A 60,948-nucleotide genomic window follows, 5' to 3' on the forward strand; every position below is an offset into this window, starting at 1 on the left:
GGCTGGGAGCAAGGAGACGCCAATTATTGTAAGATATCAGACAGCCTCTACCAATTCTAAGAATGAATTTAACTAAGCTAACCCCAACTGTTTGATACCAGCTAATGATTGCCTATTTTCAAACTCGAAACCTGCAAGTAGAACAAAGAGAAACACTACATGTCTACAAGAGAACCTCCTTTACACTAACATGAGTAGAGATATCCTGGAAATGCACCTAACTTCTACTTACACCAATATTTGGGTCACACTATCAGTTTTTTTAAACGCTTGGTGCATATCAACATTTACTGCCAGAATAATGTCTCAAATAATTCACAAGTTTTTCACCATTGTTCTACTTTTGAATGACTACATGCTAACAGAACCATTCCAACTATCAAAAATCACAATTTAAGAGCCAAACAACATTAATGATAACAACAAGCAGCATAAACTTAAAGCAATGCAATTCGGTTGATTAGAGAACCAAAAGAACTGAACTCACATTTCAGGACCCTCTGCACCATTCTCAGCAATCCTTGGCACCTTATTCGTCCCTGACTTAAACGAAGCGTTCCCTCTCCCGCCTCTTCCTCCCGGCAACAACAATGCAAGCTGCCCGGGATGCAATAACTCCAGAAGCACCTCCTCCTTCCCAGCCTCTCGAACAACAGTCCCAGGAGCTACTTTAATCACGACGTCCTCTCCCTTAGCCCCATTCTGGGACTGCCCTCTTCCATGATCACCTCTACCTGCCCGAAAATGAACACTGTTTCTAAATGGCAGAAGTGAATTCATCGAACCATCTACTTCCATATACACATTACCACCTCGCCCACCGTCACCGCCTGACGGACCTCCCAAAGGCACGAACTTTTCACGCCGCATTGCAACTACGCCGTTCCCTCCATCCCCTGCCTTCGCGAAGATTTTTGCGCGGTCGAAACACCGCATTACTGCTGGTACTCCCTTCTCCTTCACTTCCCCTTCCTCCAATTTGCCCTCATTATCGGTTAAGTTCACAGTTTCGCCCTCCTTAAAACCTAGCAATTCACCGTCGTCGTTTTGATAAACACTTTCCAATTTGTCATCACTAAACCCCTCAATATCGCTATCATCATCTTCCTCGTCCAGTTCAGAATCATAAGTCCCCTCAAAGACCTCAAATTGACTATAATTCACCCCCAAATTACCATCCAATCCCTTTTCTTCTTCTTCTTCTTCTTCCTCCTCCTCTTCACTGCTTAAATTATCAATCTCCTTCTCAACTTTAAGCGCGACATTTGATTCGGAGAGCTTGACTTCGGATGAGAACTCAAACGACGACGAATCCAAAGAAGGGAGGGAGAAGTCCTCTCTGGGAGGCAAGCGAGTGTAGGTGGTGGCTTCGACTCCGATGGATGACAACTGTTTGGCGCCAGTTCGAGCCTTCAGCTTATGGCTAGGCTTAGGGTTAGGGCTCCGTACTGTCTGCTTCTTCACCGGAGGTTTGCGAGTTTGTGGGACCCTGGGGCGAGCCATAGCGTACGGACAGAAGCTTATGGATATGGTCGCCATTTTCAGGCGCGGCAAAATGAAACTCCAAGTTTTCTTGAGCTGGTAAACTGCTAACGGAGTTTGTCGTTAGAGCAACTCCACCCATTTGCCCTTAGCCATGGCAAGGGTGGAGCTAGGACAAGCACTATTCACGTGAATAGTGGTTGCCCTTGCAAATAGTAAATCGTTTCTCCACCCGTTGCCCTTAGCCATGGCAATTACTATTCACTTTTTTGTTTTTTCCTCCTATTTTTTAATGAAAATAATTAATTTGGGTAATATTTTCAGATAAGATTTTCGGATTCCTACGTGTCAAGACTATTCATAATCAGATAAAATTTTCGGATAAGATATTTGGATTCAAATTTCGGATTAATTTCAAAGTTCAAATTTCAGATAAATTTTTGGGTTCAAATTTCGAATGAATTTCAAAATTCAAATTTCAGATAAATTTGGGTTCAAATTTCAGATAAATTTGGGTTCAAATTTCGGATGAATTTCAAATTTCAGATATGATTTTCATCCAATAAAATCAAGCCACATGGCATGTCTATCTTGCCAAATTTTTCTATAAAACCAGAGTCTCAGCTCATACCTCTCACACCACATCTTTCTATTTTTTCATTTCTGAGAGTTTATAATTCATACTTCATTCATTCTGAATGGAAGAATTTAGGAGATGCTTGGAGAGACAAGAGAGAGAAAGAAGAGAGAGAAACCGTAGAGCAGATGAAGTCAATGAGTTGCAGAGACAAGTCGATGAGCAAGTTCTCATAACAGTGGCTTTGGAAGAAGAAGAGAACCAAGGTCGCCGCCATAGTTCACAAGCCGGCCGCCGCCGGAATGTGGAAAGACATAGGCATTCTAGGGGTAAGAATCTTTTGGAAGATTATTTTATCCCAACTTCTTTGTACTCTGATGTTGATTTTCGAAGGCGATTTAGAATGCAACCTCATTTGTTCAATAAAGTCATGCATGATATTTGCAATTATGATGCATACTTTGTTCAAAAGTGTGATGCTGCTGGGGTTTTGGGGCTTCTTCCGGAGCAAAAGCTTACAGCTGTTATACGAATGTTGGCGTATGGAGCATCTGCTGATCAGGTGGATGAGATTGCCCGGATGGGGAAGTCCACTACGTTGGAGGCTTTGGTAAGATTTTGTCAAGCTGTTGAAACTCTGTACACTAGGGACTACCTGCGTAGACCTACTCCCAGGGACCTCCAAAGGCTTCTGCAAAAAGCCGAAGCTCGAGGATTCCCTGGAATGATTGGTAGCATCGACTGCATGCATTGGCAATGGAAGAATTGCCCAACTGCCTGGCAAGGTGATTATGGAAATCGAAAAGGCCAAAAAAGTATCATCCTTGAAGCGGTTGCTGGTTTCGACACATGGGTTTGGCATGCCTTCTTCGGAGTTGCAGGATCACAAAATGACCTCAACGTGCTGGGTCAATCCCCCGTCTTCAACGATGTATTGAGAGGTCAGGGCCCCAATGTCACCTATGAAGTCAACAATACAGTATACCAGACAGGATACTACCTAGCTGATGGAATCTACCCGAGGTGGACGACTTTTGTCAAAACCATTCCAAATCCCCGATCCCAGAAGCAAAAATTATTTGCTACATATCAAGAGGGATACAGGAAAGATGTCGAAAGGTGTTTTGGCATCCTTCAAGCCAGGTGGTTGATTATTCGAGGTGCGGCCCGCATGTTTGATGAGGAGATCCTCAGAAGCATTATGATGACTTGCATCATCCTCCATAATATGATTGTGGAGGATGAGTACGATTATGATGCTTTAGAGGTCTACGAACCGGATCCAATGAACACGGCTTTGACACGGATTTATGAAAGGCCCATGGGGCCAAATGGAGAACCGTTTGAGCCGGAACCGTTGGTGAGGGATGGTCATTTGATGACCCGAATGATAGATCGATATACGGAGATGCAATCTTCGTATATTCATGAAATGCGTCAATTTCACTTGATGGAGCATCTATGGGCGGTGAAAGGCAATGAAGATTAATAATGGAGAATAGATGCTTTGCTTATGTTTTATTTAGTATGGTTTGGTTGTGTTTTTATTTTTATTGTGCCTTGTTTGTACTTTTATTTTTATTATTGTGCCTTGTTTGTACTTTTAATTTTAATTTTATTATGTTTTGTTTGAAGTATGGAATATGTTGAATAAAAAGGTAATTTATTGAATGCTTTGTTTATTAAATAATGAAATGTAATACAAGTCATTATGAATTACTAATAAAATAAAATACATGAATTATAACAACTTTAATAGAAAACAACTAAAATACAAATACATAAAAGATATGCTAACTAATTTAATGGTTTCCATCATTTAACCAATCCGTGTTGCTAGGCCCATCATCCCGGAAAAGTCTTCTTCTCATAACATCCCTTCGTTCTAGCTTCCAAAATTGTTTTGTTTCAGGGGACATATGACTTGTATTCATCGCCATGGTTTCCCGATCTGTCTTGTCCATATCTTTTTTGCGCAAATACTCCCTTTCACGTGCAAACTCAGCATCAAGGGCCAACTCGTGCTCTTGGCGTTTTTGCTCCATTTCTATTCTTATGCCGTTTTGCCTTGCAATTTCCTCCAAAAATTGTGAATTTTGATTGCTTGAATTACCCTTCTTCTTTGCCTTCGCGGCCTTTCGGCCAATGGGCCTCGGCTCCTTTTCGATGGGTGAGTCTTGACTCATAGGAGAATCAAGAGGTGAATCCGATGTCATTGAATCACGGAGTGGCGTCTCGTTTAACACAACCTCCGGACCCGTTGGAATAATTACGAAGCGTTTGCAAAATTTCACCACCTCCCAACATTCATGATGGGTGAAACTTTTTTTGCCACCCCCGGTTGCACCGAACCACATTTGTGCTTGAATCATCTATTGAACAAAAAAATGGAAATGCAATAAATATTTAAAATATATTGGATATGCAAGAAATATTAACAACATATTAAAAATACAAGCAATATTAACAAAATATTGAAAATGCAAGAAATATTAACAACATATTGAAAATGCAAGCAATATTAACAAAATATTGAAAATGCAAGCAATATTAACAAAATATATACAACATATTGAAAATGCAAGAAATATTAACAAAATATTGAAAATGCAAGCAATATTAACAAAATATATACAACATATTGAAAATGCAAGCAATATTAACAAAATATTGAAAATGCAAGCAATATTAACAAAATATATACAACATATTGAAAATGTAAGCAATATTAACAAAATATATATATTAGGAGATTAAACTTAATAACACAAAAATTATAAAATACTTACCTCGTTAGTACGATTTTGCCCACTTCTATAGTTGTCCATCGCTTTTGCTAGGGCATTTCTCCATTTTCCCAACTCTTTATTGAGAATTTTCCACCTACTGGATAATGCCATCTCCGTACGAGTAGACCCCGGAATTTTTTCACAAAATTCGGCATGAATTTTTTTCCACATATGAAAAAATTTCATTTCATTGCCGGACACGGGACAATGACAAATTTGGAGCCAAGCCTCACACAAAGAAACATCTTCCATTGTGCTCCAAGCCCCTCCGGTTTCGATAGAAGAAGCCATAAAAATATGAAATCAAAATGCTAGATGAAAAAGAGGAAAATGTTGTGTAAAAAGAGTGAATATTAGTAGAAGTATAATGAAATGTAAGAGTATTGGTGTTGAAAGTGAAGGGTATTGATAGGTATTTATAGAAAAAAATACCAGAATTTTTTAGAATTTTTTAGAATTTTTTTTCATATTTTTTTCACCCAAAAAAGCCTCAGCTGTTGGATTAGAAAGGAGAAGCAGATCGGAAGGCACTGAGCGCGACACGTGGCAGCCTACCGTTGGCGCTGGCGTCAGCGCTGACGTCAGCGCGCGCTGATTCAAAATTTTTTACCGTTGGCGCGTGCATTGCACGCGCCAACGGTAAAAAATTTTTGACAGCCCTAGCTGACGTCAGCGTGACGCCAGCGCTGACGTCAGCACCCGCGTTTTGGACCTGGGGCTGGTTTGGCCTTCGGGCTGGCCCGAGTTGGTGGGTCCCACACCAAACCCGGGCCTGGGCTGCACGCTGGAGTGAAATTTTTTTTTTTTTCTGCCCTTGCCTCGGGCTGGGCTCCTTCGCTGGAGCCACTCTTATGCCGCTTATCCCCACCTGGATTACGCTCCAAAACGCAGCGTTTCCGCCATGGGTTTGTTTATCCTAAATTCCACACGCAGGCCCGATCGAAATTAGCCCATATCAGAAACAGGAGTTTTGGGCTTTGTTTCAGAAGACAAAAATCAGCCTAGGCAGTTTTGGAAGCACAGATCCTTGTAGACCAATTAGCAAGGATTAAATGCACCGACTGAAAATCAATTACCAATAAATGGTGATTTAATCCAAACAAGCCAGTTGCTAAAAATGATTTTTTGGATTAGGCCCAGTATCAAATATCCCCAAAAGCCCAGCCAAATTGATCACCACAATTGGTCTCAATTCAAATCAACAGATATTTTGGAAGATCTTCTTCCCAAGAAAAAGACCCATATGACTTTGAAAAGTCAAATTTTTTAACTAAAGACAGAGAAAGTGATGGGGAGTTAATGAAACACAGGCTAACCAAGAGAACACTATCTCCATAAACCATTCAAAAAATGCCGGAAAAAAAGGGCGGCCAAGTTTCCTTTCTAGACTCATAGTAGGTTACGTTTTTAAGAAATAAGTAGGAAACAAGAGGGTTGTTCACCAAAAGCAAAACAGACCACCAAGGCAGGCTATTCAGGTTATCGTTTTTCAAGAAACAAGCAGAGAGCAAAAGAGTTGGTTTTTGTCAGAAAAAGCAAATGGACCATCATAGAGACTAATTATTGATAGGTTTCTTTTTTGCCAGATTAAATAAATTCCCTCTGCATTAGAAAATCTTTTTGAAAAAATATAAGTCCTCAAACATTGAAAACAAAGCCTCATTCATATTCTCTATAAATATAAGAGGAGATGAACATGGTTGGGGACAACCAAAAAATTCAATCAAAACAAAAACTCTCAAAGTCACACTGACAAATTCAAAACAAGAGCTATTTGATCCCAAAAAGCCTTCAGACCTTGGGGCAACCAAACTCTTCCATTCATAGAAAAACAGATCAGCCAGAACTCATGTTTTTGACTTCAGCTCAACTCAGAGAAACAGTTCACAAAGGAAACGAGTTCTCTCTCTCGTCACAAATTTAGTTTAGTACAAGCCACATCAAGCAGGATTCGGGTTTTTCATAATATGAAAACCTCAACAAATTTACAAAAATATCTTGAGCTCTCAAAATTGCCAGAATAGCTCTTGAATGACTCATAGTCAAGCAGAACAGATGTCGTAGTGTAGTTCCAGGCCAGTAATCATCAATCCAGTCCTATCCAGACTAAAGAAATCGTATTCCTGCCCATCCAGCATGCTTCCTTATGGCCAGAACATATTAAAGCTCTGCCAATCTCAAGCATTGGTATCGATTTCCAGCTAAGCTTCATCGGTTGAAGGTGCTGATGTTTAGATCCAGTATAAGTACACTCAATCCAGCTTGAGTCATAGGCAGTCATCCATGCAAAAATCGAAGTCCAATGTTCTATTCTCCCTGCAGACGTGGCATTTTCCTTTTGTCTTGAAAGTCCTGTAATAGGCAGTTTTTTCTCAGAAAAGTTTGATCTATTCCCAATATTCATTATAGCCAAAACTACCAGTTTACTGTAATAAATTGTGAAGTCCTTACCAGCCTGATGCAAGAAAAGAACTTACTTGGGAGATATTCCTCACCCAAATTCACAATCACTTGTTAAAGTCAGTAACTTGGGGTGTAAGTTATCTATTTTTCACAAGTCTATTAGGGTTTTTAATTATTAACAGTGACACGCTTGCACACCAAAGAAAGTTGACTTGTTGACCACCAATAGTTTTCAAGCTAATGGGGAACTTTACCCTACCATCACAGGATTGAACTAAAAATGGGTGAACAGTAGTCCAACTTAGTGAAAAATGCCTCATGTTAGACTAGCTCTATAGATCCGCTAGTGATTATAAGCCTTGTTGAAATTAATCCATTATCTAGTTGATTTTAATTTTGATTTATTTATTTACTTTTTAAAGCTCTTTCGGTTTTATTTGGTTTGCTAATGCCTCAAGATCAGCTAATGATCTCATCGTTCCCTCATGATCAAGTTTTTATATAAACAAAAGTAAAAAATTCAACTAAATAGACTCAAATTTCCTTAAATTAAAACGTACATAAACCTAAAAATCAAAATGCTGTTAGATCTTCTTTATTTTATTTTTATTTTTATTTTATTTATAACTATGTTAAAATAAAAATTTAAGAGTCTTTAAACGCAAGTTTGAAGAAGTATTGGAGCCCTAGTCAAACTACCTGTGATGGCAAAGATGTTTTAGCTCCAAGGTATTCTTTTATTTTTGGCCTAATTTTAATATAGCTCTTATTTAAAAATAATAATAATTGACATATTAGCAGAAAATATGGGGATAAATGGACATCCGAAACTAACTTCATAAGAAAATAAACAACGATAATGGTGACCTTTAGCCCTCCTATCTACCCAAAAAAAAAAAAAAGGATAATAAATTTACCTTTTCCACTATCTGAATGATGATCCATTACACTTAATTAATCATGTTTTTCTTTTTAGTTTTGGTCAAAATCTGGTTGCATAAGGCCCTGGTAAGTGCAAATGAAGTTTTGTTAATAACAAAGTCAAATAAGCATGGGTCAAGTTTTATAATATGGTTTCTGCACTTATCATACCCCATACTGATATGATTTTTATGGAATTATATGTATTATATAAAATCTTGATGTAATTATAAGTAAGTTTATTATCACAAAACGTCTCTGACGTTTGCGAAAACTATCAAATTGCATTCTTAAAATTTTTTTGTATCACTCATGGTCTCTAATGTTAATATAGGTGCACTTAAATAGTCCATTTGTTTAAAAAAAATGTTAAATCCAGGAGTATAATCGTCAAATCAATCCTTTTGACCTCTTCAATGACTCAGACTCGTTTGCCACCAATTTGGAACCATTTCCCTCCATTTCTTGTTGGAATTGCTAAAGGTAAGGGGTTAAAATGGAAGGGAATAACATAAACAAATTGAACTGTAAACATCACACGTTGAACAAATTGAATAAACTAACACATTCAACTACATTCAATTATATAATCAACCACGTTCAGTTCCATCACATTAACCCCTACATGACTTCCATCAAAAATCACTTCCAGACACTTTTGTTAAGAAGCTTTACCGCGACAGCCATCGCTCCAATCCCAAATCAACGGTTGCGATCTGCCCGATGGAGGCCGACGACGAATCTTCTGCGATCTGCCGGCATGTCGTCGTCGTGGCTAGAAGCATACTACGATCACACTTGCCGATGACTTGTCGTTTCAGTCTGAGCTCTGAAGCTTCTCTGCTACTTTGATTTGTACTCTGCAACACCAAAAAAGAACAAAAAAGGAACAAAAATTAACTAAGAATTAATGCATTAGACGTTGGCAGTAAAACCCAATTCTCAGAACTACTAGTGCCACAAAAATTCCTGTATTTTTTTATAACACTCGACGAATAAAGCCCAAAAGCAAAAAACAGAGAAAAAAGAAGAATCTGAGGACTCTGAAGCTTTTCAGGTGCTCTGGCGATTGGGACAAGCTTCTCCAGGTGATAGTAGAGCAAGTCACCTCCATGGTTGAGATCCATCTAGAAAAGCTTAAGGTCAGTGAAGTAGGCCTCGCTGCCATCTCCGATTGCTTGGATCTGGAGATTCTACACCTGGTCAAGACCCCTGAGTGCACAAATGCAGGTTTGGTCTCGGTCTCCCAACGCTAATTTGCCTCACCCATCTTCTCTCAGACACTTTTGCAGAAGCTTTATCGCCCAATTTTCCACGACTGAAAAACCCTATTTCTCAGAAAAAGCATAGAAATTGGTCTGATGATGTTGACGATGACCACGAAGAAATATATTTGAAGCGTGAGAGGTAAAAGGGAGTTGACGATTATATCCCTCATAAAATTGGGGATTTAACGATTTTTTTAACGGAATGACTATTTAAGAGCACTTATATTAACGTTAAGGACCATGAGTGATACAAAAAAACTTTAAGGATGCAATCTGATAATTTCACAAACATCAAGGACGTTTTGTGATAATAAGACATATAAGTATATACATACACACCTCATCATAATGCCAAGAAACATATTTATATTTGAGTTGCTGTTGTAAAGTATAAAGTAGTGGAGCCCACTTACTATTTGTTTGTAGACTTTAGTGCATGAGTTTATTCACGGGTGAATAGTGAATAGTGAAGATGATTGGATAGAAACATCACGGGTGCCATTTATCATGCCTATAAATAGGCAATCCTCCTGCCTGCAAAGAGAAGAAAGAAAAACGGAAAGAAACAAAGAAGAGGAAAGAGAGAAGAGAGGAAACAAAGAAGAGGAAAAAGAGAAAAGAGGAAAGAGAGAAAAGGAAAGAGACAAGAGGAAGAGAAGGAAGAAAGAGGAAAGAGAGAGCAGAGAGAAATTCTCCTAGAGAGAAAATTCAGTGAGCCACACATGTTGTAAACACTAAAGTTGTAGCCATATTATTTTATATAGTGAAAAGTTACTGCTACTGCTCTCCGAGGACGTAGGCATAGCCGAACCTCGTTAAATGCTGTGTCTCATCTACTTTACGTGCAGCTCAATATTCGTACATATTTCAGGTTATTTTTATAACACGTTATCAGCACGAGACGCTCTCTATGTGGGATATGCCTTGATGACCATGAGATAAGCACTCTGTTTTCTCTATCTCAATTATTTAATATTAATCTAATATCTAACAATTATGACCAGCCGAGGCGGGTGTAGGTGTGATTAGATCTGTGCCGTGTGTTTGTGGTTGAGATGGACAAGCAAAGGCCAACCTGATATATAGAGCTTTCCACTAATATATTAGTATAATAATATTATATTATATACATAATATATATTGCTAGAGGTTTCTGCAACTTTTAGCTTTATTGCCACTTTTAGCTTTCCACCAACATGATAAGAACCCACCGAAACAAATATATTCATATATACATATACATACATATGTAATATTAATATTGAAATGTGGTAATATAATATGCTATATCTATTCACTTTTCTATTACTAACCACTAACAAAAATGGACCCTTGGTAATACTAAACATATTATCAGTGGGAGACCGTTACTAATACTAACATTTTTCTTATTTTATTCGGTGGTGGTTTTAACCCCATATTTATTTTATTTACTGTATGGTGTAGGTTTATTACCCATACAACAGTATTTATTTAAAAGGGTGGTGCGGGTTTATCGTCTACGCCTTTACTTTTATTTAAATGTATGGAGCAGAATTAGTGCCCATACAAGCACCTTTACTTTATCGCAAATTTACTTTTACTTAAAGTATGATGTGGAATTGACCCTCATACTTTATGAAATTTACTTTATGAAATTAATTTACTGTACATTATTTACTGTATGGTGTAGGTTTATTACCCATACGACAGTATTTATTTAAAAGGGTGGTGCGGGTTTATCGTCCACGCCTTTGCTTTTATGTATGGAGCAGAATTAGTGCCCATACAAGCATGTTTACTTTATCGCAAATTATTACTTTACTGTACATTATTTACTATATGGTGTAGGTTTATTACCCATACAACAGTATCTATTTAAAAAGGGTGGTGCGGGTTTATCGTCTACGCCTTTACTTTTACTTAAATGTATGGAGCAGAATTAGTGCCCATACAAGCACGTTTACTTTACCGCACATTTAATTTTATTTAATGTATGGTGCGGGATTAACGTCCATACAGCAAGCTATTTAATTTTATTTAAAGTATGGTGTGGGTTTATCGTCCATACCAGTAATTTATTTATCAGCAATTTGTTTTATGGATTAATTGTGCTGTATGATGAGTTTTTACAGTATGCAGATCAAGACCAGAAGTTCCTTGATCCTCATCATACAATTACATCAGGACTTGAAGATCCTTGATGATGATATTAATATGAGAGCTGGCAGTCTCTCCGGTACTGTATTTGTAAACATGTGATTGGACTTAAGGGTCCTTGATCCCTGACATGTAAATAAGGACCTAGAGTTCCTTAATGATGTAACAGTACCGTATTGGTTCATAGTGCCGTACACATGGATGATAACTGTACTGGCAGATGTACTGTACACATGAATAGATACGTATTCATGACTTGATGAATAGTACTATTCACATGAATAGTGACGTATGCATAAATATTAACCATTTTGGGTAAACCGTCACTATATACAAAAGGGAACCTGCAGTTCCTTAAACTCATGGATGAGCAATTAAATGAGATGCCAGAAGTTCCTCAAGATATGGACAATTATGTAAGAGCTTGAAGTCCAGAAATATGTACAGAAAATTGTAAAAATGTCCGTACCATAAGAATATGTGATTTTGGCTTGAGGTTCAAAATCTAACAGTGTTGAGAACCTGAAGTTCCAACAATTAAATGGACAACCCTTGAGGTATTATTGCAAATTGTGGTATGCCACATATTTCTTTGGCATAAGAAGATGATGAATTTAATAAAGTTCGATTTTGTTATAATCGACACCTCAAGGAAGAAATATATTTTATGAATTCCGGTTGTTAAGAATACACCGCGAAATGGATAATATTAATATAAACCTCAAATAATGAATTGAGGCTCCCCACATATTTTGTTATATCTGGGCCGGAAGCCCATGGATCCAAATATATGAGAGATCCTGAACTTGAAGTTGTGGGTATATAGTAGTTAATGCTCTTCACTACTATATTGCGATATTATCGTGGCTTTTACTCAATTCATATTTCATGTCCATTTGAAAAGGGCAAATAAATTCTGAGTTTGTGTTTAGCCCAGGCCAAAAATTCCATACGTTAAAATATGAAATTTGGGAGAGTCGATGTGGTTATTTGAACCTATAAGGCACAAGGTTCCAAACCGTCATTTTGAAAAGACGTAAAAACCACAGGTGTAAGTTTAAGAATGTGCGCAATTATTATAATAGGAAAGGAGCATATAACAGATAGATTTTTTCCACCTGCAATGAAGGTGCAGGCCCTGTAAAATCTATAAAATTACATTATGTTCTGGAAGCCGCTGAAGGAAGAGGACGGCGCCTCTTAAGCTTAGCCATGAGCTTCTCCTAGTCTCCCAAAATTCTTTCATTGGAGACCTGCAGCATGTCTAGCCTTCTCAGTGTATCAACAGAGTACGAACTCACCAGTTTCAACAAGGAATTATTCTCTCCTTTAAGTTTCTCAACCTCCTGTTGAGACTCATGAAGCATTCTTTGAAGAGACGAATTTTCAGTTGTTAGCCTCTCAACCTCGTTTGCTCTGGCACGCAAACGATCAGCCATGTTAGAAACAGAAGCAGCACTCTGAATGCTAAAAGCCATTGAATCATCAATAGCCTCTTCCTCAGACCTCCCTGTTAACAGCATTTCATCTATTGGAGTAATGAAATTCCTAGCTACTATGACAGCAGTAGCATCATTCATCATCACAGAATCATTAACTGTGAGATGACGATTTTGGGATACAAAGGATGGACGCCAAACTTTGGCGTCACTGGTTGTTGTGGGAGCATCATTTAAATTGAAATAATTTGGGCAGGAAGAAGAGGAAGCCATTTTTAAGAAGGTTTCGAAGAAAGCCTTAGGAAAACTAAAGTTTCAGAAAATGAAGGAAGTTAAGTTGAAACGCAATTGCTCCAATCAAGTTTTGCAAAGGCAATATCTATAGACGAAAATGTGGCAATATCTTCAGGATTCCAATATCTTCTCGAATCCCCATATTATCTTTTTCTTTCCCAGAGTCCAAAACTTCACGTGCCCTCTAATAATGCCTGTCGGCACTTTCGGCGTTTTCAAGTATTATTTTCGTCAAAGCCGATCTTGCTTTACGGATTTCACGGAGCTACTTTTTCAAAAGTATCCCGAGAATCTGGCAATTTTCCTATGGTTAATTTGAAATTCACCGGTTCTACCTATTCATTGTATTTGTGTATAAATGTGTTACTAACGAAATTTTCTTTGCAGAAGACATCCAGTTTACTCCATACCTAGTGATGCGATATCTACTTATTTTTCTTATCAGTGAGCACTCAATATGCCCGAGAAGCAAGACTATCTCTGATCATCCATTCAGGAAGCAAGACTATCCCTGATCACGTTTCCGCTACATCAGAAAACTGTGAAGGCGATCTTATACTCTAATCTCCGGAAGTCCTTCTAGACTAGGAGATATGAGAGCTTATTGTCTGCTCCCACCAGCTTTCTTCCTTGATTGCTTACCTTCTCTTGCAATCAATATCACATTATTTTTGCATTTTTTCTCTTTTTATAACTCTCTGTTCATAAGAGATTTTATTTCTTTAGAATGAACATCTGAAGAATGAATCCATGAAGTAATCCTAACTATGAGGGTTATTTGTTTTGACAGAGGCAAAAGAGTTGTGATTTTTGCTCTTGCAGGATATAACTAGATCATCAAGCGCTACATTATATTTACTGGGCCGATATGAGCTTTAATGATACTTGAGAAAAGTTTCTCCCACCTAAGGATGTAAGCAATACTTGTGTTATTTTATGCTTATATACCTATTTGATATTTTATCTTGAAAGGTAACCAAATGGGGAGATAAGTCCGTTCCAAAAGAATGGCTTGTATGTATCCATGAATTATTAACGCAAATTTTACAGATTGCAAGTTGGATACATTGATAATACACTGCACAGATTAAAGTCCCATAAGAACAGAATATGGGTATAGCAGTGATCAATATGATGCACGCCTGTTGCGTAGCAAATGATGTGGATTGAAGTCCCGAAAGGACAATCCTTTGACATGTCAATATTGATATTGTGCACGCCTAATGCGTAGCAAATTGTATGGGTTAAAGTCCCATAAATTAATTGACATGTATGTATTAATCTGTGGCATGCCTGCAGCATGACAGATATATGGGTTCTAAATGTTCCAACTCCCTAAATGGAGATTATCCACGCCCTACTATAAAATAACGCTCCATTGGAGGTTATAATCCACATTCTCACATAATAAAAGCCCTCTGCAGTGGCTTGGGTACCCAAAAGTAAAGAAATGCTTATAATTGATGTATGCGCATGCAAATGAGAATGGTGGGATCATAAATTGATGAATGACAAATTTTGATTTTGGAGTAGCTACTCAAATCATCAATGGGCTGTGTTGATTGGAACCACGTTCAATTATTAAATGTCGACAATATCATTGGCCAAAATGGAATGAGGCAATTCCATTATAGATGAGAATGAACGTGAAAGAACAAACCCACAGTACGAACCCCAAAAGATGTTAATATTAAAAGTTATACTTGGGTGTTCGGAATAAAAGGGAATATACCTACTTTGTATGACACAATGTTTCTGGCAGAAACAAGGAATGTTGGGTTTTCTCCATATTTATAGATTCAATTGTGCCCCTTTATTGCACATTTACGGAGACCAACATGTTATCTTTAAGGGTTATTAAATGCACAGAGCATATCACCTGAAGTGATTCCCTAAAGATGTATAAATAGCTAGGTTAAAGCTATATAATGTGTCATAAAGTTTAATCCCTTTAATCAAAATCCTTGAAAGGATTGAAATTGCACAAAGCAAGTCCCTGAATGACATGTGCCTGAAGCACAAAATCTGTACTCAATGTTAATGTACATAAATTGCCTAAGTGAGTATATTGATTATAATGTGTTTGCAACACATTAAAGCTTCTCAAGAGTTCCAGAAATATTTGTCTCGACTGAAAGATCGAGCATTATGCCAACGAGATTATTGCTTATACTAAGAAAGTATTGAAGCATTTTTATGAGGATTATCCGTTGGACACTTTAAGGATTTTCCGGAAGTATATTGGACCGGACATCGTATTTGAGCTCAACTCCATCAACATCATTTTGGGATGATGTGAGGTATATTTGATGCTATCTCCGCATAACACCATGTATGGGCATATTCTTTCATATGATCTTACAAATAGCCCAGGTTTTGTTGGAAACGCGGACTCTGAAAATTTCTATGATTTACATAGAGATAGCTCACTGGAAATATATTTACTATATGAATTGTTGGTAGCTACATCATTCACTCACTTCGAAAGATTCTCACTCCAAAAGATAGTCATGAAGACATCAGGGGGAGATATTAATTAGGGGGAGCATCCAGAAGTATGCTATACTGATTGTTGTACTCTTCTTTCTTTCTTCCATCAGTTTTCTACCTTACTAGGTTTTCTCCAAGCAAGATTTTAATGAGGCAACCAATCTAGGGACATGTGGTCTCCAAGGGGGAGTGTTGTAAAGTATAAAGTAGTGGAGCCCACTTACTATTTGTTTGTAGACTTTAGTGCATGAGTTTATTCACGGGTGAATAGTGAATAGTGAAGATGATTGGATAGAAACATCACGGGTGCCATTTATCATGCCTATAAATAGGCAATCCTCCTGTCTGCAAAGAGAAGAAAGACAAACGGAAAGAAACAAAGAAGAGGAAAGAGAGAAGAGAGGAAAGAGAGAAGAGGAAACAAAGAAGAGGAAAAAGAGAAAAGAGGAAAGAGAGAAAAGGAAAGAGACAAGAGGAAGAGAAGGAAGAAAGAGGAAAGAGAGAGCAGAGAGAAATTCTCCTAGAGAGAAAATTCAGTGAGCCACACATGTTGTAAACACTAAAGTTGTAGCCATATTATTTTATATAGTGAAAAGTTACTGCTGCTGCTCTCCGAGGACGTAGGCATAGCCGAACCTCGTTAAATGCTGTGTCTCATCTACTTTACGTGCAGCTCAATATTCATACATATTTCAAGTCATTTTATAACAGTTGCAATATTTTAGTGGACCATAAATGGTTAGTTCGCTTCAATAGTCTAGGGAATATAAAGCTCTCATTCAAGTTTACCATACCAAGTATATTATATTGTTTCACATATGTTCTGAAAATTTAGATATATTTACCCTATTAATTAAAGGAAAACTTTCTTGCACTATCATCAATCAAATCTTACTGAAAATGTTCATTTGTGAAAAAATATATATGTATGTGCTTACATTGTTTCATTTTTTTAAATTTTATTTTATGAGACCTAGAGAGTCTTTTGGTTGTTTTTTTATTATAGAAATTTTGAGAAATTTTGAGATTGCATTCATAATTCAATTAAAAAAGTCACTAGCCACAAAGGGTCATTACAATAACAGATCAATCTAACATTAAAATTTAGACAATATGGTGCGCCTCCATTAACGATCACGCATGATCGAAGAAACTCTGGCATAGGCATCTCAGTTAAAATTGCAAACACAAAACAACCAAAAAGAGATAAACCTTTTGCTTTTTAGGTTTATATGGGTTTTAATTTTGAGGGTATTTGAGTCTATTTAGGTGAGTTTTTTGCAAAAATTGAGGTAAATTTTGACTATTTTTTTTATTTATTTATAAAAACTCCTCATGTCGTGATCTCCTTGAACAGCCAAGCAGGGTTAGCAACAAAACAATCTCGCTTTCCCTTTCCCGAAGTCAAAATTTGCATCAGCAGGTCATGATATGCCAATGAAAGGCTTTGTAGATGACCTTGATTCTTCTTTGGCTCGACATGGAAACATGGATTCAGATCTCTCCATCATCTCACTTGATCCTCTGATTCAATTTAATTGTAAATCCTCCCATATGATTTCAGGTTGTTTCATGGATGGTGATTTGGTTTCATTAGATCTACAACTATTTAGTTTTTATGTTACCCACATATATCAGTCACATAAGGTTTGAAGATTATGGTTTTTCGTTTGATTTTTGGTTTTTATTTTTATTTTTGAATTAGAGTTTGACACTGTTAGATTGGAGTTGAGGAAAAATGACGTCTCAAGGAGAGAGCAATTGGGTTACAAGTGAAGAGAGGTAAATCCGGAAATATGTTATTAAAGTATTATTTATCTTTCATAATAATGTTATCAGAAAAACAAAAAATAAAGAGTTAATTATGATTATACTTATGGACATGTGTCAAGTATTGAAAAGGATGATGAAGATAGACACTAAGTTAAAGTAGTGCGCAAAAATATTATCCTTAATAATATAGACAAACATACACAAAATGTGTGATGTGTGATGTATGATGTTATTATTAATTAAATTGGATCGAATCTTAAACACCCTATTTTGTTTGCCTAATCCCGGTTTCGTGGACATTAAGTTACTCTCTGGTTGAAATGATAAAAAGACAGCAAATTTTAGTAGGGCAACCTAGAATCTTTATGGACCCCTTGCCCAAATTATAGAGGGGGCAATGACTTTTGTGGGTCAGATAGCAGCTAGGAATCCATTGTGTTATGTTTGGCTTCATATGAGAGTGTGTCATAGGACAATCATTAATAATTTGATCCATCTTACATGTGCCCAACTATTTATGGCATGTTTACTTACCACATGAATGGAGGAAGTCATGAATTGGGAAGTTTAGGAACTGATATCAGATTAACTACTCTTTTAGTTGATTACTAATTTTAATGTGGTTACCACATAATTTTTAGCTGAGTGAAAAATGTTTAGTTTCAAAAAAACAAGTCAGAAATTGAAATCATTCTAATACCCATGTGTTAGTAAACACAAGAAAAGATAGAATTGGAATCATTCGAATACTATTTCAGATAAGTAGTCATTTCAGTGGGTTGATGTGAAATTTGAATGATCCAAAAGGTTATGAGACAATGTTTTGAAGGGGCGGGTACCAAATGGGGGTACTAATCAAAGATCATATGTGGTGTCATTTCAAATCAACACTAAAATGTGAGAAGCGGGTTTTGTAAAATTGGGTGGAATGGCCCCTACAAATTACAATGCCATTCTTCCTGCCATGAACAAGAGACCACCAGATTGAGGTTTATATGGTATGAGAGACAGATAGGCATGTCCATAGTGCACTATGAGTTAGGTTTATATGGTAGCAGCTGGTATGCATCACCTCTATTTTGCTGGTATATTCTGGTCGGTAAACAGATTGGCAAGTGCATATTTTAAGGTTCTATTTCTGATGTTTAAACTTGAGACTTGAAACTCGTGACTTTGATGTAATGTGGAGAAAGTGGATCAATAAAACATGGAATGGGACATAAACAGCGCTGGTACACTATGAGTTAGGTTTAACCTAGTGCGAGATATGGCGGAGTTACGATTTTTAGATTGCAGGGGCCAAAATTTAAAATTTAACTGTAAATGACTTTATCATCTTAAATGGAGTGGAGCGGCCAACATTAGCTTAGTTGTGAAATTTACTTATAATATTTTTTTTCCCGAAGTGTTAGAGGGGATTGTAAAATGGCTGGCCTGCTTTTAGCTCCGTCCCTGTATATTAACCCTCACTTATAAACAGGCTTTGTGTAGTTCCGGTTTTATGTTTTTTTTTTGGTACTTACAAATTGTGATTATGTATATGGATTGATTGGGATGATTGTTTGAATCAAGTATTTGGAGGTTTTACATTTGGTTTGCTACATTTATCCAACTGTTAGATAACTGGTTTGAATTGAATCCTAGAGCTTCATGCATTTATTTTGAATATAAAATGGAACTCAAATTTACAGCAGTTTAGGTCTTGCATTACAAATAGTTCTAGCCAAGCTATAAGATGATGTTTTTGTTGGTGTGGTTAGAGCTTGAGCTTTGCCCAAGCTCATGTTCAAGTGAATAGTACACTCCCGAGAGCAAATGTATCAGTACCCTCCCCCATCACTGTTGTCATTGCCATTTCTTTCTCTTTAATTCTCTCAAGCTCAACCACAACCATCTCCATCTTGGGCCTTCTTCTTCCTGGAAAACTCATGCATTGCAGTGTCAGCCTGATCAAGTCCCTCATTCCCTCTCCAGTGAAGCTTCCTGCTAGCCGCCTGTCCACCAGAGTATTTGAACTCAGCCGTGATTCCACCTTCACACAGTCAGAAAAATCGATAGAGAAGACGAAGAATTGATAGCCTCTAACTAGCGCAAAATTATATGACCAAAGGGAGATTCGATCACACCGGTGAGTCTTGTGTTAGCCCCTACTCGTACAAGAGATGTGATCAGTAATGTAGTCGGTAAATGGGGCACAAGTACTTCTTTTTATTGATGACTTTTACTTAAAGTTCTTCTTAAACTACCTAGTAATTAATATCCACAATGCATCTTTTAGCAAGGCATTGAAAGAGAAAATAATATTTTGGTCATACCCATTGAAACAAGCTTTCATTTGATCCCAAGGAGCCAATGTCCAAAGCCTCCTGTCCAGTTAGAAGCTCCAAAAGAAAAACCCCGAAGCTGTGCACATCACTCATTTCAGAGGCAACCCCAGATGCTCCAACCCTATAATTCATTGGTATACATGCATGTATTAATAGCTGAATATTATGAAATCTTATGTTTTACCATAAAACATTTAAAACAGAGTTCATGCAGAAGACATTGAATTACTCTGGATCTTGGAAAATATTGACACTAGACGTGCGAGAAGGACCTGCTTCTTCAATCTTTTCAAGTAGTTTTGCAATCCCTGCATCTGCAACGTGGGCAATGAAGTCCTCATCAACCAAGACATTGGCTGTTTTGAAGTTTTTGTGTACCATGGGAGGTTTTAGGCCATGCAAGTGGCACAACCCTGCAAAGTTAGAGACACAAATTTAATCTTTCAATATGATCCTTAATTTCTCACTTGTTATCAAGTTTCTCTTGGATCTACCTTTTGCAGCCCCTACAGCTATGGATAGCCTTTGCTTAAACTCAAGTTTAGTTGATGACTCTAGTCTAGTATCTGCCACCAAATGAATAGCATATGTAACATGCATATAAAACCAGTATTATATACTGCCAGTAAAAGGAGGTATACCATTACCATATAGGTGATTGCACACGCTGCCGTTTGGTATATATTCAAATACCAATACTTGAAATCCACTTTCCTGGCAGTAACCCAGTATTGTAACTAAATTTCGATGATGAATCTCCGACAAATACGTTACCTGTTGCCACATAATTTGTTACTTCCTCAAGAACTTTTATAAGATTAAGCTCATAAAAAGTTCTTTGGTTATGATCCTTAACCCCATCTTCATTTTAGGCATAGCAAAAACGGTTCATTAGGTAACTGTACATGTAAGAGCTACAATATGTAATGCATACAAATGCTGAACATTTTTGTTTTTTCAATCAGTTAACTACGAGCTATGTGTCCCACTTAGCTATACCTCTGAGACAAATTCTTGTCTAGGAGCACCAGGACGCCTTTTGATAGCCACAACCGTCCCATCACGGAGCAAGCCTTTATAAACCAGGCCAAAGCTTCCATATCCCAGGAGGCTGCTTTCATCAAAATGCTTGGTAGCTTGGTCTAGCTCCTCCAATGTGAAGAGCCTTGCTCCCTGCCGTACCCCGGAACTGGGTCCACCCCTACTCCATTCCACTGACAATGTTGGGGAGGAAGGTGAGTGATTAACAACACTACAGGCATTTAGCCAATGTGGCATTAAATAGCAGCTCGTGTAATTAAAACTCTCCAAGTTCATCAGCATGAAAAAGAACTAATCTTTACCTATTGCAGATGGATCTGAGGAACCTGTCTCTGAATTCTTGTTTGAAAGATTCTTGCAATGTATCTTGTAGAACCACACGACTCCGATGACTATTGCCACCAAGGCAAGTGCCCCAGCAGCACCTCCAACTATAGCAGCAGATGGCTTTGACATGTGGTTACAGCCTTTGCTTCTCCAGCAACAAACTTAAACATTGAACCTGTGATGCATGAGAACCAAGAGACTGGTCAGTTGAAGAAGCATTTTAGCAAAGTTGGAATTAACTATTCATATCTGTGGGAACACAACTTAAGAGGCTCCAAGACTAGTAGCCTTTGCCACCAGTAAATGGAAATTGAAGATCAAGAGGTACTCTTGGTTGAGATATATTGCCTCTTGTTTTGAACTGGCATTTGAGCACTTTCTAGTGGGGTTTTGGTGCAGACAAGTGCTCAGAAATGTTAACTGGCTGATCTCAAGTATCTACTTAGGAAACGAGAACTTCTGTAAGCATTAATGCTGCTAAAATCTAAACAAAAGATCAGAAAGACAACTCATTTGCTTTTCACTGTACCCCACTTTGCTGCTGTTAAGTATTCAGCATCTCATCAAAAATGGCATTGGAGAAGCCCCATCACTGAAGAACACCTTGTCCTTTCAAACCCTCCCCATCCCCACCCCCTTTCTCTATTTAATTTGATGAGGTAAGGGGGTGATTTTTGAAGCAAGTGGGAAAAACATAAAGCAGAAATTATTACCCTTTTCTCTTACTGATGTTACACTCCATGTTGGTTTATATTTGGCAGTGCTGATTGCAACAGAAACCTTCATGTTCAGACACTGTAATTTCAAAAATGTAATTGTTATCTTAGGCAGATCAGAAAATAAACAAAAATAATAATATTATTATATTATGCACAGCAGACACTTTTGTCAAGTGAAAGAGGTGACAACCTAAGCACGCTTTATGCAGATATCAGTGGATGTACAAAGAGATCATTGAGCATCTTTTTGTGGTTTCTCTCCACTTAAAATTTCAAAAAATCAATCCGTCAAAAAATAAAAAAATTCAAAAAATCAATGTCTTCATTGGCCTCTTGATGTTGTTGTTGTTGTTACCAACTGTAAAATACTATGGTTTTTACTATGTAGATGTGGACAGATGTGAGAATGACTTTTATTCGTTGGGCACTGGAAGACATAATTATTGAGGAGGGGATCAAAAGAAAAAGGTAGTTATCACTCACTCTATCAACTCTTTTCCCTAAATTCACTCCATCTTTCTTTTTGCCTTTTTCTGTCATATGATCTGGAAAGAGAGGGAGGCAATTTCTATTTTTGTATAAATAGGGGGTCTCTTCCTCACATGGGGTCATTGACAGCTGATCCAACAACACATAATAGCACAGCAAGTTTCAGTAGGGTGCTCAGTTTCCATGGCTACATGCCCTTGGTTTTATTGTTCTAAGAATGAATATATTCTCTATTTTGGAAAAATGGGCACTTGGAAATTTTCTTTCCCTTTCCCTGCTACTGTATATATTTATATTTTCAGCATTTGGTTTAGCTGTACAAAATATTGGTGGGGATGCCTATTGAGCTGTAAGTCTCTCTCCTGTTATTTAATTCATTTTGTTTGTTTTCCTGAAATTTGTTGTGTTGTTGGTTTGGCTGGAAAAGGAGAAGAGGGATTGGAAAGAGGGTTGTCATGTTGTGCAGGTCTATGTACAACGTAGCTGTGTTTTTAAGAGGTCCATATCACACAGACTAAGGCCTTGTAGGGAAGGCTGGATTTTCTCAAATCTCAAATTGGCTGTGGTTTTGGATCTGATATTGTCTCCGACTCTGAGAGACATGTGGGGATATTTGATATTTCTTTCTGCAAAACCCTAGTTAAAAAAACAATTAACTTCATGCTTATACTTGCTTCTCACCAACAAATTAGCAATGAGCTATTCTTTTTTACAAATAAATCATAATTTGACACATGCGTCCATGCGTAGAAGCAGTTTTTGTTTCGTTTTGTTGCTCCTTTCGAGTTATTTCTGTACACGAGCCAAAATGTGATTTACAAGTAAAGAGGAATGACTAGATTTCTTGCTAATTGATATGAACCTGAATAATTATAATTAGACAATGAAATGATTACACTTACCCTCTTTGTTTAAAATGGTTTTTGAATCTCTGTGCTGCAAGCTAATTGGGTCAAGGATGGATCGTCCCAATTGTACCATTCAGCCAGATCATATGCACGCTTGGAACAAAATCGAGAATTGCTGTGTGTAGGGGACCATTTTAATTTGTAGAGGGAATAAAACGTTGCACTCTATTGCACTTGATTCATGACCACTGATAACTGACTGCTGATGCAGCACATGGTGAGCAAAGAATCTAATGTACATAAAAAGTCTTCTCTTTTTTCTTTCTCTTAAATCAATATATACTTTCTTTGAGTAATTTTCGTTTAAAGACACTCTGCCATGTTACGTTATTTCGTATCATTCATCAAAAGAAAATTTCAATAAATTATTTAAGAATAAAATATACATGATGTTGCCTTGTCTCAAATGCTTGTTTTTTACATCTTTGAAAAATTTAGAACTTTCAAGTCAACAGGATGCAAGAACCAACTGTTACATTACTCGAATGAACTTTTCTTTTCTCTCCCTTGTGAAATTACAAGAAGCAATCACTTTTTAGTATGATTTGAACCTATGTCTTTAGTTTGTGATTTGAACCTGCATCCTTGGTTTCTGATTTGAATCTCTCTTTTAATTTTTTCTTGATCAAGATTTGAATCTCTCTCTGGTCTGAAAAAAGTTTGATGCTTGAGGTGTGTCCCTCGGAATAATATAGGACCCACAAACGTTTGTGATTCCACAATCACAATGTGAACCGCGGTCTCGATGTAGACTTTTTGGAGAGAATACAAAACCAATGGCTCTCTCATTTCGTTTCACGAAAGAAATTGTCGGATATATATACTTCATGATATACATAGCAATCGTCTATCCAAAAAAAAAAGTTAAATAAATAGAGAAAGGGTTTTTATCACGAATGGTTCTTGAACTTTTCAAAAAATTTCATTTGAGTTCTTCAACTTTCAAATTAATCAATTTGGTCCTTAATGTTTTGCTCAACACATTAGTTTGGTCTCTCTCATTGCATTTCGTCAAAATATTCGTTAAAATTCGTCATGTAATAAACTTTAAAGCAGTATTTTCATCAAAGCCCAACATATCTACCCATAACAATAAGTAAATCTCACATATTTAGCTCAACAAGGCTATTTGTTGTCCTTGATGGAACCCAAATGTAAATCCAAAAATGGAGAAAAGATGACTTTCTGAAGCACAAATGTGAGTTTTATGACTAAAACAAACTGTATTTGGATGAAAGTGCTCTTTTAAAGTTGGTCATGTGATGATATGAGACAAAATTCAATGAATGTTTTGTCAGAATGCAACAACAGAGACCAAATTGATTTGTAGACCAAAAGATGAAGGATCATATTGATTGATTTGAGAGTTTACGGACTAAAACGAGGACTTTTAATAAGGTCATGAACCATTTGTGATAAAAACACATAAAGAATATCAAAAGTATGTGTGTCCAATGCATTTTGCCAGATTTTCTATAGTAATTCAACTGAGATTCATTGTTTATGAGGGTTGGCTATAAGATTTTGAAAACTTTGTGCAAAATTTAAACTAAAACTCTCACATCATCTAACATGAAAATACTACCCAAAAAATACCCATAAACTGATGCCATAAAACAAAAGTACAGAGAAAAACTATATGGTCATTCCATTAAACAATAAAGGTCATGGATTCAATGCTCCATGGAACAATTTTATGGGAAACTTTTTGTTATTTTGAAAAATAAGTGGAAATGGAACCAACACCCCTAAGAAGAATAGAAGGAAAGCAGAATCTCTATTGTTGGTGCAAAATCTCACAAGTTACACATGAATCATCATTTAGCAGATAAATTTACAAATTATTGAGTTAAGTTAGATTTGATTTGAACAATAGATTTGAAGGATTGTACTAAAAAACAAAAGAATAAGAATGCTGCTAAACGAACCTTAAAATTAACTGAGTACACCCTATAATTTAAGTTAACCCTAATATTTTAATTAGAAATTTAGTTATATACCCATTCTTAACACTAGTGTTATAAATAAACCCTACATCATTTAAAACCCATAAACACACCCAAAAAAACCCAAAAATTGACAGCTGTCCTATTAACTTATATTGTATTCTGATTTTACCCTTTTAGCATGAAGTATAGAGAAAAACCTATGATTGCCAGCTCACCTTCTTCAAGAAACGTGGAATCCATAAAAGCATGTGAAAAAAAAAAACTAAAAACTAAAAACCTGGAAGCTATAAAAGTTGGCATCCGCAAGACCAATTGCTACTTTTTCTCAAATCTCAACCCAACCAGCTGACTTAAAAATTATTCTTTTTTATCTTTTATTTAATAACAATTACTTGGTGGATTGAAGAGGAATGAGAAGGAGAAGAAGAACATCGACTATGACGATGCGCAAGCTCATGACTGGTGGAGTAGCTTGAACCAGATCTGAGAGAATGCTCACAAGGACGGGCTTAAGAAGAACGAAGAGACCATTTTAAGGTTAGCTGAATCATACTAGTATGATCTGGTTTGATTATTGTCGAAATCCGAAGGTCGTTGAGCAGTTTCTCTGCGATTTTGTGATTAATTTGAATATGTCTTTTGTTTTTTTTTCCTTAGTTTTGCATTTCATTTACAAATTGCGATAAATAAATTGATTTTAAAAAAATGAGGATTGCTTGCTTGCTTATTTGTGTTAGTTCTAATAGGATTTACAATATGATCTATACTTTTAGTTTTATTTTTATATCAAATATTCAAATAAGAGGCTTGGCTTCAGTACCTCTCTCTTGTATCGATAGACCATTTGTGCTGCTAAAGATTGAAGGAGCATATAACAACGCCATGATTGGATAAGGGCTTCTATTTTTATTCAAAGACTGAATAGGCTAATTATGTTTGGATGATGAGCAGATGACTACAATATCATAATTGCATGCCTCCATGGACCTTTCTCCTCCCACGTAATTAGGTAAATTCCCTACAATTTAGTTAAAAGATGGATGAGGAGGAGGTCATGGCTTCTTTTACTTTCGAAGAGGCAGGAATTATGTTTTGGGTAGTTCTATGACAGGGTATTAACAATGTACTTCTATGACATAGTATTAACAATATACTTCTATGACATAGTATTATTAACAAGATAGTTCTATGACATAGTATTAACAGTGCACTTCCATAACATAGTAGTATTAAAAAGATAGTTCTATGATATAGTATTAACAATGTATTTCTATGACATAGTATTAACAATGTACTTGTGTTTGGCTTCTTGTTTGTTTTTGTTTTGGATGATGACTATTATCCTTTTGGTTTGGAGGTTGGTTTGGTTGTTCTTTCTTCATTCTTTATTTGGTATACCTGCATTAGAGATAGCAATATGACAGCCGTTAATCAACATGACAGTAAAGTAGCAGTGTTAATACCCTATACTAGAACTTCACAGTGTTAGACATGCATTATAAATAAGATTTTATCGGAAACTAGCAGTGTTATTACTCTATATTGGAATTTCACAGTGGTAGACATGCATCAGAAATAGGATGTCATAGGAAACAATTAGTGTTATTACCATATACTGGAACTTTACAGTGGTAGACATGCATTACGAATAGGATTTCATAGGAAACAAGCAGTATTATTACCCTATACTGGAACTTTATAGTGGTAGACATGCATTACAAATAGGATTTCATAGGAAACAAGCAATGTTATTACCCTATATTGGAACTTTATAGCCATTAATCAACATGACAGTAAACTAGCGACTAAATTACTGACTATTTTATGGTCCTATGCAGTCAGTCCAATAGTGAAATCCAATATAGTTACAAGATTTTATCCTTGATTCGAATCTAAAATACTGTTACCCTAGATTGGAACTTTATAGCAATTAATCAACATTGTAGTAAAGGTTTGGTTTGTAAATGTCTTACCTTTGAAGTGTTTTCTTGTTGAAATTGTTCTCTAAAATATTGTCTTGGTTTTGTAGGTGGAGATCAAGGTGTGGTATTTGTTTTTGAAAGTAGATCAAGCTTGGTGGTGGTTATGGAGTTTCAGTTTGGACAGATGATGAAGACAGTGAATGAAGAGACGTTGTGCAGAGATGGTTTAATGAAGGCAAATGTTTGGGCTTTCTTATAAAATTGGGCTGGGGTTGTTTTGGGTGTTTTTTAAGTTTTTTTTTTTCTGTTGGGCTTTATAGTGGCAGTGCTGTAATTTATAGGAACTTCAACACCAATTTGTTATATAATAAATGGATTTTGGGTGTGTTTCTAAAGTACATTCTATATAGGGTTTTTTTATAAATTCAGCTCCTATTTTGGGTATATTAGTGAAGCTCAAAATATAAAATTAACTAAGTACACTCTATTTAACTACTAAAAATAGCAATGGTACAACACTTTAATACAAATCCTAAACCAGGTTTCTCTTTTTATATGAATTTGTGCCATCTTTTCAGATTTTGGGTTTCATCAATATCTTTAATTTCGTAATACCAATCCTAAACTAAACTAATACTCGCTGTGTTATTCGTGAGCACCAAGCAATACGAAGACTTTTCTACGTTTGATAAAGGTTAAATATAGTGAGTAAGGTGTACTTATTAAAATTTTATTTGTTTCATAATTCAATATATACTTTTTGGTCATTATATCAGGGTAAATTAGTAATTCAATAAATAGTTTGATAGTAGGGTGTACTCAATTAATTTTAGGGTTCGTTTAGCAACACTTTTATTTTTTCTTTTTTGCTACAAACAAAAGAATACAAGTTGAGGTTAACGAGTCAAACCCAATAAAAAAGAACATTGACTTGCAAACTAGAGATCTCAGGTTCGATTCCCCGTAACATCATAATTGTATGTATGTGAGTAATCCCCTCCCATATCGCTTGTACTAAAAAAAAATTGAGAGTGCAGTTTCTCTCCAAATATTAGTAACTAAAATGAAAATTTGACATCACCATCTATTTTCTTTTGATACAAATTTAGGAATGAACACTAAAATTCTATTTAAAAGATAGATAATACTTGTTTTCATAATAAATTTATATATTAAACAAAATCAGTTTACCCACAAAAAAAAAAAGAAAAAAAACAGAAAGATTAAACAAAGTGTTGTAAAATATAAAGTAGTGGAGCCCACTTACTATTTGTTTGTAGACTTTGGTGCATGAGTTTATTCACGGGTGAATAGTGAATAGTGAAGATGATTGGATAGAAACATCACGGGTGCCATTTATCAATGCCTATAAATAGGCAACCTGCAAAGTGAAAGGAATGAGAAGAAAAGAAGAGAAAGGGAGAAACGGAAAAAGAAGAGGAAAGAAACAAAGAAGAGGAAAGAAAGAAGAGAGGAAAGAGAGAAGAGAAAAGAGGAAAGAAATAAGGGAAAAGAGAAAAGAAGAGAAAGGGAAACGGAAAGAAACAAAGAAGAGAAAAAAGTGAAGGGGAAAGAGACAAGAGGAAGAGAAGGAAGAAAGAGGGTGAATGAGTGAAGAGAGAGAGAGCAGAGAGAAAATTCAGTGAGCCACACATGTTGTAAACACTAAAGTTGTAGCCATATTATTTTATATAGTGAAAAGTTACTGCTGCTGCTCTCCGAGGACGTAGGCATAGCCGAACCTCGTTAAATGCTGTGTCTCATCTACTTTACGTGCAGCTCAATATTCGTACATATTCCAGGTTATTTTTATAACACGTTATCAGCACGAGTTGTAACAGGTTATTTTTATAACAGGTTATTTTTATAACACTAAAGTTGTAGCCATATTATTTTATATAGTGAAAAGTTACTGCTGCTGCTCTTCGAGGACGTAGGCATAGCCGAACCTCGTTAAATGCTGTGTCTCATCTACTTTACGTGCAGCTCAATATTCGTACATATTCCAGGTTATTTTTATAACACGTTATCAGCACGAGAAGCTTTCAGGTATAATTTTTGTGCTGCACTATTATTTATACTACTAACCATTATGTTGATGTAAAGAAGAAAAGCCAACATAATTTGTCTAGCTTTCAAACTAATGAATCATGGTGTTGATAAGATTCCAACGAAGAAAAAAAAGGGGGGTTGGAAAAGCTTCATACAGTAATTTTTACTTTCTTATATTTTTAGTGGTGGTTTTTATTCCCACATTTATTTTATTTATGGTATGGTGTAGGTTTATTACCTATACGACAATATTTAAAGGGTGGTGCGGGTTTATCGTCCACGTCTTTGCTTATTTATTTTATTTAAAGTATGGTGTAGGTTTATTACCCATACGGCAATATTTAAAAGGTGGTGCGGGTTTATCGTCCACGCCTTTGCTTTTATTTAAATGTATGGAGTAGAATTAGTGTCCATACAAGCACGTCTACTTTACCGCACATTTAATTTTATTTAAGGTATGGTGCGGGATTAACGTCCATACAGCAAGCAATTTAATTTATGAATTTATTTTACCGCACATTTACATTTATTTAAAGTATGGTGCGGGTTTATCGTCCATACCAGTAATTTAGTTATCAGCAATTTATTTTATGGATTAATTGTGTTATATGATGAGTTTTTACAGTATGCAGATCAGGACCAGAAGTTCCTTGATCCTCATCATACAATTACATCAGGACTTGAAGATCCTTGATGATGATATTAATATGAGAGCTGGCAGTCTCTCCGGTACTGTATTTGTAAACATGTGATCGGACTTAAGGGTTCTTGATCCCTGACATGTAAATAAGGACCTAGAGTTCCTTAATGATGTAACAGTACCGTATTGGTTCATGGTGCCGTACACATGGATGATAACTGTACTGGCAGATGAATAGATACGTATTCATGACTTGATGAATAGTACTATTCACATGAATAGTGACGTATGCATAAATATGAACCATTTTGGGTAAATCGTCACTATATACAAAAGGGAACCTGCAGTTTCATGGTGCCGTACACATTGATGATAACTGTACTGGCAGATGAATAGATACGTATTCATGACTTGATGAATAGTACTATTCACATGAATAGTGACGTATGCATAAATATGAACCATTTTGGGTAAACCGTCACTATATACAAAAGGGAACCTGCAGTTCCTTAAACTCATGGATGAGCAATTAAATGAGATGCCAGAAGTTCATCAAAATATGGACAATTATGTAAGGGCTTGAAGTCCCGAAATATGTACAGAAAATTGTAAAAATGTCCATACCATCCATGAGAATATATGGCTTTGGCCTGAAGTTCAAAATTTAACAGTGTTGAGAACCTGAAGTTCCAACAATTAAATGGACAACCCTTGAGGTATTATTGCAAATTGTGGTATGCCACATATTTCTTTGGCATAAGAAGATGATGAATTTAAAGTTCGATTTTGTTATAATCGACACCTCAAGGAAGAAATATATTTTGTGAATTCCGGTTGTTAAGAATACACCGCGAAATGGATAATATCAATATAAACCTCAAATAATGAATTGAGGCTCCCCACATATTTTGTTATATCTGGGCCGGAAGCCCATGGATCCAAATATATGAGAGATCCTGAACTTGAAGTTGTGGGTATATAGTAGTTAATGCTCTTCACTACTATATTGCGATATTATCATGGCTTTTACTCAATTCACATTTCATGTCCATTTGAAAAGGGCAAATAAATTCTGAGTTTGTGCCCAGGCCAAAAGTTCCAGGCTACCATGCAATTTGGGAGAGACAATGTGGTTATTTGAACCTATAAGGCACAAGGTTCCAAACCGTCATTTTGAAAAGACGTAAAAACCACAGTTGCAAGTTTAAGAATGTGCGCAATTATTATTACAGGAACATACAACAGATAGATTTTTTCCACCTGCAATGAAGGTGCAGGCCCTATAAAATCTATAAAATTACATTATGTTCTGGAAGCCATTTTTTAAGAAGGTTTCGAAGAAAGCCTTAGGAAAACTAAAGTTTCAGAAAATGAAGGAAGTTAAGTTGAAACGCAATTGTTCCAATCAAGTTTTGCAAAGGCAATATCTATAGACGAAAATATGGCAATATCTTCAGGATTCCAATATCTTCTCGAATCCACATATTATCTTTTTCTTTCCTAGAGTCTAAAACTTCACGTGGTCTCTAATAATGCATGTCGGCACTTTCGGCGTTTTCAAGTATTATTTTCGTCAAAGCCGATCTTGCTTTACGGATTTCACGGAGCTACTTTTTTAAAAGTATCCCGAGAATCTCGCAATTTTCCTATGGTTAATTTGAAATTCACCGGTTCTACCTATTCATTGTATTTGTGTATAAATGTGTTACTAACGAAATTTTCTTTGCAGAAGACATCCAGTTTACTCCATACCTAGTGATGCGATATCTACTTGTTTTTCTTATCAGTAAGCACTCAATATGCCCGAAAAGCAAGACTATCTCTGATCATCCATTCAGGAAGCAAGACTATCCCTGATCATGTTTCCGCTACATCAGGGAACTGTGAAGGCGACCTTATGCTCTAATCTCCTGAGGTCCTTCTAGACTAGGAGAAATGAGAGCTTGTTGTCTGCTCCCACCAGCTTCCTTCCTTGATTGCTTACCTTCTCTTGCAATCAATATCACATTATTTTTGCATTTTTTCTCTTTTTATAACTCTCTGTTCATAAGAGATTTTATTTCTTTAGAATGAACATCTGAAGAAAGAATCCATGGAGTGATCCTAACTCTGAGGGTTATTTGTTTTTGACAGAGAAAAGAGTTGTGATTTTGCTCTTGCAGGATATAACTAGATCATCAAGCGCTACATTATATTTATTGGGCCGATACGAGCTTGAATGATACTTGAGAAAAGTTTCTCCCACCTAAGGATGTAAGCAATACTTGTGTTATTTTATGCTTATATACCTATTTGATATTTTATCTTGAAAGGTAACCAAATGGGGAGATAAGTCCGTTCCAAAAGAATGGCTTGTATGTATCCATGAATTATTAACGCAAATTTTACAGATTGCAAGTTGGATACATTGATAATACACTGCACAGATTAAAGTCCCATAAGAACAGAATATGGGTATAGAAGTGATCAATATGATGCACGCCTGTTGCGTAGCAAATGATGTGGATTGAAGTCCTGAAAGGACAATCCTTTGACATGTCAATATTGATATTATGCACGCCTAATGCGTAGCAAATTATATGGGTTAAAGTCCCATAATATGGGTTAAAGTCTCATAAATTAATTGACATGTATGTATTAATCTGTGGCATGCCTGCAGCATGACAGATATATGGGTTCTAAATGTTCCAACTCCCTAAATGGAGATTATCCACGCCCTACTATAAAATAACGCTCCATTGGAGGTTATAATCCACATTCTCACATAATAAAAGCCCCCTGCAGTGGCTTGGGTACCCAAAAGCAAAGAAATGCTTATAATTGATGCATGCGCATGCAAATGAGAATGGTGGGATCATGAATTGATGAATGACAATTTTTGGTTTTGGAGTAGCTACTCAAATCATCAATGGGCTGTGTTGATTGGAACCACGTTCAATTATTAAATGTCGACAATATCATTGGCCAAAATGGAATGAGGTAATTCCATTATAGATAAGAATGAACGTGAAAGAACAAACCCACAGTACGAACCCCAAATTTGTCAATACTGAAAGTTATACTTGGGTGTTCGGAATAAAATGGAATATACCTACTTTGTATGACACACTGTTTCTGGCAGAAACAAGGAATGTTGGGTTTTCTCCATATTTACAGATTCAATTGTGCCCCCCCTTATTACACAATTGCGGAGACCAACATATTATCTTTAAGGGTTATTAAATGCACGGAGCATATCGCCAGAAGCGATTTCTTAAAGATGTATAAATAGCTGGGTTAAAGCTATATAATGTGTCATAAAGTTTAATCCCCTTTAAACAAAATCCGTTGAGAGGATTGACATTACATAAAGCAAGTCCCTAAAGGACATGTGCTTGAAGCACAAAGTTTGTACTCAATATTAATATGCATAAATTACCTCAGTGAGTACATTGATGTGATTGCAACACATTAAAGATTCTGCAGAATTCAAGAAATATTTGTCTCGACTTAAGGATCGAGCATTATACCAACGAGATTATTGCTTATACTAAGAAAGTATTGAAGCATTTTTATGAGGATTATCCGTTGGACACTTTAATGATTTTTCGGAAGTATATTCGACCGGACATCATATTTTTCAGATAGGGCTCAACTTCATCACCATCATTTTGGAATGATGTGAGGTATATTTGATGCTATCTCCGCATAACACCTTGTACGGGCATATTCTTTCAAGTGAACTTACAAATAGCCCAAGTTTTGTTAGAAACGCGGACTCTGAAAATTTCTATGATTTACATAGAGATAGCTCACTGGAAATATATTTACTATATGAATTGTTGGTGGCTACATCATTCACTCACTCCGAAAGATTCTCACTCCAAAAGATAGTTATGAAGACATCAGGGGAAGATATTAATCAGGGGGAGCATCCAGAAGTATGCTATACAGATTGTTGTACTCTTCTTTCTTCCTTCCATCAGTTCTCTACCTTACTAGGTTTTCTCCAAGCAAAGTCTGATGAAGCAACTGACATATTATTTGTGGTCTCCAAGGGGGAGTGTTGTAAAATATAAAGTAGTGGAGCCCACTTACTATTTGTTTGTAGACTTTGGTGCATGAGTTTATTCACGGGTGAATAGTGAATAGTGAAGATGATTGGATAGAAACATCACAGGTGCCATTTATCAATGCCTATAAATAGGCAACCTGCAAAGTGAAAAGAATGAGAAGAAAAGAAGAGAAATGGAGAAACGGAAAAAGAAGAGGAAAGAAACAAAGAAGAGGAAAGAAAGAAGAGAGGAAAGAGAGAAGAGAAAAGAGGAAAGAAATAAGGGAAAAAAGAAAAGAAGAGAAAGGGAAACGGAAAGAACAAAGAAGAGAAAAAAGTGAAGGGGAAAGAGACAAGAGGAAGAGAAGGAAAAAAGAGGGTGAATGAGTGAAGAGAGAGAGAGCAGAGAGAAAATTCAGTGAGCCACACATGTTGTAAACACTAAAGTTGTAGCCATATTATTTTATATAGTGAAAAGTTACTGCTGCTGCTCTCCGAGGACGTAGGCATAGCCGAAACTCGTTAAATGCTGTGTCTCATCTACTTTACGTGCAGCTCAATATTCGTACATATTCCAGGTTATTTTTATAACACGTTATCAGCACGAGTTGTAACAGGTTATTTTTATAACACTAAAGTTGTAGCCATATTATTTTATATAGTGAAAAGTTACTGCTGCTGCTCTCCGAGGACGTAGGCATAGCCAAACCTCGTTAAATGCTGTGTCCCATCTACTTTACGTGCAGCTCAATATTCGTACATATTCCAAGTTATTTTTATAACACAAAGGCTTTTCTCTGATGTTGCCACTTTCCTCGGTAGATCCGGGTTCAAGCTAAGATCTTTTTCACTCTGCAAATTATATATGTCCCTGGCTCCTCCTAGCTAGGGCTTTGTTCAGCGAGTCTAATCGTACGCGAACTCTGAGTTGGCCCGAGTTCAGCAATGTACAGTGGGTCCAGTGATGGCGAAGGCCATGAGGCCGCGCAGAGGAAGATCCCGCCTGCTTCGTCCATGTTGTGGGTTCGGAACCTCCGCCGCTTCATCGGATCCGGTACCGGACTCGGATCCGAAGCTCTCATGGGTATTCTCCCTCACACTTTTCTCTCTCTCATTTCCATGCTTTTCATTCCAATTTTCGTTCTTTCTCTTTTGTCAAATATCGTTTTTCTGGGTATGCCGAGCTCCATGTATGTATGTGTATATGTGTGGATAGATATAGATATAGAACAATGTCTTACGCATTTGGGTTCTGTTTTTTGGAGCATTTAACTGTTCTCAATTTTTCCTTTGTTCTAGAGATAATGAACCATTATTAAGCTGTTTTCATAGTAATTAGGAACCTTGATTAGAACTGATAAATCGAGTGTGATCACACTTGTAAGATAAGATAATTAAAACAACACAAATAAGTAGGAAAACAGCCTTCAAGCTTCAATTTTTATGAGTGTGGGGGCTGATGTCAAGCTATCACAGTTGCTCATTTGTGCTAATGGTTGAATTTTGGTATACACTAGACTGAGCCAATAGTTCATTTGTGTGTTAGCCAATTTCAAGAGTTCAGGTTGGTTTTTCTTTCTCTCTGGTCTTTTAATGTGAAGTGTGAGGCACATGTTCATAGACCATTTGAGTCCCTTCCCAAGTTTTTAGTAGATATTTGGCCCCTGTAATATGCTTTTATGAGTTCATCTCTGTGTGTGTGTGTGTGTGTGTGTGTGTGTGTGTGTGTGTGTGTGTGTGTCTGCAAGCTCGGATTAGAAACGGATTTTGTAATTTCAGACACGCACTTATGAAGCCAAGACATATGTAATCCACACATATCCATCTTGATACCTTATTTTCTGCTTACGATTTAACTAAGTGTTTATGTATTTTGTCTTTTTCTTGTGTAGAGCTTGAAACAAAGAGAATCTTGCTTGATATTTTCAAAGAGAAGCAACAAAAAAGTGCTGAAGCTGGCACAATACCAAGTTTCTATAAGAAGGCATGTAGTAGGATTTTTGTTGTATTTCAATGATTCTGTTCATGCCTGGAAATTTGAGTGTGAAGGCATTACTTTTGTGTCATAGAAAATTCAAAAAAAAAAAAAAAAAAATTTCATTTTGGTTTCATTCTTGTTATGTGCTCTTTCCTAGGTCCTTTATGACTTTCAAAGCTTTTTCCCTTTTTTCAGAAACCTGAAGATGGATCTATTAGTCACAGGGTCCAGAGGCTGGCAAAATATCGGTTTTTAAAGGTAATCATCTGGATTTTCGTCCTTATTGTTGTTTTATTACATTGGCTAAGTATCTAACATTATGCTTTATTGGTGGCATTTACCCCGTTGTTTCTGCAGAAGCAATCAGATCTTTTGCTAAATGCTGATGATCTAGATGCTATGTGGGTTTGCTTAAGGGAAAATTGTGTGATTGATGATGCAACTGGTGCAGAAAAGGTCTGGTTTTCCATCTTAATCTTGTTTTCGATTTTTTCATATGTTGTAAATATCTCATATGGGTTTCAAACAAATGGTTATTAATGTTTTATCAAAATCTTTAAAGAAGTTTAACATTGTAGTATTATGGCATCTCATCTACTTCCATTATGTTATCATCTGCGCTTCAGTTTATGGCTTTTGAATCATAATAACTTCTTAATTGAGTTGTTAGGTATCTGACTGATTCTAATAAGTCCCCATATTTATCATTTTGTAGATGAATTATGAAGACTTTTGCCACATTGCCTCTGTATGTACAGAGCAGATAGGGCCCAAATGCCGTCGCTTTTTCAGCCCTTCCAATTTCATGAAGTTTGAGAAAGACGAACAAGGAAGAATTGCCATTCTGCCCTTTTACCTTTATGTGATGAGAACGGTGGGTCTAATTGATCATTAATTCACCTGGCTTTTTCTTGCAGTCTGAATTATAAAAGTCTGGAATGCTGCTTACTATTTTTTACCTTCCAGGTTTCACTTACCCAAGCTAGAATTGACATGAGCGAGCTTGATGAGGATTCTGATGGTTTCCTTCAACCTCAAGTATGAACTTATTGCAAAGTTTGAGCATCTAAGGGTTATATTAGAATATTGAGCCTTTTTCTGTGGCTACGTTATCTTTCAGTATGATGTTTAACGGAGAAAAAATGTGTTATTTTTCTCCATCTATGGCTATAACTGTATTGATCTTGTTTTTCTTCAGGAAATGGAGGCCTATATACGAGGTCTTATACCTAATCTGGCGCAATTACGGGACATGCCTGCAAGCTTTGTTCAAATGTATTGCCGCATAGCTGCGCAGAAGTTCTTTTTCTTCTGCGACCCTCATAGACGAGGTTTGACATTAATCAGCGATACTGCATTTGATAATTATTCCTTTAGTTAAGAAAAATTTACACCTTGTTTTTGCGTACAGGAAAAGCGTGCATAAAAAAGGTGTTATTAAGTAATTGTCTCCAGGAACTAATGGAACTGCACCAGGTAGGTTGTGAAAGAATCTGTCAAAACATTCTATGTTACAAATTGTACCATCTTTATTAGGTATATATACTGCAATAAATTCTGCTCTTCTGCTTACTATGTGCTCTGTACTTTGATTCAATAATAGGAAAGTGAGGAAGAAGTCACTGACACTGAGCAAGCTGAAAACTGGTTCTCTATGGCATCTGCCAAGCGCGTATGTGGTGCGTAGTTTTCATGTCTCTGGGTTCCATTTTCGTTCCTCATTTGCTGTTGTCTAATTGATTAGCTTCTGTATGTGAGCTCTTTGTGTTGCTATTCAAGTGTAACACAAGCATTATATTATTTTGATTTATTCTTCATGGTCTTGAGTCTCCAAGTCGTTATTTGTGTTCTAGATATCTTCATCCAAGTCGTTACAAGTCATGAGTTTGCCAATGCTAAAGTCCCATGCTCAATATATGTCTGGCACTCTCGAGCTTGAAATGTGATGGTTATAACTGAAAACTTTATAATAAAAAACTCTAATTCCTATAGCTGATTGCAATCCTGTGCTTTCTGTAGACATCTTCATTTTGCTTGATAAAGATAACAATGGAACATTGAGCAAGCAGGAGCTTCGAGAATATGCGGATGGGGCATTGACTGAAATTATCATTGAAAGAGGTATGCATAAAAACTTAAACATCCATTATTTGTACAACGTGCATATTCATTTACCCAAAAATGCTAAGAAATAATATGGAATCTATATTTGAGGATGCCCCGACCTGATTTACCTTACTTCAGGTCACACATTTCCTCATGGTACCGTAAAGCTATAGCATAATGCATAAATCAATAGCGGTCTAAATGTTATAATGCATACTGTATTTACTTTTTTAGTTCTGTTTATTCATGCTTTGCATTTGATATGCCCTCAATAGTGTTTGATGAGCATGTTCGACGAGGAAAAGTTGGGGGTGCAAGTTCAAGGGAGATGGACTTTGATAGTTATCTGGACTTTGTTCTGGCCTTAGAAAACAAAGACACTCCAGAAGGGTTAACATATTTGTTTCGATGTCTTGATCTTAACGGGAGGGGTTACCTTACAACAGCTGATATACACTCTCTTTTCAGGTAAGTTTTGTCTTCTGCTTTTAACTTGTTTGTGGGGCCACTTAAAAGAAACCTAAAGAAAAGAAAATTTTATTTTGTCATTCGTAGGACTTATGTTAGATTTTGTTCTGTGATTTGCTTGGCTGCCGTTGTAAAATGTGAGGATAGCTTTTCATCATGTTCTGAGCAATCAAGCAGAGCCAAATATGGAAGTAAAGAAGAGGAGCATCCAAAAGTTAGGATGTTACCTGATACAATCTTCCTACAGAAAATCTCTGTAGTATTTTCCTGCTTGCAGTACTTAGCAATATCTGCAAGTCTCAGATTATCAGAGACATGAATACTTAACAACCTGTAAGATCTTTAGTGCCATTCAATCAAGTGGCAAAATCAGAGATTTGTCCTTGGAGAGGGGCGAAGCAAAAAATATATGTTTTATAGTAGTTCATCCTGGTCCCCAAGTAGTTCATTCAATGCATTAAATAGTATGCAATTCCAGATATGAGTTAGCACTGATCCCTTAGCATGTTGTGTCAGCTGAAAGATCTTATTTTTTGGACTTATGAAACAGGGATGTACATCAGAAATGGATCGAGGGTGGAAACTATGAATTGTGTATTGAGGACGTAAGGGACGAAATCTGGGACATGGTTAAGCCAGCTGATCCACTACGGATAACATTGGCTGATTTACTAGCTTGCAAACAAGGTGGCACTGTAGCCAGCATGCTCATAGATGTGCGTGGTTTCTGGGCGCATGACAATAGAGAAAATCTTCTTCAAGAAGAGGAGGAACCCGAAGAAGAATCGTAAATACACTTGATGACTTGAAAGTTTGTTTCTTTACTAACAAATTTAGAGGGTTTTGTTTTCTTTTGGTTTTTGGTTTTCGGTTTTTTACTTGTGTTAACGAGATGAATTGCATCGAATTGTAGCTATCCTTGTAGTACTGTGTAAGTCAATGTGAAATGTAAAATAATAATATAGCTGATTGTTGATTGCAGTGCTCACTCTCTCTCTCTCTCTCTCCCCAACAATTTAACTGTGGTAATTGACCGACTTTTTTCACAACTAAGAAATGGGTGGAATATCCCAAAACATGCCAATCCTGTAACTGGTCCTTTTCAAGCTTGCCCATATGCAGAAACAGCATCTCGCTAATCTTATAACGCATTTGAGGACCAAGTAATGTAACTCAAATACCTCCTTGAGTAATCTTCTCGTTGGTCTTGCGCAAGCAGCACTAATCATTGTACCAATAATGACCCACCAAGCAACTCCAGCTAACATGAGATTGTGAGCTAATAAGAAATCAGGCCCTGCTTCTTGAATCCTTCCACTAGCTTTTGGCATAAAGGCAACTTCAAATTTTGCTGCCGTTAAAAATTAAAGCCCTCATTAAGCTTTACTCGTTACCTTCTCTAATGACCCGGCAAATGCATCACATGACTTAAGCAAGCAGTTGGCCGCTCTAACTTCCTCGTTGAGGGGACCACCATATCTTCCTACGTACAGGCAAGTCACAAATTAGTCTGAAGTTTCTTCTCTACATTTGACGGAGCCTTTTATACTCAACCACTGCATCATAGGTTTCCATGTTAAATGAACTCTTGGCAAAACATCTGCAGGGCAATTGTTTCCAGTTAGAAAACATTTACAAGCAAAGCAACAAATGGAAAATATAGATTACTTGCTTTCTTCACCTCTACAGAGCCATCTATTTTTAGAGAAATAAAATTTGAGTTGAAGCATAGACTACAGTGCTACTAACGCATGTCGCATCTTACCTGATTAATTGGTGATAAACATTTACAATGATTCCACACCTAAGGTTGCTTACTCTCTTAATCAAAAACTGTTCACACGTAACCCGGGTTCTTTCCTCTCTTGTAATCAAATATGACGGGCAACTACTTTTCTAACCACAAAGTGAATAAAGGCAACATACATTTTCCATTTAGGCAACTGAGTAAACTTCACTTTATTCACAAGTAAACAAAAGCAACACAAAATTACAAATTCAGCTTAACTGACAAATATTAGATGATGCGAGGAACCAGCGAAAGATGACAGTAAACAGCCATAAATTAAAGTAGGATAAGCATCAAACCCAAATGCATTAAACGAATAAGCATTCTGAGGTCATTAAACTACCTTAGCTCGTGCCAAAACATATCAGTTCGATCAAGCAGAAAAGGGCGCAACCGTGCAAGGAAGTCATCTCGAACATCACACTGTCCTGAAGGGACATGACCCTCGTTTTCGAGGCTTGCAATGAAGAGTGAGGTGGCCACATGAACAATAATAGATGGATCTCGGTCTCCGAGAAGAGCCTGCAGCTCCCTACGAATCCATGGTTCTATTCTTCGCAAAATTCTCTCTTTAACACCATCATTTATTGGTACACTCTGAAATTTCAAACGCAAAATACAATTCAATCCACCATTTCTTCACTAATCAGTCAACTGGGATATTAAATCAAACAAAGAGAGAGGAATGGTATGCACTAACCACTTGAAGACGACTTCTTGGAGCTGAAGGAACAGCTTGCAAGCGTCTTTCATATACACTGCTTTTATAAAATAAAAAAACTAAAAACTAAAAATTCCAATTGCCCAAATTAGCAAACAATAAAATCAGGGTGAAAAGTTACCTGACACGCCATTGAAGCTTCCTTTCGGCAATCACATCAGGAGTGACTGATCCTGGCCGTCCAAACGATCGCCGCCATGGCAAAGGCCTTGATCGCCTCCGTTCGCTATTTCTCACATGCCTAATTATTTATAAAAGAGCAAAAATTGAGCTCAAAATCGCAATTTCAACAAAAGCGGACGACCAAAAACTAAACATCTAGAAAATCAGACCTTGAAGGATGCTCTTCTTGTTGAAGTCTGAAGCTTCTAGAACTAGAAGTGTTATCCAGAGGTGGCAAAATCTCTCTGTGGAAGCTTCGAGAAGATAGGCTGATATAGGAGAACCAAGAATCGAAGTCGGCGTTGCAGAGAGGGCATTTTCGTCTCAACCCGCTCCATTTTCGAATGCATCGGACGCAGTAGGCGTGGTTACACGACGTGAGCACCGCTGCGCTGCGAGGTTCCAGGGCTCCCAAGCATATTGGACAATTTTGCCCTCGGGTTGCCGGCCATATTACCCTCCCCACCAGCTTCTCGCGGCTCCTGCTTCTCTCCGATGGTTTTCTTGGAGACGCTTCCATAGAGAGAGAGACAGAGAGAGACAGAGATTCAAGGGCGAAGTACGCGCGTTTTTACAACCATTTGGGCCGAGGAATTAGATGTGGATCTGAGCTGGATTTGGGGTCAAAGTCCATCTGATGTGGCTAAAGCTGTCCATTTGTCCTTTGCCATGGCAAGAGGGGGCTAGAGAACTACTATTCACGTGAATAGTGGCCGTCTTTGCAAAAAATAATATTTTTGGATAAGATTTTTGTGTTCGTACGTGTCAATATTTATTATAAAATTCATATATCATAATTAGATAAAATTTTCGGTTTCAAATTTCAGATAAATTTCAAAATTCAAATAAAATTTTCACCCTATAAAATCGCGCCACGTGTCATCTCTATCTACCTAAATTTTTCTATAAAACCAGAGGCTCAGCTCATACCTCTCACACCAGATCTTCTTTATATTTTCATTTCTCAGATTTTAGAATTCATACTCCATTCTCAATATCAGACATGAGTAGATGCTTGGAGAGGCAAGAGCGAGAAACTAAAGAAAGAAGGCGTAGATGTGCTAAAGGCAAAAGGGTGCAGAGAGAACTAGATCAACAAGTTGTCATAGCAGTGGCTTTGCTTGATGAAGAAAACCAAGGTCGCCGCTATGGTTCACAACTCGGCCGTGGCCTGAATGTGGACAGACATAGGCATTTTCGGGGTAAGAATATTTTGGAAGATTATTTTATCCCAACTTCTCTGTACTCTGATGTTGATTTTCGAAGGCGATATAGAATGCAACCCCATTTGTTCAATAAAGTCATGCATGATATTTGCAATTATGATGAATACTTTGTTCAAAAGTGTGATGCTGCTGGGGTTTTGGGACTTCTTCTTGAGCAAAAGCTTACAACTGTTATACGAATGTTAGCGTATGGTTCATCTGCTGATCAGGTATATGAAATTGCCCGGATGAGGAAGTCCACTACTTTGGAGAGCTTGGTAAGATTTTGTGATGCAGTCGAAACTCTGTACACCAGGGACTACCTGCGTAGACCTACGCCTAGGTACCTCCAACGGCTTCTACAAAAAACCGAAGCTCGAGGATTTCTAGGAACGATTGGTAGCATCGACTGCATGCACTGGCAATGGAAGAATTGCCCAATTGCTTGGCAAGGAGATTATAGAAATAGGAAAAGGCAAAAAAGTATCATCCTTGAAGTCGTTGCTAGATTTGATACATGGGTTTGGCATGCCTTCTTCGGAGTTGCCAGAGCTCAAAACAACTTGAACGTGCTGGGTCAATTAACAATACCATATACCAGAATGGGTATTATTTAGCAGACGGCATCTACCTGAGGTGGAGCACATTTGTGAAATCAATTCCGCATCCCCGGTCCGAGAAGCAAAAATTATTTGCTGCCTATCAAGAGGGTTACAGAAACGATGTGGAGAGGTGCTTTGGTATCCTCCAAGCCCGGTGAGCTATTATTAGGGGTGCGACGCGTCTATTTGATGAGGAGGTGTTGAGGAGCATAATGATGACATGCATCATCCTCCATAACATGATTGTGGAGGATGAGTATGATTACAATGCTGTAGACGTGTACGAATCGGATCCCATGAACACGGTCTTGACAAGAATTTATGAAAAACTCATGGGGCCAAATGGAGAACCATTGAAGCATGAACAGTTGATTAAGGACGGTCGTTTCATAACCCGTATAATTGATCGATATACGGAGATGCAATCGTCTTATATTCATGAATGACGTCAAGTTGACTTGATGGAGCATTTATGGGCGGTGAAAGCCAATGACGATGAATGAAGTAAAGTGAAGATGTTTTTTAAATTTATTATGCTTAGGTTACGTTTTATTTTTAGTTATGCTTTGGTTGTGGTTTTTTTTTTTTTTTAATGCTTTGGTTGTGGTTTGTTTTTTAGTTATGCTTTCGTTGTGGGGTTTTTATTTATGTATGGAATGTTTTGAATAAAAAGGGTATTTTATTGAATGCTTTCTTTATTCACTCAAAGAAAACGAATACAAGTAATTAAGAATTACTACTAATTAAATAAAATACATGAATTACAACTAATTTTTAAAACAAAACATTAAAATACAATGAAATAAAAGGCAAGCAAACTAACTTAATGGTTTTGATCATTTAACCAATCCATGTTGCTAGGTCCATCGTCATGGAAAAATCTTCTTCTCATAACATCCCTTCGTTCTAGCTTCCAAAATTGTTTTGTTTCAGGGGACATATGGCTTGTATCCATGGCCATGGTTTCCTGATCCTTTTTGTCAATGTTTTCTTTGCGTACATAATCCTTTTTTTTTTTAGTAGATACTCCCTTTCTTTTGCATATTCTACATGAATTGCACTTTTGTCTTCTTGGGTTTTCATGTCTATTTCAATTCTCATGGTGTTGTGCCTTGCAATTTCCTCCAAAAATTTAGATGTATTAGTGGTAGAATTACTCCCTCTCTTCGCCTTCACCGCCTTTCTCCCAATAGGCCTCGGTTGCTTTTGGATGGGTAAGTCTTCACTCATCGGGAAATCCAAAGGTGAATCCGATGCTGGTGAATCATGGAGTGGCGTCTCGTTCAACACAACGGTCGGACCCGTTGGAATAATTCAGAATCTTGAACAATTCTTCACCATCTCCCAACATTAGTCATGGTTGAAAGTTTTCTTGCCTTGCCCAATAGCACCAAACCACATTTGTGCTTGCATAATCTATTTTTAAAAAAAATATTGAAAATGCAAGAAACATTAACAAATATTGGAAATGCAAGAAACATTTAAAAAAATAGTGGAAATGCAAGAAATATTAACAAAATATTGTAAATGCAAGAAATATTAACAAAATATTGTAAGTGCAAGAAATATTAACAAAATATTGAAAATGCAAGACATATTAACAAAATATTGGAAATGCAAGAAGCATTTAAAAAATATTGGAAATGCAAGAAATATTAACAAAATATTGTAAATGCAAGAAATATTAACAAAATATTGAAAATGCAAGACATATTAAGAAAATATTGGAAATGCAAGAAACATTTAAAAAAATATTAGAAATGCAAGAAATATTAACAAAATATTGAAAATGCAAGAAACATTTAAAAACAAAAAAAGAGGACATTAAAATTAATAAAATAAAAATTGCAAATATTATACCTCATTGCTAAGATTTTCCTCGCTTCTATGGTTGTCCCTTGCTTTTGCCAAGGCATCTCTCCATTCACAAAATTCGGTATGAATTTTTCTTCACATATGACAGAATTTCATCTTATTGTCCGTGACGGGACAATGACTAATTTGGACCCAACACTCACACAACAAAACATCTTTCATGATACTCCATGCCCTTCCGGTTTCGATAGAAGAAGCCGTAAGATGATAAAGACAAATAAAATTTGAAAGTGAATAAAATATTGAGTAGAAAGTGAATAATAGTTGAAGGATAAGAAAATATATAAGGATTTGGTGTTAAAAGTGAAGAGTATTGGTTGGTATTTATAGAAAAGAATTCATTAATTTTTGGGTATTTTTTTAAAAAAATTTAGAATTTTTTTCATAATTTTATTGCAAAAAAAAAAAAAGAAAAAAGAAAAAAGAAAAAAAGGCTGTCGTGGATTGGAGGACAAAAAGCGATTGGAGCACCCAGAAGATGCCATGTGGCTGCTAGCCGTTGGAGGAAACTGAGGCGCGCGCACCCACCAACGGTAAACAAATTTTGAACTTGAGGGTTGACACTAGCCTGGCGTTAGCGATGACGTCACCGAAAACTCGGGCTGGAGCTCGGGCTCGCCTTGCCATCTAGCCAGCCCAATCCCGTGGAACCCACAGCCTACTCGGGCTAGACAGGCCATTTGGAAACTATTTTTGGACAGATCTTTGGCCATAGAATTGGTTTACCCACCAGGGGGTTTCTTTCCTATGCTTGCTGGCTAAACAGAGCTGCACTTTGGATGAATTAGTCGATGCCTGTATAGCATTATCTGCCGTCTGGGGCCGATCGTTCGTTAAGGATGATTTATAGATCATCAAATTTCCACAAATGGAATGGAAAGTGGGTTCACTGGAACAGCTCTTAGAGCTGGATTTGGGTTTACATAAATTGGCCAAGATAATGAACTTGCTTCCTTACACCCAAGTTCGAATCCTCCTTCCCTAAATTAGATTATTACTTGTATTTCAACCAAAAAATAAGACATGTTTTTTTTCTTTCCTTTCAGAAAAAATCATTTTATTTATGCTTTATGTTTTTATATACATTTTTTGTGTACGTGCCCAACACTTATTTATGCTATAATTGATATCATCTTCTTCCTTTTTATTTCATATTTGGTTGACAAAAATAAGAGAAAAACAAGTGAAATACAACACAATAAGATTATAAACCTTTTTGTTTTACTTTTGATGAATGAGAATGTAGAATTTCAACTATCATTATACCAAAAGCTAATTAGCCAAAACATGACATATTAGATGTGCGAATGAGGTTGACTTTTTATATATTATTAAGAAGATAAGTTAACAAGTCGTATTTGAGTTTATCAAAGTTGGCCAAGTTAGCTAGAGTGGATATACTCTCCACTCGACACCTGAGTTCAAATCTCCCTCTCTTTAGTTTAGATTAAATTAAAATAGAATATTGCTTATATAAAAAGAAAAAGAAAGTCGTGTTTGAGTCCAAGCATGGAAAGCCATTGTCTGGCTCATAGGGAAGTAAGGGGAAAGTGAAGCGCTCCCAATTTGAGTTTTGTTTTCCCTCATCATGGGAAAGTTTGGAAAAATGAACCAACATTAAATACACATTTTTCATGACCATTTTGTCCCCATTAGTAATTTAGAATTATAATATATCATTAAATGTATTTTTTTATTTGATTTAATATGGGTACAATTGAAAAATTATACAAACTTTGTTTTCCATTCATACTCAAAACAAATATGGGAAAAGAAATAAAGTGATATCTTCCGGTTACTTTCCCAGCATCACCAAACGTGGAAAATGAATCTTCCATTTCTCATCCATTGGAAAATTACATAGGAAGTGATTTCCCATTAAATCTATTTCGTGAACCAAACGGGACTTTAGGTAATTTCACACCAAGTTGCCAAGTGTTGGCCTAATTGCTAGGCAACGACATAATTATCATTGCCGTTTTGACAAACATTGATTTACATTTTGGAGAAATGAAGAATTATTACAAATCTATTTCGATCACCAAGCACGCCCTTGATTTATATACCCAACTAACAGAGGAGACGAAGAGCGGGTTTTGGGTCTGCTTCCAAACACTGACGCCAATCGGTTCAAAAAATTTCAGTGACAGAAGCAAAGCTTTCACTCAGTCACTCGCAGAAATGGACGTCCCAAAGGATCAAATCGCTACTCTAATGGAGCATGGTCTCTACAACTCAGCTCAGATGCTCGTAATCGTTCTTCTCCCCCCTCCTATTTCAAATTTTCTTCTTCTTTTTTTCCTTAAATTTTCGTTGTGATTGAAATGTTGTGTGTGTTTGGGAATTGGGTAGGGTTGTTTTCTTGTTTCTTCACCAGCTGCTAATGCCGAAGTAAACCCACACCTTAAAGCTGAAAGCTTGGTCAGAATCTTCAACTCCCATCCATGGCCTTCTCTCTCTCTCTCTCTCTCTCTCTCTCTCTCTCGTTAAATTTCTCTAATTTTTTTTCGTACAGGTGCTTCTTGGAGATTCATTGTTTCGCGAGAGGGAGTATCGCAGAGCAATTGTAAGATAAACACCCACATTTTTCACTAATTTTATATTGTAATATACAAATTAGTGAACTTTCACAAAGCAAAAGACCCTTTTTATAGAACCAAAAAAAAAAAAGTGGTCCTTTTTTGCAAGTACTGATTCTACTGATGACTAACTGTAAAGTAAGTGAGCTAAAGCCATTAGGTGGAAAAGTCCATTTGGTAGTTATACTCATAGTAAGAACCGTATGCAACCAACTTGGGATTTGTTTCTTTAGCTAATTATGCTGTTACATTTTATATTTTGAAAGATTATATAATTCATTTTTCTTGTTCGCTGACAGCATACGTACAAGCAAGCATTGCAATTTTGCAAGATGATTTCCAAAACAAGTGCAACATCTACCAGAAGTTCATTGTCATCAAACAGGTCCTCTTCTCCAAATTTTTTTAACATTTCAGGAATTAATGAGAATGAGGTAGGCTGATTTCATTCGCCAAATAGTTATTTTCTATGTTGAGCTTTTTCAGAGGAGAATGGTGTTTCTTTTCTGTTTGGCGCTATTTATACAAAGTCCCCTTCTTACATGACAGGTGAAGTTCAAAATTGCATCCTGTCATTTTTCGCTTGGTGAGAATGGACCAGCCCTTTCTGAGGTACTGACACACATGCACTAATGTTTATGGGCAAGGCAAATCCTACTATAATTTGTGTAAACTATTCAGGTCTGAGTACGAGAATCTTGATAGTTCCAATGTAAATTTTGTTGGTTTTAATCAGGGATTGCTTCCTTGTCTTTTGTTTTATCTGTTTTCTATTTATTTCTCCTAAATATATAACCTGTTAGCATAGTCCCACATTGACGGGGTACCTTTTGGAATATGTCATATATAAACACATGGCTCTTTCCTTGTAAGCCGGTTTTGCAAGGATAAGTTCTACCTATGGTTTATCTATATCTATATGTACTTATATTTCATATGGCACTTCTAGCACATTCACTTTGGGGTCTAATGCACTTTTAAAACTTTGCAGATGGACAACATTCCAAGCAAAGTGAGAAACTTGCAGATGAATCTGTTGATGGGAAAGCTTTATCGGTACTCTAGACAGAACCGTGCTGCTGTTTCTTGTTTCAAAGAATGTCTAAGGTTTGTCAATCAAATTGTGCATATCATCTTTCAACTCAGTTTGTATTTTAAGAAATGTAGATATCTTGAGATTCTCTTTTACTTGTATCTTTTATAAGCTCATATGATCTTGGCATAAAATTCTAGAAATACTAGCTTCCGAACACGCTTTCCGTGTGATCTCTATGCTGCACTAATACTCTGAATCACAAGAATTACTGAGTTCTATGTTTATCTGGAGTAGGCAGTATTAGATTCTTCCTTAGCATTATTATTTTTAAGACTTGGATACTGTAATTGAAGTAATTACAGGGTGATGGTCGAGGTCAAAGATTCAGAATTCACTGTACCCTAACCTCTCTCTCTCTCTCTCTCTCTCTCTCCATTGCATGATTTATAGGTGTTCTGTTTTGGTGAATATCTATGGCTTGCACACCCTTTAAATCCCCTCTGATATGCTTGACTTTTTCTGAGAGCGTCCTATGTAATTAAAGAAGGATATCACTGAAAATTACTTTTTAAAAGTTAATGACCAAGATATTACTATTGAATGTAAAAATCTTGGATTTCCTTCCCTACTTAAGTATGGCTGGACTATACTCTCACAGAGATTATTGTTATCATGTGAATTCTAGCTTTCCTGTTGCATCCTTGTTCATCTATGTGTACAATTGTGTTAATGCTTTTTTGGTTTGCTAGAAATCTGTATAGAATTAATATATTATCTTTTATATTCACGCTGCTTCATTTTTGGTGCTTTTGACAGGCATTGCCCTTATGTCATTGAGGCTATTGTAGCTTTAGCAGAACTTGGAGTTGCTGCCAAAGACATTATTTCCTTGATTCCTCAGGTTTTTTTGTGAAGCATGAAGCCATTTAAATTTAGCTGATCAAATCATTTTAGCATGTCTGGTGTCGTGTTAAGTTCTTTATATCTTGGATGTCCTGTAAAGCTTGTCATAGTGAAGCTGTATTTGTCTTATGCTATCTGTAGAAAAAGGAAAAAAAAAAGGTTGCAGTGTTCATATGCGACATATAACTTATCAATCCATAGTTCTCTGATTACATGTATAGAGCTCCTCTAAATGTTATTTGGATAAGTTGAATGTTGGAGCTCAAGACTCAATTTTGATTACAAAATATGATTGACTTTTATAATAAAATAGGAATTCTTTTTAGAATGTCCAATGCCAATGTTTTTTTCAATTCCGTTTCTTGGCTTTCAATTTCAGACTCCAAGTAGAAGCGGGAGGGCTCCATTTGATCACTTTGACTCAAGTCGCTGGCTACATGTAAGTAACAAATGAGGAAGCAGCGGTCATTTATTATTAGCTAACACGTTGGACAATTTTTCCTCTTTTATGCTGAGCATGTTTAGATGGATTCATATCCACATGAACTGCCCCACTCTTCCTGACAAATTTTTTAAGTTTGTTTGGATGGACATATACTGGAAGGAGCTTTCTTTAGGCATAGTTATCATAGCACTGATTCATGACAAAATTTTGGTGGAGGAGGAAACCCTGTTACTCCAACAAAATTGTTTTTACATTTGTTTTTCTTTGTGCAGCGCTATGTTGAGGCCCAGTGTTGCATTGCTTCGAATGATTACAAAGGTAAAAGGAATATTTTCTTCTGTAATGTTGGGGATTTTGCATGGATAAAACTGGGGATTATTACTGTTGATATCGTGTTGTACGATGTTCCTATATGGAAATAGAAAGTTTTCATATCCTTTCCCATTCCTAGATATAGTTTCGTGGAGTATTTAGGGGAACTTCTACTTGCATTATTTGTTTGAGTAATAACTGATGATTAATGTCCACAACTTTTTACAGTTTATATTTATTTATTTTTGGTGTTGCAGGTGGTCTGGAACTCTTTACGGATCTTTTACAACGTTTCCCTAATAATTTACACCTGTTACTTGAAGTTGCAAAGGTTAGAACTGATTGTATGTGATCTATTTAGGTTTTTTTCTATGCTAAGAATGGTATTTTGTTGTCTACTGGTTTTGCTTGATAAGCAGAAAAAAACCTAAATAGATCACATACAATCAGTTCTATGCTAAGAATGGTATTTTGTTGTCTACTGGTTTTGCTTGATAAGCAGAAAATATATGCATGCACTGATTTCTGAATGAAGTTATCTTGATGGGAGGAGTAGGCTTCTGACAACGATCTCTCATTTATATGGACCATGAATTTCTAGGTTTTTTTTACGAGAGTTTCTGGGTTGTGTGTTTGCTTCTTTTAAGTTCTCAATCCTTTGCAGCTACTCTCAATTAGGTATAATTTGACAAAAAACAAAAATGAGTGGGCACTATTACCACCCACCAAATGCTCAACCCTGATAATTATAGTTTTATCCTTTATGCAAATTACCTGTGAGCATAACTTACTTTCGGAAATGTAGTTACATCATTGTTTTAATTATTTCTGAAATACTGACTTTTGGCCCTATGAAGAATTCAACAAATTTCATTGAATGATTGCAAAGGGTACTTTTTATTCTAATTGCTTGGGTTAAATTTTGATATATGAGATCTTAAATTATAATTATACTATGTTGTTTCTAACGAGATAGCTTTTTAATTTCTGCTTTTGTATATATAATTACATGTGAAGGTTGAAGCTATTATTGGGAAAAATGACGAGGCTATAATGAATTTTGAAAAGGTAATTCATTTTTGAGTTATTATGGTAATTCAAGTGTTCATAGACCCCTCTCTCTCTCTCTCTCTCTCTCTCTCTCTCTCTCTCTCTCACACACACACACACACACACACACACACACACACAAACACACTCCCACACACGCAAGCACAGTTGCACATACACCCTATGAATGCATGTCATGTAAATATGAACTCATACTTTCAAGTTTATGTTGTTTGCAGGCTCGATCTATTGATCCATATGTTGTAACATATATGGATGAGTATGCAATGCTTCTAAAAACAAAGTCTGATTTTTCAAAGCTAAACAAATTAGTGCATGATTTGCTGATAAGTGATTCTACAAGGCCAGAAGTTTTTGTGGCCTTATCTGTACTTTGGGAAAGGAAAGATGAGAGAGGCTCTTTGTCCTATGCCGAGAAGGTCTGTTAATTAAAATAGTGTAAGCTTGGTGTTTTTTTCAATTATTCATCTCATAAGTTCCTTATTTATTTGCATCAGAGTATACGAATTGATGAGAGACACATAACGGGTTATATAATGAAGGTATTGATATGATCTTATATTTGATAGCCTGGAGCATCTGTGTTTATAAATATCTCAGTATCTTTCTTCTTGCCCTATTCTCAAATGATATAAAAAAATTCTTTCAACCTGTCAGGGTAACCTATTATTATCAATGAAGCGAGCAGAAGCTGCTGTAGTTGCCTTCAGGGCAGCTCAAGAGTTGAGACCTGATATTCGTTCATATCAAGGTGGGACTTGTAAAGGAAAATACTCACTTGCACGACACGCTTCTTATGTCTGTCATTGACTTATTTTTGTTTCATCCAAGCATTTTGTAAAGAGAGAAATATGTGAAGTAATTGCAGAAGCTAATGATCAGTAACTCAATTATGATTTCAGGTTTGGTTCATTCCTATTTAGCTCTCTCTAAAATCAAAGAGGCTTTATATGCTTCCAGGGAAGCTATGAAGGCTATGCCTCAATCTGCGAAGGCTCTAAAATTAGTAGGGGATGTACATGCAAGTAATTCTAGTGGTAGGGAGAAGGTAAGCCCGTAATTAAATCATTTCAGCATGAGTTCAGAAATCAAGTTTTCCTCCTTATGCACTCAACTAATCTTGAAATAGGCAAAAAAGTTCTATGAGTCAGCCCTTAGGCTGGAACCTGGTTACCTTGGAGCTGCATTAGCTCTGGCTGAGCTACATGTTATTGAAGGCCGCAACGGGGATGCTGTGTCTCTGCTAGAACGATATCTTAAGGACTGGGCTGATGACTCTCTGCATGTTAAACTAGCTCAAGTATTTGCCGCAACAAATATGCTCCAAGAGGCATTGTCACATTATGAAGATGCATTGAGGTTAACAGTTATATTTTATGTCCTGAATAACTTTTTCACTGTTAGTGTTAGGAATTAAAATCTACATTCTCACGGAGCTTTTGCTAGGGTGTGTTTGGGTATGCTGTGGAAATTCAGTTGCTCCATAAATAGCATATTAAGGTGAACGGCCTGAATATAATTAAGGTCATAAAAGAAGTTAAAAGCCAAGTATGGATGACATGGGATTATAAGTTAGTTTTCTTGAAACAACAGACTTTTGATCATATGCCTGCTGTAAAATATGGTCATTCACTATAGAGTGCTTTAATACACCCTGAATGACGTTGGAATATGCTGCCCTGGTATGATCATAAAATGACTAAAATGTGCTCAAAATTTTATTTCCTGACATGCATTGCAGGATAAACCGACAGAATGAAGCTGCCAAAAAAGGTTTAGAGCGCTTAGAGAAGCAGATGAAGGTTTGTCCTGTTTATACTGCTTAAAATGGATGATTGAATGTTTAGTGTAAATTGTTTGATGAAACTTCAGAAGTAATCTTTTTTTTTTTTGGGTTGAAAAATCCACAAGTTTCAGTATTTGTGGTGTAGTGGATTCAAATACTCAAGAAAATGATTTCATTTCAAATTCACTCTTTAAATCACTCAACTAAAAAGGTTTTTTCTTTTTTAAAAATAAATTATCTTGTTTTGTATAGAAGAAGAGTACAATTTTTTTTTCATTCCAATCTGTTACAATTGACAAAAGTATCAAAATTCTGTTTTATTAATGTACTTTCAACATTTGGTGCAAACAAATTAAACTAAATACATCATTTTAAATCCACAAATCCAATTATTGTATTATATTTTAATGATGTTCTTAATTCCAAAATATTCAATAATGGTGATGCAATTCAGCAAGGTCAATTTTAAAAGTTGTTATTTCTCTAGGGGGTGGATCCCGATGCACCTGAAGAAGATGAAGAAAATGAGGTTGACGATGCTGATGGAGACCAAGAAGAGACTGAGCTTCTGTGAATTAAGCTAACTAAAGGTATTTTGTAAAGCTTTTGTGAAGAGACTGTAGTTGCAAAGAATGCCAGTTGGGGGTTGCCGTTCTGCAAGCAAGTTGACACCCCTAAGAAATGCGTTCTTTTCCGATATATTTCTCGGTATCACGTCATGCAACCAACGGAATTTTTTGTATTAATATGGTACGAGTGGCCTAAGGTCATGCTGCGTAGATAGGGAGCAAGAAAGAGTATGGTTCACCAGTGGCTGCAGAGTTACAATCTTCATGACAGGCAAATCCTCCTCATTGTGGCAAGTTGGCAACCCTGTGTCATTTCCATTTCCTTGCAAATTTTGTTACATCATTTAGTGTCATATGGTGTATTTTCTTTGTGATCTCATGTTACAACTTGTATAAAGTGGAGCCCTTCACAACTAATTTGTACAAGATGAAGAATGATTAGCGCATGTTATCGACATTTTGCATCTGCCTTTTTATTTATGTAGTTTTTATATAGTTCTTGTAAGTTTTAGTATTCTTTTTCTCCATATTATCAAGATGGAAACAACATTAACGTGATTGAATCATCCAATTCAACCTACAAGAAATATTTTCAGTTTGCAATCCTCTTTTTTTATTTGTACCTTAATGAATTCCTGTCACACCCTTGCAATATTTGGATTTAAATGTGCCTGCAAATTTGGTTAATATGGCTGCCTCGGTGCAATGTCGTCTTTACATAAAATTGTGTCGTCTATCAAATAGTTATTGCTAACAGATGAGGATTTATTGGTTAGCAGCCAATGGTCATAAGTATCGCTGCCAAAAAAGGGTACAATGTGCACAGAAATTAGCTTCTCAGTCGCCATTGGACACAGAATCAACGTTTTCCTCATCTGAAAGTGGAAGAAGCTCACAAAATGTAGCATATCTGCTTTCGTTTCAAGCTTTTGACCAAAAAAGAAATATACATGTTTAAGGTGACTCGTTGATACACTTATGTACATGGTAGAACAAGTAGGATTTCCCCACAACAAGCTCTCGAGGTGAGTGACTGGGCTCGTAACCAAGCAAAGATTGAGGCGGCTTGACTTCTGCTATGGGTTGGACCTGTGCCATTGGAGTGCAGTTGTGATTTGTTCCACAGTCCCCTGCTCGCCTTTCATTAGATATTGACGTCCCTAAACTCTGAACTCTTTGTTTTCTACAGACTAGAAAGGTTTCCGTGGGGTAGGTGCTCGGTTCTCCATAGATTGCAATCTTTGTTTGAGATGAAAGACTTCGACCTGCATGGCAACATGAAGGGATGGTGACGGCGGCTTAAAACAAATCAGAGAGGAGAAAACAAGTCTAATTTTAACAAGTGAAGGATAAAAAGGTTTTATAAGTTCCATGTATTGGATTCAACTCCTGATATATGTAAAATGAGGTTATCAAAGGGGGAAAACAAAATTAAGAACTAAACGTCTAAACCTATGATATATGGATTTTGGTAAAATGGCACATGCATTGTAAAGTTTCGAGGTAAATTATTTTGAAGAAGAGCTGCCATAAAAGATGCTATAAGAGTTTTAATGTAAAGCAACATTCAGCAGAAATTTCACCCCTTTCAAAGCCATACCTGTAGTTGGAATGCCCTTGCTCGTTCTCCTGCAAGCACTCCTCTAGTTGAATGGAGCTCCTGCATTTATATTTAATCACCAGAATTGATTTGAATTGGTTAATGTAATAAGTGATAACTTGGATACTAAATGAGAACATTAAAGTGTGATGTTCACAATACCTTCTGAGTATCATCCAAAACTGCCTTGAGGAAAGCCACATCGTGCTCAAGCCTCACATTGTCAGAATGAACAATATTTGAGAGGTTGTTAGCCTCTTCTTGTGCTATCTCTACACCAGCAGCTTTTTCCTTGAGCAATTCCATCTCCTTTGCAGTGTCTGCCAATTTTCTCTCCATCTCCTGTCTGCTCTTGAGGGCAGATGATAAATTTTTCTCAGCCGCTTCTCGGCTGGTCAATGCAGCAGCCAACTGCCCTTCTAAAATTCCATTCTTTCTTATTTGTGTAGCCATCTTTGATTCATAATAGTGGTAAATACTTGATGGAGCTGATAGGGCCCCTGGTTTACTATCAGTTTCTAGGAACATTGCATCATTGTTATCAACTGAAAGGTTTCCAATTCCATGATTGTGATGATTTGAATTTTCATACTCATATCCAGAGAGCATCTCCTCCGAATAGAGTCTATTTCCAAGTACGTTAGTCTGGACTCCTGAATCAGATCGACTGTTTTTCTTTTCTGTTGGCTGAAATGAATATAATATTTAAGTCAGTATATCATCGAAGCAGGTTAAATTACAACTAAAAATGACTGGGCACAATGAAACAGATTTGTAAGGCAACCCCCAACAGTCTTTGGGCAATCTAAGGAACACAAAGCAAAACTGAACTCAAAACTTTCTTCAAACCATATAAGTTTTGTCTTATCACTCGATTCTTAACTTGTGATAGAGATGGAACATAAGTCAGATGGTAGTTAGTTAAGAAACACTTCTGCAACTGACCTGCGAGAAAGAACTTTCATCTTCAGAACTCTTTACCACCTTAACAGTCGTGTTGTATTCTTCGTCATTATGGAATTGTTTCCTAAGTGAAACATTACCAGAAACAGGATTTGGATCAACAAGCAAGGACTCTGACAAAGATTTTCTTCCAGAACCATGATGTTCAATTGCAGATGCAAGATTTTGTCTAGTAACTGAATTAACTGAGCGCTGAGAAGAACCATTATTTAGTTGACCAACCAGGCCAGTGGATGAGCGTTTCTCAGGCAACAAAGTTCCAGGGACTTTGCTGGGAAAAGATCGGCGACTCATGGATGATTCATTCTTTTCTATGGTCAGTACTTCGACCTGCAACAAATTTTTTGAGGGAATAAGGCACGTTTAATGAGAAATCAACTAAACTATAAACATGAGTTTCTACAAACCTGATTTGTTGGCTCCTTTCTGCATCCACCAAATGAAACAAGAAAATCTTTTTCTTTGTGCTGCACAAGGTCTAGGCTGAAACCCTGAGAATGCAACATAAGAACAATGCATAAAGTAACAACCAAAGAATTATGTTCATGCTGTCATAAGAATGGAAAATTTTCATAATTGGAACTTGCGGGGATCGACCATAGCCCTTACATGAGGGACAGAGTACCCATCCTAGGACTCTCATCCCCACTTAACCCTTGTAATATATGTTTTGCTATTACAGTAACTCTGTTCTTATTGTACATTTACCTTACCTATCCCCATGTATGTAAGGCGGGGATGGGAATCCTAACCTTTAGACAAAGCACAAGCAGGGAACCACCTTTGTCCCTGCCCTGCCTCAGTGTCAATTTTATTCATGCATTCCATAAGCTAGTTTTACTGACATCATGTAGTGTTCGAAAATGACATCTATTTAGACTACATATAAAAGTGAGTATTTGTTTTATAAGTTAAAAAATGTGTTAAACAAGAAGAACATTGCTAAAACTATGGTATTTTAAAGGAAAATAAAACGTCAAAACCTATGAAAATTATGGCAAAGGTAAAAATCACCATTGCACACCTTATTGGCGGTGATTGAAGAAGGAGGTGATGCAATGGCCACTGACCACTCAAATGTCAAGATATCAAAGATCAGAGTCTCCGCATGTCCTGGAAAGATTAGAAAAAATTGCATTAAGGGATATGCTTGGATATCAAATTCACAAATTTTTTATCTGTTTTTTTTTTTGGGGATAAGTAAGCCAATAGAATGTGTTGCAACCTTTTTTAATGTTTCAAAGCTGACATTAAGGAAGCATAACAATCATGCATATCATATGTAAAAGCTCAACGTTACAGAAACAGGTAAAAATGTTCAAGTATGTCTTTCAATTATGAGGCATACGTTTTTTCCTGCTTCCGCCCCCAACAATATACCATTTGGTTCCACATAGGACCCCACAGCTACCACCTCTTGGTGATGGATGGTAACCCCGTTTCTTTATTCTTGACCATACCATCTGTGGAAAAAGTCCATCAGCACGTCACAGATAAACATCAAATTCTCATCCATAATGAGATGAAATGTTTGGCCACATAATCCAGTATTTTAAAAGATATAAGAATGAGAGAGAATTCACACACAGTTTCAAAGTCAAGTGAATACAGATCACTCAAAGTCCTGGATTTTGATGTGCCTCCAAATACAAAAAGAGTCTTATCATCATAAAGAGCTGCCACGTGATTGGACCTCGGAGATGGTCCTGTTCCTCTGCACGCATATCAAGAAATTAAAAAGTTGACAAAGAATCTTAGTTAAAAGGTTCCTGCAACAAGGGTTTCCATAAAAGGAAAGAGGTTAACATTAGAACAATGAATTTCACACAATATAGCAAAACTGACTCACGTGCAATGAAGAGGTAGCCATGTCAAGGACTTCAGATCAAACATATGCAGATCATTCAGCTTCCTCCTTTTAGCATCTTCACCCCCAAATAGGATCAATACAGAGCTTGCCCTGACAACAGTGTGACCAGTGCGAGCAACCTGCCATGCATGAGATGTGGGTGGGACTGCTTAGCATTAAACTATCACACTCCGTTAAATTATCATCAGGTCACTAATTCGAAGTTGCTGAGGCAGACAATAAGTTACAGAGACAATGTAGTAATTACTTATTGGTTCAATAAGTGGGTGCCATGTCCTTTTAGCATCTTCACCTAAAAAATAGCTCCTGTTATTGTAGCGTTTATGGTGTCTTGGTGTTTTTCATGGATTTTTTACTATTATTAACTACATACAACTGAGGTCAAATTTGGCATTTTAAGAAAATAATTAAACTGAGGTCAGTTTTTTACTCACAGTAGATTAACGGCGGGGTGTATATGCAACCATAATTAAAACTCAAGTAGTCGTGTTATAAGCGTAAGGCCTAAGTCGAAATTATGCTAAACCCCAAGAAATGTTTGTGTAATTAACTCGTTAAAAGAAGTACCGGTATATCGCCCTTAGCTTCCATATGAGACCAGCATTCCGTCTCTGTGTCAAATGCCCAAACTGCAAAATGAAAGAACAATTGGACAACTTCATACAAGCACAAGCTAAAAAAAAAGGGTGATGATTTCGTGAGCTTCAAGACAGAAATTTAACCTGAAATTTTTTCATTCCCAGGTTCAGTTTTTCCTCCAATAAGGAGTGCCTTTTTTCCCCAAGACACCTAGACAAGGGAAAGAACGAACAAAACTTTCAAAAGATCAACCAATCTGATTTACCTAGACATTGTTATTGATTCCAATTTATGATATGGTAACTCTTTCCTTGGTATTCTTTCAAATTTTAAGTTCATAGCTTTCTAGGAAACCAGCTCCCCAAATTCCTCATCTACATGGGTTTTGATATCCAATGTGTCTCACCAGGCAATATATCCAATTTAACATAGCAAAGTATACGCTGGAGCATCATAACAGAGGAAAAGAAAAACAAACATGACACAACATTTGGTACAAATATATTATTGTACCAGTCTGTGGCCCTTGCATGCAGGGATCTTTAATGGTAGACTGCTTGGTGACAAGTAAAGCTTTGACGAAGCTGTGGTCCAGGTAAAACTGTCGAAATTAAGCACCTGAAGCAATGGGAAACACCAGCTGTTATTGTATATTCAACATAATGATTTGCAACATGAGTCCCCATTGAATTCATTATCAAATAAAAGCCAAAGATAGCTTCTCCAAGTTTAAATAATTCCCTTGAGGCATAAGGAACATTATCCTACCTGTACATCATCTAGCAGTTCATTCCCAGATTCACCACCAACCACTATCATCTTGTTCCCAATTACAGCTGCGGCATGCTATGCAGGAACATTAAACACAAAGCTTTCACTTTCAGCAACACCATCAAAACAAATCAATTAAATCAATGCACCATGTGAAGCAATTACAGGACCAAGTATCAATAACAATTTACATTGAAGCGGGGCGTCGGCTTGTCCCCAGAAACTGACAACACCATCCAATTCTCGGAGCTCCCCATTGTGGAATTACTAATCTCATGGGCAGCAGACGAACACTGGTGATCGAGCTCATCAGAATTACTACTTGCAGGCGCATCACATTCACTCTGGAAATTTCAAATAAGCTTAGTGCAGGACTGACTGAGGCCAAATTAACTTATATGCAAAACAAAGCTAAATGCCTTACATTTGAGCTGTTATTTCTTTTCGGTTGTCTTATGGGGCTTCTAGTTCCCTGAGCAGAGTCTGAGAGCTGGACTTTTAATCTGAGCCCACACAAACACACTGATTTTTATTTTTATCACAAATTTATATCAAACTTTCAAATGTCACAACATTCACTGATTAAGAGGTATAAACTGAAGGAAAAATAGCTCAAAATTTTCAACCAAAAAAACAAAAAAAAGCAAGAGAGGAGAAAGTGGAGATAAAGCAGAAAACAGAATAAGAAGAAAAGGTCACCGTCCAAGCTTCATGCGTCTGCGAGAAAAACCGAACATTTTTGTTGGGGAAACAAGACCTTCAACAGTAGGAAATAACCTCTTCTTTTCCTAAACAAGCACAAACATCAAAGAAAATTCCTAAATTTCAGAGAGCAAGCTACATTCTTCGAGTATGAGAGAATCTATAGCCATTCAAGTTCTTAAACCCAGTAAAATCAGAAAAATAAAAAAAAAATTAAAAAAAGTATATTTTTTTATGGAGATATGAGCAAGTAAGTACCCTCTGTTTGGTAGCCGAGAAAGTGAAGGAAAACGAACAAGAGAAAATCCACGAATCACGAGCTTGTTTTGGTGTTATCTCTTTCTCTCACTCTCTAGTCTCTCAGTAAGTGAGCTGGAGGTCTGGGGACACTGTAACAAGAAGAGCAGAGGTAAGATGCGTACGTTAGCATTTTCCCGTAGGTTGTCTTCTAGTGGATCCTATGATTTTTATTTCTTTTTATTTTTTGTCGAAATTATCATAACAAACAATTTGTATTTTGTATATTGCAATTGCATTGTACTGTGGGAAAAAAAAAAAAAACACAAAATGAAACCAAAAAATATTTATTTATTTTCGTGGTGTGGAACGACCGTTGGGTGAAGAAGAGCGCGGTTTAAATATTCGAGGTAAACAGACATTAATTGTATGCGGCAGTGGGTCCCGCGGAGATGCATTGGGACTTGGGGCTTTCAGCTGATGATCAAATCTCTGTTTTACCTCCACTTTTAACACTAATTGACAATAGAGGAATGAGATCAGTCTAAGCCCCCGTTTGGTTTAAGGGGAAACCATTTCCTAATGTTCGGTAATTCTAATAAATAAGATTTGGTGTGCAAAAACACTGGATTTCTAC

The 60,948-nt window shown here is 36.7% G+C and overlaps 6 protein-coding genes across 18 annotated transcripts in view; 2 read left to right on the top strand and 4 right to left on the bottom strand.

The window, feature by feature from the left end:
* LOC18790896 (GTP-binding protein OBGC, chloroplastic) overlaps nt 1–1,603 on the bottom strand; it is a 10,124-nt gene extending 8,521 nt beyond the window's left edge. For all 5 annotated transcript variants that reach the window (XM_020554551.1, XM_020554548.1, XM_020554547.1 and 2 more), the window contains exon 1: nt 488–1,603. In XM_020554551.1, coding sequence (XP_020410140.1) covers nt 488–1,539 — 1,052 coding nt within the window. In that variant the 5' untranslated portion in view covers nt 1,540–1,603. The remainder of the gene's footprint in view (nt 1–487) is intronic.
* On the bottom strand, nt 19,236–22,352 carry LOC18791971 (probable serine/threonine-protein kinase PBL21). Of its 8 annotated transcripts, XM_020556754.1 has the most exons (9): nt 21,800–21,945; nt 21,619–21,708; nt 21,246–21,445; nt 20,902–21,116; nt 20,550–20,676; nt 20,397–20,468; nt 20,132–20,315; nt 19,891–20,023; nt 19,236–19,607 (listed from the first exon to the last, which is right to left on the bottom strand). In XM_020556754.1, the coding sequence occupies exons 3-9, from the start codon at nt 21,397–21,399 to the stop codon at nt 19,362–19,364; spliced, it is 1,131 nt and encodes a 376-aa protein (XP_020412343.1). In that variant the 5' UTR covers nt 21,400–21,445; nt 21,619–21,708; nt 21,800–21,945; the 3' UTR covers nt 19,236–19,361. The 8 variants fall into 8 exon arrangements, with proteins under 8 accessions (XP_020412343.1, XP_020412374.1, XP_020412382.1 ...); XM_020556785.1 differs by lacking the exons at nt 21,619–21,708; nt 21,800–21,945 and adding an exon at nt 21,984–22,352; XM_020556793.1 differs by having other exon boundaries at nt 19,236–19,569; nt 21,619–21,949.
* LOC18789700 (probable serine/threonine-protein phosphatase 2A regulatory subunit B'' subunit TON2) lies at nt 34,776–39,515 on the top strand. The gene is made up of 12 exons (XM_007222758.2): nt 34,776–35,066; nt 35,875–35,966; nt 36,156–36,218; nt 36,318–36,416; nt 36,676–36,834; nt 36,927–36,998; nt 37,159–37,291; nt 37,372–37,436; nt 37,564–37,639; nt 37,980–38,081; nt 38,342–38,534; nt 39,085–39,515. Exons 1-12 carry the CDS (start codon nt 34,928–34,930, stop codon nt 39,323–39,325), a joined length of 1,434 nt encoding a protein of 477 aa, XP_007222820.1. The 5' UTR covers nt 34,776–34,927; the 3' UTR covers nt 39,326–39,515.
* LOC18789295 (E3 ubiquitin-protein ligase Topors) lies at nt 39,470–41,779 on the bottom strand. Of its 2 annotated transcripts, none has more exons than XM_020554133.1 (5): nt 41,377–41,779; nt 41,166–41,285; nt 41,024–41,084; nt 40,667–40,920; nt 39,470–40,134 (listed from the first exon to the last, which is right to left on the bottom strand). In XM_020554133.1, exons 1-5 carry the CDS (start codon nt 41,724–41,726, stop codon nt 40,059–40,061), a joined length of 861 nt encoding a protein of 286 aa, XP_020409722.1. In that variant the 5' UTR covers nt 41,727–41,779; the 3' UTR covers nt 39,470–40,058. The 2 variants fall into 2 exon arrangements, with proteins under 2 accessions (XP_020409722.1, XP_007226943.2); XM_007226881.2 differs by having other exon boundaries at nt 41,024–41,081; nt 41,377–41,777.
* Nucleotides 46,923–54,169, top strand: LOC18793290 (anaphase-promoting complex subunit 7). The gene is made up of 18 exons (XM_007222848.2): nt 46,923–47,138; nt 47,241–47,309; nt 47,404–47,454; nt 47,767–47,901; nt 48,017–48,079; nt 48,459–48,574; nt 49,320–49,404; nt 49,786–49,845; nt 50,124–50,169; nt 50,421–50,494; nt 51,181–51,231; nt 51,453–51,653; nt 51,732–51,776; nt 51,892–51,985; nt 52,137–52,282; nt 52,364–52,593; nt 52,976–53,036; nt 53,508–54,169. Exons 1-18 carry the CDS (start codon nt 47,070–47,072, stop codon nt 53,592–53,594), a joined length of 1,683 nt encoding a protein of 560 aa, XP_007222910.1. The 5' UTR covers nt 46,923–47,069; the 3' UTR covers nt 53,595–54,169.
* LOC18789379 (acyl-CoA-binding domain-containing protein 4) lies at nt 54,334–60,513 on the bottom strand. Its single transcript, XM_007222428.2, has 17 exons — nt 60,333–60,513; nt 60,072–60,160; nt 59,797–59,875; nt 59,564–59,716; nt 59,370–59,447; nt 59,115–59,219; nt 58,745–58,811; nt 58,590–58,651; nt 58,002–58,141; nt 57,740–57,866; nt 57,501–57,615; nt 57,177–57,265; nt 56,560–56,643; nt 56,135–56,482; nt 55,352–55,876; nt 55,190–55,249; nt 54,334–54,854 (listed from the first exon to the last, which is right to left on the bottom strand). The coding sequence occupies exons 2-17, from the start codon at nt 60,107–60,109 to the stop codon at nt 54,780–54,782; spliced, it is 2,145 nt and encodes a 714-aa protein (XP_007222490.2). The 5' UTR covers nt 60,110–60,160; nt 60,333–60,513; the 3' UTR covers nt 54,334–54,779.

Source organism: Prunus persica, chromosome G1 (genome assembly GCF_000346465.2).
Source record: "Prunus persica cultivar Lovell chromosome G1, Prunus_persica_NCBIv2, whole genome shotgun sequence".
Taxonomy (NCBI): domain Eukaryota; kingdom Viridiplantae; phylum Streptophyta; class Magnoliopsida; order Rosales; family Rosaceae; genus Prunus; species Prunus persica.

Bases quoted from the DNA above. Each gene is read 5' to 3' on its own strand.
- LOC18789295 (XM_020554133.1), bottom strand. From the start codon at position 41,726: ATGGAAGCGTCTCCAAGAAAACCATCGGAGAGAAGCAGGAGCCGCGAG. The intron at 40,921-41,023 runs GTTAGTGCATAC...TTGAAATTTCAG, and splicing joins CAAGAAGTCGTCTTCAAGTG to AGTGTACCAATAAATGATGG. The intron at 40,135-40,666 runs GTAGTTTAATGA...ATTGCCCTGCAG, and splicing joins ATGTTTTGGCACGAGCTAAG to ATGTTTTGCCAAGAGTTCAT.
- LOC18793290 (XM_007222848.2), top strand. From the start codon at position 47,070: ATGGACGTCCCAAAGGATCAAATCGCTACTCTAATGGAGCATGGTCTC. The intron at 48,080-48,458 runs GTACTGACACAC...AAAACTTTGCAG, and splicing joins ATGGACCAGCCCTTTCTGAG to ATGGACAACATTCCAAGCAA. The intron at 49,846-50,123 runs GTAAGTAACAAA...TTCTTTGTGCAG, and splicing joins ACTCAAGTCGCTGGCTACAT to CGCTATGTTGAGGCCCAGTG.
- LOC18789379 (XM_007222428.2), bottom strand. From the start codon at position 60,109: ATGTTCGGTTTTTCTCGCAGACGCATGAAGCTTGGACG. The intron at 59,220-59,369 runs GTAGGATAATGT...CCATTGCTTCAG, and splicing joins AACTGCTAGATGATGTACAG to GTGCTTAATTTCGACAGTTT. The intron at 55,250-55,351 runs GTATTGTGAACA...ATATAAATGCAG, and splicing joins TTTTGGATGATACTCAGAAG to GAGCTCCATTCAACTAGAGG.
- LOC18789700 (XM_007222758.2), top strand. From the start codon at position 34,928: ATGTACAGTGGGTCCAGTGATGGCGAAGGCCATGAGGCCGCGCAGAGG. The intron at 36,999-37,158 runs GTATGAACTTAT...GTTTTTCTTCAG, and splicing joins ATGGTTTCCTTCAACCTCAA to GAAATGGAGGCCTATATACG. The intron at 38,535-39,084 runs GTAAGTTTTGTC...CTTATGAAACAG, and splicing joins GATATACACTCTCTTTTCAG to GGATGTACATCAGAAATGGA.
- LOC18791971 (XM_020556785.1), bottom strand. From the start codon at position 21,399: ATGTCAAAGCCATCTGCTGCTATAGTTGGAGGTGCTGCTGGGGCACTT. The intron at 20,316-20,396 runs GTAGATCCAAGA...CTAACTTTGCAG, and splicing joins AGCTGTAGGGGCTGCAAAAG to GGTTGTGCCACTTGCATGGC. The intron at 20,024-20,131 runs GTAATTCAATGT...AATGAATTATAG, and splicing joins AATATTTTCCAAGATCCAGA to GGTTGGAGCATCTGGGGTTG.